General features: G+C 39.2%; 1 protein-coding gene and 2 pseudogenes across 2 annotated transcripts; 1 reads left to right on the top strand and 2 right to left on the bottom strand.

Annotated features, from left to right (window-relative positions):
• Positions 1–36,857: 36,857 nt before the first annotated feature.
• LOC149186401 (putative inactive receptor kinase At2g26730 pseudogene) lies at positions 36,858–37,487 on the top strand (annotated as a pseudogene).
• A 3,704-nt stretch (positions 37,488–41,191) lies between these two features.
• On the bottom strand, positions 41,192–50,281 carry LOC149186402 (uncharacterized). 2 transcript variants are annotated; one of them, XM_089410994.1, is made up of 2 exons: positions 42,139–50,281; positions 41,192–41,909 (listed from the first exon to the last, which is right to left on the bottom strand). In XM_089410994.1, the coding sequence occupies exon 1, from the start codon at positions 48,358–48,360 to the stop codon at positions 47,614–47,616; it is 747 nt and encodes a 248-aa protein (XP_089267120.1). In that variant the 5' UTR covers positions 48,361–50,281; the 3' UTR covers positions 41,192–41,909; positions 42,139–47,613. The 2 variants fall into 2 exon arrangements, with proteins under 2 accessions (XP_089267120.1, XP_089267119.1); XM_089410993.1 differs by having other exon boundaries at positions 41,192–42,003.
• An 18,389-nt stretch (positions 50,282–68,670) lies between these two features.
• On the bottom strand, positions 68,671–71,218 carry LOC149186403 (putative L-cysteine desulfhydrase 1 pseudogene; annotated as a pseudogene).
• Between the last annotated feature and the right edge of the window lie 871 nt (positions 71,219–72,089).

Raw genomic sequence — 72,089 nt, forward strand, 5'->3', positions numbered from 1 at the left:
TTTCTCCTCAAAACCCACACCAAAGTAATAATGTCATTCTCAACAATGATAAATCTGTTAATACAAAGGGATGTAGGGGAGAAGAGAGCAAATTGGGTAACAGCTCTGCAAGAATATGACATTGAAATCAAACCAACAAAAATTGTAAAAGGTCAAGGTTTTTGCAGGATGCTAGCAGGAGCATCTGATTTATCAACACTACAAGACTCGGGTGATGATGTACAAGTCTATGAGGTAATCCTTAATGGCACTGAGTCAAGTTATGTTGATATCATATTTTAATTAAGAAATGGATATGCCTCAATGCACTTAAACTATAAGAAGAGAAGGGCCTTGAGGCTAAAAGCTAGACAATATCAAATCATCGATAATGTGCTGTTTAGAATAAATTATGATTCTATTGTACTTAGATGTCTTGAAAAATCTGAGGCAGAAAAGGTGTTGCAGGAACTACACGATGGACCAGCTGGTGGACATTTCGGAGGAGATACCATTGCGCATAAAATCCTGCATGTTGGCTATTACTGGCCAACATTATTCAAAGATGAACACAGTTATGTAAGGAGATGTAAATTTTGTCAGAAAGCTGTTGGGAGACAAAGAAAACCCACATTACCATTACAGCCAGTCAATATTGAACAACTGTTTGAGCAATGGGGATTGGACATAATAGGTGAGATCGTTCCTCATTCTTCTAAGCAACATAGATATATTCTTACAACAATTGATTACTTCACAAAATGGGTGGAAACAATTCCACTCAAGGTATCCAATTCTAAAAACATCATTGAATTCATCGATCAATTTATCATTACCAGATTTGGTCTACCATCTGCCATAATGTTTGATAATGCATATTATTTTTCAGGAAATACTATGACAGAATTTGCTCTTAAAAGAGGTTTCAAGATCAAGTACTCTGCTAACTATTATCCACAGGGAAATGGGTTAGCTAAATCTACAAACAAAAATCTCATAAGGATTATTAAACGAACTATTGACCAAAATCAGAAGAACTGGCATAAGTCTTTAATATTTGCTCTATGGTCAGATCGAATAACTCAGAAGGCCTCCATTGGCACTTCTCCTTTTAATTTGGTCTATGGGAAAGAAGTCGTCTTACCTACAAATATTGTTATTCCCTCTTTATCCCTATTTCAGTTCATTGAAGAAACTCCCTCCTCTTCTATGCAAGTTAGACAGTTACAAATCCTTAAGCTTGAAGAGGAAAGGGAAAAAGACAGAATCTCACACGCACATCATCAACAGTTAGTCAAAGATTCCTTTGATTCACATTTTGTAAGTTAAAAATCATTTCAACTCAGAGACCTAGTATTGAAATCGGATAAATCCCATGAGGAAAAAGGTAAGCATACCAAGTTCCAACAAATGTGGCTTGGCCCGTTTCAGATTGTTGAACAAATAGGCCCATCAACCTTTTTATTGCAGGATTTATCAGGCAAGAGAGAATTAATGGGAAGATCTTAAAGAAATATTTTCCATAGAAGATGATCTCTTCTATTCACTGTATATTATTGCCTTTATTTTATTTTTCTAGAAAGAATAATACAAGTTGAAAAACATTTACTTTTGGTTTTACAAACGATAGTCTCTTTTTATTTTTTTTACTTTTCGCTTATATAAGTAAAGATTATTATGAAAATAACTTTCACACATAAAATATAGGATTAAGTCATGTTACTCTCAAATTACTTGTTCTCTGCCAAAATTATTTGATCTTTGATAAAACTTAACTTTAGAAAGGAAACTTTCCTCTACATCAGTCAAGAAAAATACCAATAACAAAATAGAGTCTCTCTACAGAAAAGCATCTTTAAAACTCTACAATTGTCATCCAGATGCTCTTAGCGAGTCAATGATTCTCCCCAACAATTCAATTTACATTTTTTAGATTGTAATTCTAAAATATACTTAAAACTTAAAGGATAAGAGGTCTTATCAATAGCCGGCTTACCATTATCATAAGGTTGTAACTAGCTGACATTACCAATACTGCATATCAAAACAGGGTAATGGCTTGAGATTGTATCAAAAGACAAGGGGTCTCATCAAGAGCCAACTTGTTCAGTTAAAGTTATAATCAAGTGAATGGCATTGTCAATTTTGGCCACCAAACCAAGACATTGTCCTTTAAGTGATAAAAAATGAAATTTTGAAGAAAAAAAAGAATTATTTCAAAAAATAAAAGAAAATAAGTATACACTTTGATCTTATCTTTAAAATTTGTATTCTGACCTTGGTGGGATACTGAATTATTGTTGGTTAAAAGGTAACCCTATCGAGGCTATGAACGCCTGCTGGCAGCAAAGGCTCTACCTATGACAACTGAGTATACCAAAAAACTGATCTGAGAAGAGCCTCCCTGTTTTTATCTTTAAAACCAAGTAATCATTGATGTAGACAAAGTAACTTTCTTATGAGGTGAGGCTAATCAAAAGGATGATAATTAAGTAGATGTTGTTTAAATATTCAAAGAGTGGTATGACTTATCTTATATTTCAAGTAAATTTTATTTTCTAAATCATCTTTATTTTGGCAGTTTTAGAAATTTCAAAAAACTCTCAGAGATAACTAGTTCTTCCAAGTGAAACGCCAGTTTTTGTGCTATTCAACAACCCCCCATTTGTTAATAGTAGTAGTCAATATTACATTAATAAATCGGGACCTTTTAAAAAATCTTTCCAAAAATAAGTTTAGCATTTAGGCATTTTCTTTATTAATTTTTGGAATAAAACAAGATATCAGTCAAACACCTTTTCAAAAACTGTTAAATGCCTCCCTTTCCCGCATATCGCATGATCAAGCATGGTTGAAAGCCTTGCTAATCCACCAAATCTAGTGAAAAGCGATCAAAAGAGGACTCCGCACTTTAATATTTTGAAACTAGTACGTTTCTTATATAAACTAAGTCCTAAGGCATTTTATTAAAACTAAGGCCCACATCGCATATCGCTATTCTCAGAAGGCGCACCTTAAAATAGTTACCTTAAAATGTGCGAGATGCGAAATTGCTATAATAGCAATTCCTTTACCGCATCACATTTCGGACATTTAAAGGAACATCGTAAAATTTACCGCCCGCCGAAATTGTGAAATACGATAGAAACCTGGACCCACTCCTGGATATGTCATAGACAAGTATTTAGGTTCGTTGCTTAATGAAAAACACTTTTACACAAGAAAACCTAACCAATCGGTATGCTCTGGAAACAGTAGTAAGTAACCCACATCTCTCATGTCGCAGAAACAATAAGGAAAACATACATACATAGCGTGGTAATGCGATCTACGAGATTGCTTCGCAAATCGCAAAATCACCATTTTCACGATTCAAAGGCTTGTCACCCTAGAAGCTTTCTTCCCAACTTACGATGTGAACATTAATGAGCATTAAAGCTAAGAGATAACGAACCATTAGTGGGAATTTAGTAAAAGTTAATGGCATTTATGTGTGAAAAGCCATCCAAGGTGATATGATATCTTCTCACTTACGTTCAAATAAAACTCCTTTCTTATCAACTTTTCAAGTTATCTGTATTATCACAGCTTACGTTCTTTCTTATCTCTTTATATCCGATAGCTGATGTTTTTCTCCATTTTTTAGGGAAAATCCACAGAAGGAGTCTTTGGGAGCGATGGAAAAAAAGGGCAAGGAAGTTGCGTCTGAGAAATCAGAAATGACTCCTTCATTCTCATATACTACATGCAACAGACAAGGAGGGACCTCTACTTGGGAAACCATGTATGATTTATTAGAAGAAGAGCAACCAAGACCTCTGGAAACAAAGGTCACAGCTGACGGTTGTACTTCCTCATATGCCACCATTTTTGAGACGGCATTCTCATTTCTGCATCGCATAGCCACGTGCCCAAAGATAATGCCTTACACTGATATGGTCAAGTGGATTATCGATCAGGCTGATATCTCAGACATAGAATTTAATAATAGAAGCCAAGAGGTTATGGGATCTTTTTCAGCAGACAACTTACGGCTTATGTACCACCTACCAAAGACACAAGCCATCTACAACAAACAGTTTCTGGAGAAGTTTTCCAAAGAGAACGAGGACCCAGCAGATGTCACCCGGACCTGGTTGAATAATGAGGGCAAGATCAGAAAGGACAAACTGGGTATAAACTCTACTGCATCTATTTCTTCTCCCCATAGTTTTGCAGCAGCCATGCTATGTAGGATGTTTGGCAAGCCCGATAGCACTAAATTTTCCCAAGAATGGCTGCCATTAATAGATGCAGTCGTAAACGCAACCATAATGAATTAGGCCCAAATTTTGTCTGATAATTTAGCAAAGGCAATAATCGATTATAGGAGGAAAAGGAGTGTCTCAACGAGGGTTTACCCTCCATTTTTTATGAGTGCCTATGTGATGGATGCAATTTGTTTTGGTTCAAAATTTCCTATCATGGGATGGAAGTGGACTGTGAAAGATCCACTTCCCATTCATATATATCATAAGGACATGTGGGAGTCTCAGTTTCACCCGCATTTTTACAAATTTGTCATGGGGTCATGCTCCCTATCCACAAACAGGTTTACAACCGAGACGCCCCTAGATTTTCAAAGGAAGTTGAGGTAGATATCCTCCCAGTGGCCAGATGGTTTGGGGAGGAAACATTCACATATATCAGGGTTTTTGGGAGCATCACCTCACCTCATGTCCTCCCATACTATGTTCCAAACAAATTGATGCTTAGAGAGATAGCCTATCAAACAACTAGTGAGGGTGGGCTAAGCAAAGGACTAAAAGAAGTGAAAAATGCCATTTGGCCTAAATTTCCGTCACAATGTGGAGCATTTGCACTGCACGATCTAGGTCATGCATTCAAAGAGGCAGAGATCATGCAATCTCTGAAATTACCTTAATTACTAGGTCGCCAGTACGACCCAAATGGCACTGCCATATACTTCACTACCATGGTAAAATTGAAGCTATTCAGTCACGAGGAAGATGCATTTGATGACATCTTCCTATAGAAAGAGACATTCACAGAAGTGAAGCACATGTCATCACTACTTTTTGACCAAGAAGAGATTGAGGCCTTTCGTCAATACAGAGAAAGGAGATCGTTAAAGGTCCTTTTGGACCAATTATTGATTGAACCAATAAGGGAGTCCACTCCCAGCGTAAGCCTAGAAGGAAGTTCCAGAGGAAATTCTAGAGATGATTCCCAAGTAGAGTCCCAAGAGAAATATACCAGGGAGTCAGAGAAATCAGAGAAACCGTCACAAAATGGGGGAAGCAAAAGCAAAGAGTCAGAAAATAATACAACCCAATCTTCAGAAAAGACAGTTGAGCAAACCTTAGCTAGAAAACAGGCTGAAATTGATTCCACCTCCACCCAGTCAACAAAACCCCCGGTGATTGATTTGGAGAAAGAATGGGAGAATTTTAATACAAAGCTCCATACAGAGAAACAAGCACTTGAGCCTCAGACTCCTCAACACAAAACAACTCAAGAAGTTACAGTAGATAAAATTGTAAGTACTCAAGAGGTAGAGCACATTCCTGTCACTCCTACCTTTGAAATTGTTTTGAGAATTGAGGAGATTCCTCCTCTATATGTGTTCTATAGCTCAACCCAAAAAGTTGTTGTCAAAAGGCAGAGGAAAAAGACGAAGTTGGATGCTACAGCTACTACTATTCCTGAGAATGAACCAATGGATATTGTCTGGAAAGACTCACCCATCGACCCATCTGACAAACTTACTAGATTGTCTCAGTTTGCAGGAGCCTACGCTACAGCGACCATTGACAAAGCAACAGAAGTACAAATGTTGCTCATAGAAAAGGAAAATAAACTTCTTTTGTTGGAACAACAGTTAGAGCAAGAAAAATCTAACCAACAAGCGGAATTGCAAATAGCCAAGCTCTAGCAAGAATTTGAGCAGATGCAAATAAAACATCAAGCCAATTTAGCAGAAAAGGAAGCACAGATACAAGCATTAACAGGTAAGTATAAGGACAGCTCAAATAATAATCGAATTATAATTGAAGCACTCAACCTAAACTCCCAGCTAATGCATCAAAAAGAAATTATATGCCAGAAGGTCATGCAGTTGACTCCTTATTGCGAGACTAGCGACAAATTAACGAGTCAAGTCGTTGACATGAGACTCGAATATGATGAAGTCTTGAAAAGAGTTTCCGACTTCATCACCTGGCAGAATTCAGAGGATGGGAGGAAGGCTGATTTGCCTATACTGGAGGAGTCACACAAAGAAATTTTATTTGCAGACTAGGATTCTCGAATTAGGCAAGCAGAAAAGGCAACAACAGTCACAGCAGCAGCAACAAACTGTGTTATTGAAAACATCAATGAAAATCTACACAACGCAAACCTGGTGGCAGAGTCTGTACCAGGTTTTCTTTCGAATACCAAATAGCTCGAACAACAGTGGAGGCAGGCAATAGGAGAAAAGGAGGAAGCGATTAGGCAAATGACCAGGTTAAACTGGGAAGTGTACTGGCAATATTTAGTTAAACCTTATAGCCAGTGGATGACCCTGCAATGCCTAACCTCTTCCACACAGAAAATGGTGCCAGCACTGACCGATGTCGTATTCACTGGGCAGTTGAAATCTGCGATCAGCCCACCGACACAGCTCAAACTCATGACGAACATCTGTGATCTTAAAGATCGAACACAAATGAGTTACTCACCATATTTTAATTTCAATTTTTGTTTTGTTTTGCACAATTTGAGGAAGGTCGTTTAAACCTCCTCAACTATTTTTGTAATAATCTATTATTAGGATTTATAGTTTAGTATTTAAACCCCTCTCATGCATTTAGAGAGGGGTCCAGAAATTTTATCAGAAACAATCTTCAAAACATGCACTTTTATCCCTTTGAAGAAGTTCTGATGAAATGAATGGAATGGGATTTATTTTTATCTTATCTGGCATCTTCTACTGAAATTGTACTTTTGTACTCTTAGATGGTGTTGGATTGATTGGAAGTAGGTCGATATTGTTGAAACACATGAGCAGAACTTATTACAAATGGTACTTTTATCTCGTGATTTTGTTTTGTTTATGTATTAAGCAGTAATTTTTCTTCAAATTGTTTATGTATGAAAGCTTAAAGCTTGGTTAGCATTATTGCACTTTTGTATGGTAATGACCTAAATTTTGTGCTGAATATATGAATAATTTCTTATGTGATATATCTTTCACAATCGTTTCAGCTAACTATTTATCCGAAACAATTATTGTTAAAATGATTTCACTTCCTATTGCAGTTGAATGATCTTTATTATCAATTGCTTTAGGACATTATTGTAGATCGCACATGTCAATTTTATTCCCGGGTATAGTCATAACTAGATAATGTTTTAATTAGGATATATGCATGTGATTATTAGTTTAGATTAGATTACTTTTAGCTTAAACATTTACCCGAACTATCATATATCACCCCATCGGCATGATCATAATTTATATTGGGAAACTGGTCCCATTACCCCCAGTCGGAGCGACTACACCAAACAGAAAAGGAGCTGCCAACCAAGGTCCGGACCGGGTGGTTTTCCCCCAATGTTGTAAGCAACGATTTTCGAGGCTTCAACGAGTGCCCACTAGGGCTGGATAAATCCAAAAACATAACTCTGAGACTGCAAGCGCAAAAGTATATCATATCAAATGGTCAACTCTACTGGAAGGACACAGTGGGAGTTTTGTTGTTATGTTTTGTAGAAGGCAAAACTCATAAAGTGATTGAGGAATTTCATGGAGGATTTTGTGGAGGTCATGACAACTGGAAGACCACAGCTCACAAAATCCTCAAGGCGTGATTCTATTGGCCTACACTGTTTGGAAATGTTCATTCCCAGGTTAGGTCATGTCAGAAGTTCCAAGTGTTTGTTGAGAGACAAAAACTTTCTTGATGTAAGAGCATCCGGACTTAGCCAACAATGTGATTGTATGTTCACATGTTGTGGCTAACAAGAGATGAATTTCATTGACTTGAGTGGTCAAAAATCAGTTTTAGTAGAGAGGGTTGGATCTCTCAAATTAATCTTTATCTCAATTATTGTAATAATTAGAATATTGTATTATTTTTAGAATAGGAGATAAGTTGTTAGTATAGGTGTGTATCAGAGCTTGAGAATAGGGATTTAATGGTTGAGTTGAAAAAAAATAGAGATTGAGTTGTCAATACAGTTAGGATAGGATTTGATTCATAAAAGAGGAAAGGATGTAATGACTGAGAGATTGGATGATTGAGATAGAGTGAGTAAGCGAGAATTTTGAGTGAGAGATAGGGTTTGAGATTGAAACAGAGGTCAGACAAACTGTTGCAATCGAGTCGAGAGGACCAAGACTCTGTAATTTCCATTTTGTTGAATGATTGATTGAAGTGTGGTGTGGACGCACTGTTCTGGTGCAGAAATTCATTTGTAATTGTGTATCAGCGTTCTGGACCCTAATCGAGTATTTTCCTCTGTTTATACATTTTATTTATAAATCTCAGTCGATTCGTATTAAGGGTTAATATTGTACTTAAGTGCTAAACCTTTCCTTAAAGCACCTTTCTTAAAGTATGAATTAAGCACGTGGGTTGTATTTCATAAGTGGGAAGCGGTATCTCGCGTGCCCTAAAGGTTGTAAATGGTATTGGGAAATTTCACGCGATTACCTTTAGCGGTTGACACGTAGCACGAGAAAACCACTTTTCTCGCATGCTCCCAACTTGATATCGTTCGTGCAAGAATCTGCGCGAGATTGCGCGACAGCCGTTTGATTGGACGGGTCACATCAATGGTAGAGATCGTCTGGGTAAGTTGATGAGCGGATGACGCGATATCTGTTGGATCTGGAGAAGTGAGATCAACGGTGCGGATTGAAGTGCTCAACAAAAGGAGAAGTAAATGAGGGAACGACGGTGATTGGTCAGGTAAGCAGGACCCTGAGGGGGAAATACACGTACAGAATCTGTTTATGCTGTTGATTGGTTACAAAGATAACCAGTAGTCTAATTCCATACTACCACCTCATTTTCATCAACCTCATGCGTCATTTCTCCTCTCCCCATGATTCCAGTGCATGTGGAAGAACCCTTTAGACAGTGGGGACTAGACTTCATAGGAGAAATAAACCCACCTTCAAGTGGCCAACACAAGTGGATATTAACGTCCACGGATTATTTCACTAAGTGGGTAGAGGCCATCCCAGCCAGAAACACCATAGACTCAGTGGTAATCAAGTTTATGGAGGAGAACATATTATCTCACTTTGGTTGTCCTATCAAAATTATAACTTACAATGCTCAAGTCTTTAAATTTTCAAAATTCACCAACTTCTGCCAGAAATTCAATATCATCATCGGGCACTCCACTACTTACTATCCTCAAGGTAATGGCTTGGCTGAGTCCTCAAACAAACTGTGGTGAGAGTGTTGAAGAAGACCATCACCAAGAATCAAAGGAACTGGGACTCCCAATTGAATTTTTCCCTCTGGACTAACCGAGTAACTCCTAAAAAATCCACTGGAAAATTGCCTTTCGAGCTAGTGTATGGAAAGGCTACAACCTTCCCAAACCAATTGGAAATTCCAGTGGAAAAGTTACTGCAGGAAGCTGAGGAAGCTAGCCTCCAAGCCATATGTTATCCATGATAACCCCTAGAAATAATTTTTAGTCTGATTAATCATTTGCATCTATCTGCTACTTTTCTTAAAGATATTGTTGTGCTTTGCAAATTGGATATTAAACAAGGAATAATAGGTCCAGTTTAAATTTTTTTGGACAAATTTCCATATTCTCTTAAAACTATTTCTTTCACAAACCCCATTTTTTCTTCTTTTTTTAAACTCTAGCTGCAGCAACCCATTTTTTAACTCTAGTTGAAATCCCTTTGTATATCCAACTCTAGTCGTGTTTCCTATTCCCCTTTGAAATGTTTTAAAAACATTCAGAAATCATGTCGAAACCCTTTTTAAGCGTTGGGACCCACAAACCATAATCGTTATCGGCCCCTTCCCTTTTTATGAGACATATCCACCCATCTCCCTTTTTAACTTTTACGATTGCGATATCACATATTGCAAAGTTTCCCCGTTGATTGCCATATCCAAGTCCCATCACCCCTCCTTATCGCCAATTGAGATAATTCCTTCCCCCACCGATTGCGATATCGCAATTGGGGATCGCATAAGTCAAAGTCCCTCCTCCACCGAAGTCCCTTCCAATTTGCGATTGCAATGTGTGAGAACCCTCCCGGATGCGATATTTTATGTATCATGCTTTATTGAAGTTTCGCGTCCGGACAATCGGCAAGCACTATGAAATATGGTAAAAAGGCCCTCTCCTGTATTGTGATTGTGATACCAACAAGCCCAGATCAACAACACAGATTGAATCAGCCCGGATCGATGGCCCAGATCAAAGAACATTAAAACGTCTATTTCGCTTCCACTCAGTGGGACGGCGAGGGTATTTTTCGGCGTATATCTAGCAACACGGTCATCAAATAGAGAAAACATAGGTAATACTATGAAATGTCCGATTGCGATATCTCGGGTGGGCCCAACCCCACATATCGATGATCGCAAGTGTCAAGGGGAGACACTGAAGGCGAGCATCAGAAATCACCGATATGCAAGATTATGTTTAACGAATGGTCGAGCCTCACAGACACGAGCCCAAAGGTACCAGCACCCAAAAACTAAAATCTTGATTGTAGCCCCTGGTCACATGAAGCAAAAGAGGATAAAGTAGATCGGAATGTCCCGTCCCGTAAGGATATTTAATGGAAAACCCTGATGTGATAACTCTGCGATAAAGTAACGCAAAACTTTAAAGGCGTGGTGGGTCGGCAACTGAGGCATTTAAGAAAGGAGATGCAGCATTCAAAATCAGCATGGGTTGACCCAGAAAGGCCCCTTGTGACACGAAACCAGGTTCGACGTTGACAAAGTAAATGAAGACATGGAAGCTCGGGAGGACTTGATGATCCAACATGGTGCTCCACATAGAGGGAGGACGAAGTACCGCCCAGGTGACCTCTGCTCCTGTATTGTGGCATTAAATTGATAATTGATCGCTCCCAGTTTTGAAGAACAAACGATCCGAGAAGTAAAGGCAAAAGCGACAGAATCGGTTGAGTGACACAGGTGGCCAGACCATGGGCAAGCAACAACCTGAGAAAAGGCAATCCCAGGGATGGGCATGGAGATATTTTGTTAGTGTTTCCATCTAATTGTTGACCTGTTTTGTAATCATGTAATGTGTCGACCATTTAATGAAGAAATTAATCTTTTGTAGTGATTTTTGGGCCACAAATCCATCCCAGGCTGAGACAGCTAGTCGATCTGACAGTTGAGGCTCGACTGAAGATATTTTATTGTAATTACTGTTCAATGCTCCCCTCTCTAGATAAATAGTGGGAAGCAACACTTCACACAGGTTCAGAATCCTAAAGAAAGAACTACATGTTATATTCAAGATTGTATGACTTTATGATATGCATCTTTCATAATATTAAGGAAATGGTGGTGATTCCTCCTTCGAGTACTACAGTATGTTATCCCTCTATTAAATTCCATTATGTTCATGTTTCCTCTCTAAATTCATGTAATCATAGCTGCTAGAAATGTTTCATATGTTCTTACAAATTCATTTGTATTGAATCGTTAATGCATGTGCCTGTATGGATCTTTGATATTATATATTTAAAATTGTGCTCCCTGAATCATCGCACCCATCCTCTTTCATCCATTATGTCTACCGTTAACTCAGATAAATGTAGAATTCTGGAGGCTTCAAGCTCTATGCGACAAGTGTACAATTCCTTGCGCTTCAAGCTCTATGTGATGAGTTACTCCTTCTCCTTATCCTCTCTCATTGCTCTGTCAAATCTTATTAGACTGTAGGTCCTTGAACTACTTGGCCTCCACTATTTTATGCATATGTTTCTGTGAGTTGTATATATGAAGAAGTACCATAAATACATGGCTTACGCCTTTAGATGAATGAACCAACCCATGTTGTTTATTATATATTTTGAATATATATATAGAAAAATATATGTGATGTCTCCAGTTTCCCGAGAATCATATGAGATACACAAAATCTAGATGTTCCAGGCACTGCTCTTGTAATCAATCTGAGGTTGTCTCTGGAAGCGATAACAACTGCATTCACCTCTTCTTTCCTCTCTTGGGCCTTTACCAACCTTTCATTATATGCCCTAAATCTTATTATCTCAGCCTTCAAGCTTCTCAAGGTATCCAACCAGTCAAGAGAGTTGGATCCCCCCCTATTTCCCACTAATATTTCTTCCTCATTCATGTCTTCCCCTTTATATATGTCCCATGACCTATCAGAGTTGTATTGGACCATTCATATCCTCATCCTTCAATTCTTTGTTTCTTGTGATGTGTTATCATTCACACACAAATGTCAGGTGCATAATAGCATAATCAAATAAACAAAATATTGACCCTCAACTTGCTCTCATGAAGTTACCATAGTAGTATAGCTATAACAAAACAGACCATGTTAGCATGTCAATATTAATCAAAATCAAGCTACAAGCATTATTCCATCCACATGCACAGTCACCAAATGTGTATATGTCAACCAACATAATTAATTAGCTCATCAATCAACATTAAAATCTTGTTAATCATTAGTGCTATGATGAGTATGCAATCACAACTAGTTAATTTTGAGGTCATCTTTTAACACCTAAATATTAGTTTGGTTAATATTCTCAAAGTCATCCTGAAATCTCGTGCAGGAACTCTGCTACTAGCTTGCTCATGATAGAGCCTGTCCAGTCCAAGCATTGAACATGGATGCTCTGATACCACGTTGTAAACACCCACCATGTTGTAACACCCACTCCTAACCCTAGAAGCCAACTAGAGTTATAAGGAGGTAGTTACTATGTGGATCTAGCTCCTAAAGTACAACTATGGGAACAAGATCTAAAAAAATTGAATTTTACCAACTTCCTTATAACTTCCAATAGACACTATCATTACGTCCATCTCCTCAAGAAAATTCCAACAATATAAACTTTGCCTCAATCCGACTTACGAATTGAGGGTTATGCCTTCTTAAAGATAAGCCTTTCTCACCTTTCCACATCACCTTACCCTCCACGTGGCAGGTGACTAGGAGGTGTCGCCACCATGGACAATCCACATGGTGAGCGAGCTAAACGACCAGTTGGAAGTCAGCCATACCCACCGAAACATTTTTTTCCATTTCCATTTACGGCACTGACACTTGACCTCTGACCTAATTCGGGGTCGGCCCTCGTCCTTGACACGATGGGCATTAGGTCAGGATCAACCCTGACCCTCGACCTATCTAACCTCCCAACTTCGTCTACACCCCAACTTCCACCAACCGCACAGTAGGCCCACCTTAAGTCAGGGCAGAGACCTGCTGAGGTATGGCCTGCTTGGCTAACCTCCCGACCTCTGACCTATGGGGTCCATAAACTCAAATTTAAGCCATTTTTTGTGCTTTAACAAAGTTCCAGAGGATGATTTATTTCACGATTATTCTTGGATTTATAAGGTGTTTTCAAGTGCCAATATCAACACTCGATGGCCAATTAACTCCAGATAAAAACTTAGGAACAACTTGATAAACATTCCCTCAAGGAATGCCACCAAAAAAAAACCACTACCATGTGAAACTCTTCCTAAGGACACATACAACAGAACCAAATCTTTAACAATTAGGAACTTACTTTCCTTGATTCTATCAGCCCTTCCATTTGAACCATAAATGAATAAGGATTCAACGTCACTTTCATACACTCATGTTCAAGTAAAAAGGGTGCAACCATAAAAGTTGACAACAACAAGTATACAAAAAACCATGATAATACTTGTGCATCCATTCAACATTCAATCATCACACGATGACAAGAATTCCATAGTGACCCTTGACTTCACTGTGCAATTGTTTCATTAGTGAAACCTCTTAACTACCATAAGTGGATAATTATCAACAACAAAATGGTAGTATAAGGCCACTAATCCCATGAGCATTCATGCTCATCAATACATTCTCATATGGATTATAACTAGCCATTCAACATATGTACACAAGTGAAACAAAACTTGTCATGCAGCCAATTAACGTATCATTCATTCACACTTGAACAAGAAATTCATACAATGTTATGCATAATAATAAGTTATCTTTGATTTGTATTGAATATGGGAAACTAAGTTCAGGACTACAACTTTCACCCGACCATAGATAAGCTACAACAAAAATACTTGCATTTGTCACCCCTAAGCCAGGTTCCAGGGACTAAGGTGGTCTTTCTCAAGGGAGTAATCACCAATTCCCATCTGAAACAAGGACTCTAGAGGTCCTCCTACCTCCACCCACTATCCACTCAACAATCCACCAATGCACAGGGAATCTAGAGGCATGCTGCCTCCACCCTCTAATCATCCAATAGCACACAAACACTCCAAGGAGTCGAGAGGATTCACCTCCGCCTTGGACGCATGAAACACAGTGGTTCCACCTAGTGAAGGGAATCGAGAACTCACTGCCAAAACCAGATAAACAAGCAAAGGAGGCTCTAGAATTCCCTCACCAAGATTCCATGGGCTAAATATCTACCCCAATCTATCAAGGGACTCTAGAGAACACCATCTCCACCCTCCAAACCGCTGAGGTATCCTAAGATTTACCCTCACCTGAAGGATAATTCATCACATACTTTTGTAGCTCAAATGAAGGTATGATATTCTTTGAGAGTGGTGAAAGAAGCCAATGTCTTCCACACTGCATGTAGATGCCACTCTCTACTTATTAAGCCAAAAAACACTCTTTTATTCTCCCTTGCAGAGTGATAGTCTCTTCTTTGTGTTGTTGTAACAGATATGACCCGGGTGCACAGTCGTAAGCATGTCAATCCTCACCAGCGAGTGTCCTTCTTTGTGCCCAAGTATCCAACTCACGAGCTGATAGGAACCAAACTTACTAGGTAACTTCTCTGATTGTAATGATACCCCCGCGATTCCTTGCCTACGCTCTATCCTTCTTTGTTTGTTTTCTATTCAAAAATTTCTCTCCTCTACTGGTGTGTGTGTGTTCTTCCCTTCTCGCACTTACTCATCTCTTCCCCCATCCTTACGTGACCTCTCTCCCAGGTTGACTTCTTTGTTGTTTCCCATTGCACACGTAGTTTTTGTGCATTAATTCTTTTGTCCTTTGTTGTCTTATGCAGCTCCCAAGCCAAAATGGATTGTGTCCCTTGCTTGCAACCCATAAATTTATAACAATAATCTCATTTAAAACACCATTTCAATCCATTTAAAGCTCAATGACCAGCCTTCAATGGTTGTCCACACTGTCCAATTTCTTCCTTCAACAAGTAAATTGAATTTCCCAAGCAATTGAGACCCCTCAATCCCTTGGAATGTGTGTCCCTTACTCAGCCCATTTTAATTTTCAAAATTCAAAATGCATAAAATAATTACATGGCAAGATCAAGCCAATTACAAGTTGGGTTGTTACAGTTGTGAACATAAGAGTTGGGTTGTGCAAGAGATTAATAACAAATTTGAAGTCATTGTGTATGTTGTGACCGATGGAGAACCAATGTGTGTGAGTTGTGTGAGTGTAGTTATGTGGAGAAAAACTACATGAGTGTAGTAATGTGGCCTTGTGCGTATGAGAGAAGAATTATGTAAATAACAACAAGAGGTTGAGCAAAATAATTGCAAAGACGAGAGAAGATCTGAGTTTCTAGTTTAAGCATAATTTTCTGAATTTCATTTGAACATATAGTTGAGTGAGACCTGAAGAAATGAGAGTAGTGGAAGTTTGAATTTTAAAATGAAAACAACATGCATTTGGGGTCTGAGTTTTAAAATGGATGAAAGAGGGATCTGCTAGGTAAAGCAAGTTGGTGCCTGCACATCAGGGGGTTGGTGCTTGTAAAATTCAGGGGGTGGGTTCTTGTAAATTCAAGGGGTGGGTTCTTGTAAATTCAGGGGATGGGTGTCTCCTTCTGGTTGGAGCCAAAAAATCTTATGTAACAGTAGGTTGCAACCTACAACAACACTCAGACATAAGTTTTGTGGTTTTATTCCTTCATGGGTTTCCACATACATCTGGTATTTCTATATGTTGTTTACATTATTGATCGTTGAACAATTTGAAATATTGGATATTGTTAATAATTGTTAAAATTGGCCATTGCATTGATTCACTCCCCTCCCCCTTTCAATATAATCATATTTCCAACATGGTTTTCTTCCAAAAGGGTTTCCCGGGTTATATCTTGTGTCATATCATGGTTTGTGAGTTTTTATTTCGTTGTTCTCTATTTTCTGCATCATTATAATTTGCATGCATATGCAATAAACAATAATTTACTTATCTAAAAATCTAAAGAGAAATAAACCTCATAGTATAGAATTTGTATTTTTAAGTATAATTTATCAAATCTATTATGACAAACTGTCCAGTGGAATATCCACAGTAGCTTACAAATAACCTATAATTTCTCCAAGCAATATCATGGGTTTTTCATGTTTGATGCTCAAGTTATTTCCATTCTTCCTTAAATGAAGCAGAGTATATCATACTATAGATGTCTGCACTGCCACTTTTTGGCCTATAACTTTATTACAAACCCTTGATTCTTCCTCCTTATTGACATGCCTAGTGAACATAATTGTTGCTAATGATATCTTCATTGATTTTTTATCCTCATCAAAGTCTATCATGCCTTCTTTAGTGGACAACTCTACTTTATTTCCATTAGTAATTTCACAGTTATATAAGTGACTGGATGCACATCTATGACCTAGAACTCAATTCTTGCCACATCTACAATAATGATTTTCCTTCTTTTTTCTTTCTTCATCAGAATCTCTCAAGGGAGGCATTTGATTCTTTTTTTATCTTCATATTTATATGATTTTTAATTGTTGCTTTGTTCCCTAGTGATCACCTATATCCACAAAATCAGTATTTTCCCTCCCTTCATTGTTGGTTTTCCATACTGCAAGATTTTTTTTTTAATCAGGAGAATTAGTAGACCTCTTGATTGTCACTGAGGAGGCTCGGAGCCAAGTTGGAGGGACTACCCCCATACTTCTAAGCCTAATGAAACTGCCCACAAGCACACTAGGTGGGTTAACTGTAGGTTTTAACCCTATACAGAAATTATCTACATGTGAATTCTTAAACAAACTAAAAAACAATGATGAGAGCATTAAACATAAAACGAATATACACAGAGATTTCCCCTGGATCCCAAAATCGGGCCTACCAGATTGATTTTTTCATTATATTTCTTTCAGTGTTACAATACATATATATACATGTCAAAGCATCCATAAATCCCAATCCATTAACCTTGGATTAGAACATAACCATAGCTCCCTTGACCGGATCTACAAGATACCATGGGCAGAAAACCATCATGCCCAAAACCATGTGCAAAACCCATGCACAAAACCATAGGTAGGTCTTCCCACCTAATATAGGGTCCAAAAAAATTTCCCAGGGCGCTGCCCCAGATCCTATAGAGGGGGGCTTCTGCCCCCCCGGCATCACGCATGGGGCTAGTCAAGGAAAGAATATAACACATACCCAACGTTAATTAAGTTTCAAACCTCGGAAAGGCCCTAATATTAGTTAACAAACACTTTTTAGTGCGGTATATCCATCAGTTGGCCTAGCCCGATGGGTTAGCTTCTGTAATGTAGTTATTTTATTATCTTAGATGTGTTGAAGGACATTTTGAATCTTCAAAATCCATGATTTGGAGTAGCTTTTTCCTTGAATATACCTTGTCATATTTTTGGGTGGACATTATTAAACTTATTTTCAATGACATTTGTGTTAACTCGAGCCTTTTCCATGGTTGTAAGATTATACATTTCTATTTTTTCCTTTATATGTGGCTTTAATCTATGCAATAAGTCTAAAGTGTTTCATCCTATGATAAGTCAGATACTCATGTTGCCAACACCTCCCCTTCATGTGTGTATTCATATACATTGCTTTTTTGTTGTATTTTGGTAGGTTTTGCAAAAGAGTCCTTGTATGTAATACCTTTAAACCTCTTAAAGTAACCATCTTTTAATCCATTAAGTCCTAGATATTGAGTTATTACATTTCTATTGATCTATTAGTGTTATCCTTAATCGTTGGCTAAACCCCTTAACTATAATTGTACCTTTTGTATCCTATATATATATATATATATATATATATATCAAGCATACCTAGTTTTAGAGATCATCTCATTTGTGCATTTATTATATTGTAAAAGGAAGTTGACCCCTCGAAAATACTTATCAGTCATTCTTCTATCTCATGCTCAAGGCATTAGGTTACTTATCCTTCTATGTTTATGCTATTTGGGTGTTTGGAGCATAACATACATATTTAGTTACGTAGATTCATCTAGTTACCATATACAAGTGAGTTGTTCTGCTATAAGTGGGTTGCCATCAAGTACAACACATGTATCATAATGCCAACAATCTCCCCCTTTGGACTTGATGACAACCATGTTGGTGTTGATTACTGCACGTTGTAGAAACTGTTAGAGATAACAAGCAACACCAAATACTCTCCCCCTTTGACATCAAGGGCAAAGGGCGGACCAATATACTAGAAAAAGTTATTGATCTGACTAATATTGATTCACCCCCCCTCTCAGTATTATTTCCAACAATTGGTATCAAAGCAGGTCCTTTGGCAGAAGCTTGATCGCTTGAAGGAGATCCGTAGTAACAATGGGAAAGAAGCTAAAGAAGAAAGCACCTCAAAAGAAGAAGGCATCTCAAAGGAACTGTGACAGTGGGAGAGACGATTGGCCTTTATGTGGAAGCAACTCTTCAAATTCATAATCACCTCAGAATGAAGATGAACAAGCAAAATAACTATCAGGTATGAATTTGTTGTCCTCTGGTGATACATTTCTCTGTTCATTTGAAGATAATGAAAGTGACAATGAAACAACTGAATTTTCTCTTATGGGTGAAAGAGAAAGAAATCAAATAGAGGCAGAATTTAAAAAGCTCACAGACACAATTAGAGATCAACAAGATCTATTGGACAAAAGGGAGTGTACCTACAAAGAAGAGATTACAAGGTTAAAAGCTCAGTTAGAGGAAGGAAACAAAGTAAGGAAACAGAATGAGGAAAAGGAAGATCAAAGTCAAAGGCTGCAGGATGAAGTGACATCATTGAGAAATGAAGTGAATGGAAAGGACACAACAACCAAGGAACTTATAGAAAGAACCAACTACTGTGAAGGTCTTGAAGCTGTGGTCATTTCTTTAAAAGAAGATCTCAAAAATTCAAATAAGCAAAATGAAGAACTACTCCAAGCATTTGAAGAACAAGAAAATGAAGTTCTCGAATTAAGGCAACAAGTGGAAGAAGGAAGAAAAGCTGAAGAAATCATGAAGAAGCAGTATCTTGAAAAGGAAGAGCAATATCAGGTTGAGGTAAATATCCTAAAAGGTAAATTAGAAGAAAAGGATAAACTTTTACGATTTCAAGATAGTACTAATATTTTGGATGATATTCTTAGTAGTCAAAGGTCTCTTGCCATCAAATCTGGTCTTGGTTTTCATGAAACTGTTAAAGGTGAATCTAGCTCACAAACTGAAGCAAGGAACTCTAGTGCAAAATCTGAAATTCTCAACAAGGAGATAAGAGGTCAACCCCATCAAAAACCAAGGAAAGAAAGTCTTCAAAGAAAATCATTTACTCCTAACTATGGAAGTGTTAATCGATTCTTTCCTCTGATGAATAATGTTGAATGTTTTATATGTCATAATTTTGGATATATTGCAGCCAGATGTAGAAGTAGAATGGTTCAAGCTAATAACCGTCACACAGAAAGATCATCAGCTTTCAGGTACTTCAAGGGATATTGTTTTTCTTGCAATATGTTTAGTCATAAGACCATTAACTGCTATAGATGGAATATGAAACCAAGGAAAGAAAGTCTTCAAAGAAAATCATTTACTCCTAACTATGGAAGTGTTAATCGATTCTTTCCTCTGATGAATAATGTTGAATGTTTTATATGTCATAATTTTGGATATATTGCAGCCAGATGCAGAAGTAGAATGGTTCAAGCTAATAACCGTCACACAGAAAGATCATCAGCTTTCAGGTACTTCAAGGGATATTGTTTTTCTTGCAATATGTTTGGTCATAAGACCATTAACTGCTATAGATGGAATATGAAACATATAATATGTTATGCTTGTAACAATTTTGGGCATATAGCAAAAGAATGCAAAAAAAAAAAATGGGCAACATACCAAAAGGAGCAAACATCATCATGCTCCAAGGTATGGAAGAAGAAGGAAGTACAGCCAAAAATATGTGGCATAGCTCAGTATGCAGACAGAACAGACTCAGAAGGAACTGAAAATATGAAATTTCAGTATTCTAATTCTCATACGCAGGTATCATGAAGACAAGTCATGTATATACGCGAGTTAGAAGCTGCACAGTCGCGTATATGTTGGTTTGATGAAGAAGCAGTGGGACAAACTTAGAAAATTGATCTGATATATCAATTATCTTTTCTGTCTTGATGATTGATGACTACAGTCTGTGGATGTTATTTAGAAGTGCTTTTGATCCTCATAAGTTGTTGATGACTTGATGTATATCTAATTGATGATGATGACTTCATATTTCTTACTGATATATGCAATGATCAGATCTGACAGTGAACAGGTGGCACAGGTTCAGGGGAGAATATGCTATGCTTCTAATATTGCATTGTTGGCATTATGTTTAGAAGTCTTTGGTACCTAATGTGATGATGATTATGTGGCTAAAGTGTGTAAATAATACATCATGCTATGTTGTGGTTATGACCTGCTTATGATGATGATACTTGCATTGCTTGGGGTTACAAAGTTGTTATTCAGATCAGATTTATGGGTGATTGTGGATGACTTTTGATAATGCATACAGTACATATATGTTGCTTACATGGTGATCTTCATAAGGACAAGGAGAAGTACAAAGCTTGAGTACACAACTTCATTAATTGATGATGAGCCACTCATTTATTTTATGTTGTTGTCATCATGCCTTCAAAGATGCATAAAGTTCATATGGTGCAGTTATGATGCAGGATTCCTATAATTCTTGGCTCTCACATGGTTGAGGATTGTTGTTGCTAATGGTATCAAGAAAGCTTGACAAATGACTATGAGCTCATGGTTTTCTAGATACATATTGCTGGATACACATTATGTTGGATACATGGATGATTACTTAAGTTGCATATTGATAAATATTGTTGGTTGGCCAAGAGAATGGTGTTGTTACAGGTTCCATGAAGATATATCTATTTGGAGACATGGCTTACTTAGTCACATAATGATGATGACTTCTTACTTTATGATGATAGGTTTGATACTCACATATGTTGATTATCATGGTTAATGCTTATCAGATGTGGGATGTTCCCTAGTGATGATACATGGTTGATATATTGAGGGTTCTTGTGGAAAGATCATGCAGTTCTTGATGATGATGTTATGATCATAGATGATGACTATGGTGTTTTCACATACATATGATATGATATGAATGATTATGTGTTACTTCTTGGAGATATGACATATTGATCCATGGAAAGTTATGATAAGGCTCTTTCTGCTAAGGAAACGGAGCAAGTTGATCTTGATGAGATCAAGAGGATGAGTTGATATGCGGCATACTTTGTCACAGGTTGATGATATTTACCTTATCATATCTTGGGAATTGATGATGGACATATACATGTTGTTGGTCTGGATGTTGCTGACAGATGCTTATGGTGCAGATCACATATGGTGTATGATAGTTGATGATGACTATCATGATCTTGTTTAGATCTTTGGTCTTTGTTATAAATGTCATGAATATCATTCAATGTAAAGGTCATATAAAGGCCCATGATGTAATAATATGTCTCTGTCTGTCACAGTCTTTTAATGAGTCCTTTTTTTTGGTCATATGATGTAATTTATACCCCCACTATACATGGGAAGGATGATGTAATAATTGCTATATTTCAGTCATGTATAAACATTTGATATATCCCCACTTGGTGGGTAGATGAGTCAAATTTGGTATATCCCCATTTGGTTGGGAGATTGATGTATGTATGAGTCATTGGTGATAGGAAGGTCATACTCACATAGTTGAGTTATAGAGTCATGTCATTCTTTTAGAAAATATATTTGCATAATCTGCATGTGTTCAGGGGGAGCATGGATGGTATAGTGCATCTCAGCATGTACAAAGGGGGAGTTTAATCAAAGAGTTCAACATGTGCCTAGGGGGAGCATGATCAATGTTCATATTCAATTGTTCATATATGAAAGTCTTCATTTTGGTCAGCCCTTTACCCTTGATGTCAAAGGGGGAGAGTATATTGGTCCGCCCTTTGCCCTTGATGTCAAAGGGGGAGAGTATTTTGGTGTTGATGGTTATCTCTAATAGTTTCTACATCGTGCAGTAATCAACACCAACATGGTTGTCATCAAGTCCAAAGGGGGAGATTGTTGGCATTATGATACATGTGTTGTACTTGATGGAAATCCACTTATAGCAGAACAACTCACTTGTATATGGTAACTAGATGAATCTACGTAACTAGATGAATCTACAGGAGAGATATCAAATGTGACAGAATGCATGGCAGTTGTGTTTACATATGTGACAAAATGCAGGGTAGTTCAAAGGAATCATTTCAGAAGTAATATGGCAAATCACAGTGTAACAGGTCTATTCATAGGTAACAGGGCATTGGTATAGAAGAACAGGAAGATGGAACTAAGGTCTACTAATCATAATAAAGAAGGTAAAGGAAAAGGTTGATGAAAAGCAGTTTAAGAAGTACACGCAGGTCCACTTAGTCAAAACAACGTATACACGTGGGTTAACAGAACAAACAGAGCGTATACGTATACACGCACTCTCTCAGGAGGAAAAACGCGTACATGTTGGAAAACCAAGGTTTTGGTCCGAGGTATGGAAAACCAAGCTTTTGGTCCAAGGTATTTGGTCCAAGGTATTGACCCTAAGTATTTGGTCCAAGGTATTGGTCCTAAGTGGTTTTGGTCCAAGTTATTGAGAAAGGCCTAAAACTATATAAGGAGGAGAAGATCATTAGGCCAAGGTGTGCAAGTATTGAATATCTTATGAAGTGTTAGATCAAATATGCAGGTTATGGGTTTCAGATGCTTTGCTTGATCTGAACTAAGGATGAACCTATGTGGTTGATGATGGATGATGGATCAGGATCATAAGGCCTGAACTTAATTATCATTATGCGGTTTGATCATGGATAGTCTAGATCTGAATACTGACGCATGTTTTATTCTGTAAATGTTATGATCTGGGTATCACTGAAGTCTAGAATAGTTGTGAAGTTTTAACTTAGTATTTGCAGATCTGTACGTTGGTTACCTTGGTAAAAGCGCATATACACGCTGGTTCGACACATCGAAGTAGCGTATACATTATGAAATATGATGTTTGAAGTTGCAGTTGGTTCTGGTTGTTGATGCAGAGTTCTGGGTTATGCTTTGTGTTCTGGTGACTGTATTCTGGTGACATTGTTCTGAATGTTCAGATTGATTGATTGTGATTTGCTTCAGTGATGATGGGTTGTCAGTGATTGATTGATTCAGTTGTGGTTGATTCAGTTGTGGTTGATTCAGAGAGTGATGATTGAGTTTCAGTGATTAGTTGATGTATTTGATGGTTGTATTGCAGTTATGATTTTGAGCTTCAATGTTGTTGATGGGTCCAGTATGAAAATTGGATGAAATGTGGCCTTCAGATTGTGGTGTTGTGTTCCAGGAGTATCCAGTCTGAAAATTTATGAAACGTGGTCCCTGGAGGAAGAGAGAAGGTCGTAGCCTTCTGTAGGTCAGCGCCTACATACTGGTAAACATATCGGCCAGTACAAGAGCCAGGGGGTTGGAGCTCCCTTCCAATAGCAGCTGGAAAACGAGTGAAGGTTGGAGCCTTCTGTAGGCTGGCGCCTACGTACTAGTAAATGGATCGGCTAGTACAAGAGCCAAGGGGTTAGAGCTCCCTTCCAATAGTATCTAGAAAACGAGTGAAGGTTGGAGACTTCTGTAGGTCGATGCCTACGTACTAGTAAACGAATCGGCTAGTACAAGAGCTAGGGGGTTGTAGCTCCCTTCCAGTAGAAGCTGGAGAACGAGAGAAGGTTGTAGCCTTCTGCAGGTGGGTGCCTACGTACTGGTATGAGTCTGCACTAGTACAAGATTGTAAACAGGTTTTTCTTATATTAAAAGAAGACAGCAGCAGGTGGTTTTTGTCCCGCATTGGGTTTCCACCTTAAATCTTGGTGTTCATGTGTGTTTCTTATGTGTGATGGTTTGTTCTGTTATTACTGCACATGGTTACTATTTATATGGTTGATGAAGCACTGATGCACTGATTAAAAATCAACATGTGATGAATTAACTGAATCATAAGTTTGTTGGATATATGCTGGTTTCCTTAAATACAGTTGTGTGTACACGCGAGTTACCTTCATTGAAGTAGTGTATATAAATCAGAGTATGAAAAGAAAAAGTTATTGATCTGACTAATACTGATTCACCCCCCCTCTCAGTGTTATTTCCAACAGACCCCTCGAAAATACTTATTGTTCATTCTTCTATCTCATGCTCAAGGCATTAGGTTACTTATCCTTCTATGTTTATGCTATTTGGGTGTTTGGAGCATAACATTTGGTTTCAAAACATACGATCATTGGGTTTGGCACCTTTAAATGTGTCATCTTCATATTTTTTATACAATTTTTTCTTTAGGAAGTATTATTTCATGAAATTTTTGGAAACCTTTGAAGACATCGCTCAAAACTTGTGGTAAAATTCCTAAGTTCTAGTTCACTACACTCTCAAAAATATAGGTTGTGGAAATTAATGTTTTTTTTTTTTATTGGTCCTTAAATTAGTCTCAAACAAGTCATCTTGGAATTTTTTCTATAATTTTTTTCTAGATAGTTTCAAAGAATGCAATTTTTGAGAGCATGTGAAGCCATAGCATATTACTAGTAAAAATTTAAGATTCTAGTTTACTATACTTTTCAAGTTAAATGTTGTGGAAGTTAGAGTTTTTAACTAATCTTAAAACTAGTCTCAAACAAGTGTTCTAGGTAAAACAATAATATATGAGCAAAGGCATCCCTCTTGCATGCTCTAACATAGTTTACATGTCATTACTCATGGAATCTTAATATAGCCAAGGCATGTCACAGGGTTGCAATGTCATTACAGTAGTCTTGTTCCTAGGCCTCCTGCTTTGCAACCTTTATAAATCCTTCTTCTTAGATAGATTCATCATCTCACATATATCACAACATACAGTTCCCATGAGAGATATTCTAAAATTTTCAATTAAAAATTTTGTTTTTCCAAACTTGTTTCATACAAAAGCCAAGTCTCGAAACATGAGGCTCTTCTCATAAAGTTAGGTTCCTTGCAAATGGTAATATTCCTAGTGTTCATCATGGGCTTAAATTCCATGCCATACCCAAGTAACTCTACTTGCAATCTGCATTTTCACTCGGCCACATAATGTTATTTTCTTGTGCATAAAATCCTTTCAATATACCATTTACAATAGCGACTACATTGGTTTCAAAAACCATCACATAGTCAATCATTCAATCATTTCAACTGCATGTCATACAATTGAAAGGAATCCATCTTTGTGTTACATATTCATACAATATCATCACACTAATTCCAAAGAATTCATATGGTAATCAAACTTTTCATCTCAGCGAATCAAATTCACTGAAGGATGAGAATTTCATATTCATTCTCTCCACTAAGATATCCATCTTATAGTTTATTAGCAATATTTTTTTCCACTTTACTTTGTGGAAGTTAGATATTCACACCGCTCACTTCAGCACTTAATAGCTTCTCATAAGCATTAACAATCATTGCATTTCATCGCCCTTCACTATAACACTTGTCCCACACAAGCATGCATGCATTCACATATCATCTATTCTATGGCTATTCATATCCACTAAGGATGAGCACAATTTATATTCATGTGCCTTACTAGCACACTCTTAGCACAATTCATCTCCTTGTATTTTCATATCAACCAAGAACAATCAATACATTTAGGTTCATGGTATCATTGATAACACTTATTGTTAGATGATAAAATCATATGCTTCAAATTAGAAGCTCTTGGGCCAATACTCATGGCCTCATGTATGTAATGCAATCACTACATTCACTTCATGTAGCTCACATACCATACATCCATCAATTCATTATGATACATAATTTCTTCTTTTTTTGACTTGTGAGTGTACTACATACTTATTCAGTTGTTGTCCATCATAGCAATTCAACATATTCATATATTACTAAGATCTTTACCAAATCATATATGTTGTTAGCATCCTACCTTTATCACCCCTAAATTGGGGTATCTATGTAATTCATGCACTCAAGTGAAAACATATGAGAAAGTTACAAACTTATCCTGAAGGAATTTTTACCCAAATTCTTTACCTTATACTTTAGCTTGGTCGATTTCCATACTTACATGGCTGCCATCACTATGCATACTCTGCTAGTGAATTTTCAAGGAGTCCACCTGGCTCCTCCTTTTGTTTCTTGACACACTGCGCGTTGTCATTGTCCGTAGGACTCTCTTCAATGGTTTAAGGCACTTATGTTGCTTCAAATACCATTTCCAATAAGGGATCTTTGAGTACTAAATTCCTTAGAACAAGTTGCATATTTTCTTATCTGATTGAAAATTTCATGCACACATGAATTGTTAGCCAAATCAATTAAAACATGTCCCTCAACACCTCTAAATCAACAACCACTTTTACTTTATTTACAAGCATTCATTTTCATTATTCAACATTTCATTTGTGCATTCATGTATCAACCATCAGTCAAGCATTCTCAAACTTAAGCTATTACACATTTAAGCTTTTTTTCATTTTAAAGAGAAGACATAGTAGCCAATTACACAAAATGATTCGAGGGGAACTCCCATTTATCAATCTTTTACACAGTTGGGAGACTTTAGGGTGTATTTGTTCACACTAGCCTAGTAAAACCTTCTTTGGTTGATTTCTAATTATTCAAATGTGCCATCTTGATGCAACTTTGCATTCAACTCAACAAAGGAAAATTTCCATGTTCATCCAGAACTCCAACATATTAAACATACGCAACAAATTTTATTAATTTTTTCTCATGATTTTTAATAGGCTCAATAGCCCAAATTATTTCTTATAACAAACTAGGGTCCCTCCACCTTGCACTCATACAGATACAAGTTGTCTCAATCATAGGCTATATCAATACCATTATTTTTTTATTTGGATAAACATTTAAGACACAATTGCCTTCATTTGAGCATCCACTACTTTTATCATCGCATAACTTTGTACATCCTGACACAGTCTTTCCACAATCCACCCAAGGTACCATCTTTCCTTGCAACCTTGCATATCAACTTGATCTTATCATGATCAAACCACTTAATTTTCTTTGATCTGACCAGCACTTACCCAACAAGTCTTCTCATCATCTTTGTGCAAAAATTTCACTTCATAAGATATTTAATCAACTTTATATAGCAAGCCATCTTTTTTCCTTAAGGATAACAACAACATGTCCATTTCATTAATTTTAATGATTGGACATCATTCCTTACAATATCACCATGGGCTTCCATAATTTTAGTTCACCTTTGAGAGCCTTAACCTTCTTGTCAACAATATCAGGGCACTTCAGTTGGTTTCTTTATCATCATCTATGTAAAATTATTGCACTTATGAGAGAACCCATTCACAATAATAGCTCATGTTCTTGTTCAGATATCAAGAACAACACTAGCCTATTCTTACTATCATAGTGATGTCATAGGCTTTCTCCTTTTAAAAATCAGAGCATCCTCAAAAGCTTTTCCATTGTTCTAATGGAAAATCCACATTGGCACTCTTACCAAGAGGCCTTTCTCGTCAATGATGAGAGATCACTGACATATCAGCCATACTCACTTTATATGTGAGTACTTGTACCAATTCTATCCAAGGAGATCATAATATTCATTAGGCGTATATCCTCATATATGGTTAACATACCATAGCTTGACCTTGCTAGCAATAGGTTTACCCCCATACTCACATCAGAATGCAAGCCATTACAATGCATCCATATCATGCATCATACAAGGTACTAAAGTGTGCCTTCATGTATGTTTTGCATTCGTTCATACACAAGCATACTCGTGTATTACCTCACACATGATTTTTTTCACTCAAATTTTAAACAAATCTTGTTTGCAGGGGCTACTTTCCTACTTTCTCATTCCATAACTAGCATTATGACTCTCTTTTCCAAGAGATTCCTTCTATTGCACACTTGAATCCATAAGCACCATGTGCCACATACTCTCTCACTGAGTCAACCTAGGGAATGTCCATTCTACCCAAAACATATCAAATAGTTACTTGCTTACTTAACAGCGCAAGTAATCCATGCATCTATCCTTATGCATTTTAGCCATCAATTCTATGCCACAAGCCCTTCTAGGAATGTCCTAACCACATCCGTTCACATCAAGCAACAAGACCTTCTATCCAAAGTCAAGTCTCGGAAGTACTACTTCTGCTAAAACATAATAGCAAGCTCTCTTTTTTTCATTCATCTCTATTGTATATCTTTGGCCCTCCAAGCCTAGTGTTTGAACCATATCTTTGATACCACTCCATAACATACCCAATCCCTTAATGCTCGATTAATAATATAGAGTATCCAAACCCGACCTCCAAGGTTAATTTATGGAGATGGGTATATCAAAACCCTGCTTCCTTTAACTAGATTTACATCAAGCAACAAGAACTTGTATCCAAATTCAAGTCCAGATAGTAAGATTGCTTCCAAAACATAACAGAAATCTATCATTATTGCATTCATCTCTATTGTGTGTCTCTGGGCCTCCAGGCCTAATGTTTGAACCATAACTTTGATACCACTCTATAACATACCCAATCCCTTAATGCTCGATTAAGAATACAGGGTATCCAACCCCGACCTCTAAGGTTAATTTATGGAGATGGGTTTTATCAAATTTATGCTTCCTTTAACCATCTTAAGCCTCCTTTCAAAACCACCATTTTCTTATGCTCATCGAGAGCTTTCCAATGATATAACTTTCCTCCAAGTCCAAGCTTTGGATCCATAATCATGCTTATTTAAAAATGTGTCCTCCAAGTGCCTCGCCAACATCCATATTGTTGCCACGTGGCAATCCTTTTGGCCCTATGTCCCCATTGTACAATACCATGCCACATCAACTCACCATGTTAGCATGCCATGTCAACCTACTACGTCAAAACATTATAGTGTCCCATTAGTATCGAGAGGAAAACCCGATAGTTAACATCCCGACCTCCCTATACTCGATCATCTGATAACTTGATAAATGAGTCTTAGCCGACATGTCGTCAATCGATCACCTGACATCTAATACCCGATGTCCCAACACTCGATAGCCCAATAAGTTGGGGTCGAGAGAAATTGTTGTGACTTACTCAATGTTTCAATCTCTTGATACCTGAAAGCCCGAAATCTTGATCATCTGATAACAAACCTCAACTAACATGAATGATCTTCATTAGTTAACAAACATTTTGAGATTTGTTAGTATTAGGGGCTAGAATTGGAGGTTGTTCGATGTATTACCTGAAACTTGATACCCCAACAACTCGACATCATATCCTTTTAGACTTAAGCTCCTTTTAACTAAGCTCTTGGTCACAACCCCCATCATACCATATACATGACCATGGGGCTAAGGCCAAAGTCTCCAATCCCCAAATTTCCAAAGCTTCCACTAACAATCCCGAAAATTCAAGGGTTATCCTCAAAATTCTAAAAATTTTGTTAAGCTCCCATCCCAGTTTTATAGCATTAGTATCGACTTCGATAAGGCAGAAACCTTTCCCAAAGACTTCTAAAGACTTAAAAATCTTCTCCAACTTATGAAGGAAACCCATAACATTGTTATCAACTTGGCATCTCCACAACAAAAAGACATAAAATGGCCAATGGCAAGATCTTCTCAACTTCACCCAACTAAGATGAGATTACCCTCACTCCTTTGGGGTGTAAAATACCAACATCACATTGTCAAGTCCAAACTCTTAGACACAAAGAGGCCAACATTCTAGCTTACCTCTAGAGGAAACAAGGTCTCACATCACTGTAGAATTATCAAATTTTCTCATTCAAAACAAAGATATAGTCGCAGTTATTTCAGCGTACAACTAGCCTAGTAAGGCCATTCCCATTATATAATACATGAAGAGCCTCAGAGCTCAAGTCAACTCCTACATTCACCTTACTAAACCACATATCCCCTATTCATCACACGTAACTTTGTTTTAAATATTATTTCTACATATAGTATTTTGTAATAAAGGAATTTATAACTAATGACCAAAAACCAGTTACTAAAAATTTCAATTGATCATTACAAACATATGGAGTAACCAACATAGCAAGAATCAAGAAACGTTGAACAACAATTTCATTTCATAGAAATATATATACTTATCTAATTCACTTAAACTTGTTGGAAACTAAAGAAGGGAGAGCCACTCTCCACCCAACCATAGGCATAATTATACTAAAGATTTCTTGCAACTAACCACCATTGAGCCAAATTTGATGCCTTAAGAGGAAGCTTTTCTAAGGGTTCTACATATATCAAACCTAGGTAGAGGACATGAAGGCCACTCTCCTTCACATACAGGTATCATTATTCTACCTTTCAACCATTGAGTCAAGGCATGTTAACACTAAAAGTATGGCCACCATTGGCTTGCACAGCACGAAGGGGATCCCTTCACTAATCTAGCAGTTCCTCGATGGTTATCCTTTTCTTAGTGCTTTACAAGCTTAGTTAAGACAAATTATTCAAACAATTCCCCTATCCATCTAACTCAAGTTGAAGGCTTCCATATTGAATGACTTATCTAAATCAATTAAAATCACAACTCCACAAAAGTTTTTTGTGCCTTAATGGGTTCTTTGTCGCACCTTTTCAGAGTCACACTCACAGCCTCGTGTGGTTCAATTTCAACTCATGAATTCAGCTGGTTCACTAGCACACATTCTTTGGCCTTTTCACACTACTCTCGCTTTCCTCGACTATTGTCTCCTTGCTTATCCCTATGTCTTCATATGTCTATTCTCTATCTATCATTTTTTCACCCACAGACACGCATTGCCCAACATGAGAATTTAGGGTCCCCCCCTCAGGCTACATGGTCAACCAAAAGTCTCCAAAATGTTTACGTAGCCCATACTCCTGGAGTAGTTTGGTACCACTTCCCCATTCTTCTCATAACTAGTGGTGGTTGGGTAGTTCAACTACCAAGTTAGAAATCAAAACAAATAGTTATAAGAAACTTCCCAAATCCCCCTTACAGTGTTCCCCTCGGGCATCATAATCTGTGTTGGTTGCACTCTTCTTCAAATTTAGCAATGTATTAAATAACAGTTAATAATTACATCAAATGAAGTTTGTTAAGGTACTCATCTTGGTCATTCCAACATTATCAATATTAGTTACATATTACAAAATTTAGGATTTAAAAGGGGGTGTTACATACACGGACACACATGTTTAATTAAGTGTTGGATGATGCTTTGTTTAAGCTATAAGGCTACCATCAATGTGTAGTGGATCCTACATCCACCTTTTGACTCGTTCAAGGCCATGAGTATTGATATGTACCTATAGGATATTTTCCCTCAACCCATGCATTGATCAATTATCTTCAACTGTAAGGGTGGGTGTATAACCACATATATGTTTAATTTGTCATGTGTAAGGAAATGATGGTAACAAGAATGAGTGTGGACTTCTTGTTGTTGCTTGGGTATTGTGAATAGGTAAATACATGATTAGTTAATTGTTGAGTATGAATTTGATATAATGAGAGTTTAATTAAATACGATATAACAACATTTGGTTAGACTTGCACCATTGTTGAGCATTGGTCTTACCACCAAAAGAAAATAAACCAAGCCTTCAAACCCAAATCTAAACAACATATTCATATCAGCTAATGAATAACAAGAAGCATGATCTCATATCAAGAGCAATTTCAAAGGCATTATTATTCAATTTCATAAAGAAGATGTGTTGGCAAGATAGATAGGCATTTATGAGTCATCTTTGCATAGGCATATCAATTTGTGAGAAATTGATGGTGCTTCATATAGGAAGAAGCATCACGCCTTTGTTTTGGGGTGAGAATACTTCACCAGGAATCCAAACAAGATTGTTAATTAATGAAAGTTACCATAACAGTGAAAACACATCTAAGCAACTTCAAGGTGCCAAAGGCGTGACAGAGAGATGTGGATTGGATATTTATAAAGAAAAGCACTAAACATAGCTTGAGAGTGTTGCGCACCAGTCTATGAATGAGCAATACTTATACATATTGATTCAAGTAATCTCAAGCAATCTTGGACTTGAAAAGGTGGAGAACACTTGGAATGCTTTCCTATAGTTGAACAATGAAGAGAGGGATCACCCAAGGCAAACAAGGAGAAAAAATAAATGTAATGGTTGTTTATTGCTTTTAAGATACCAACACTTGACATAAAAAAGTAGCATTTGAACTTACAAATGGAAAAAGTAGTTGTCAATATTAGGCATTACTAATAGTTAGGCTGTAAGGCTAGAGAAGGTAATTGTTTGGTTGGGATCACAAAGAGCACCACGAGGTTAACAATTTTACCGAGAGAGGGAAAATCATTGAGCTTGGGGACAATGTTGGCCTCTAGGGTTGGCAATTTAGCCTCCCTTAGGCAAATCATTGGCCTAAAGATCCAATAAGCCCCCCAAATCAACAATTTGGTTTTTCTTGGCCTTTTCAGTGAGACTAGCAAGTTTTGTGTGGCTTCCTATTTGCTCATAATAGTAAATTGCACCTTCCTGAGTCAATAAAAAAGAACTCATGCATTAAATAGCCAACAATATTCCTAGATCAGTGATTTTAGCGTTATTTGGACAAAACCTCAATGAAAATGTTCCTCAATGCTCGTACTCTTCTCACTTTGTGAGTTAACTATAGATTAGAGTTCCCTTTTGTAGATTGTTGAGTCTAGAGGGTTGTTGAGCTATTGCATGGCTCCTCCAAATCATTGGCTTTCAAGGCAAGCGGGTGCAAACTTCTACTAATCCCCATAATCACTCATGCCAACCTTAAAAAGGAATCTCAACAAGCGGGGTGCTAGATTCATCATGAATAATTAAGCTTGTGCATAATTGGAAAAACAAACAAACAAATTGCCAAATGTTAGCCTTAAAATTAATTAAAGTTAAGGATGAAAGGTCCCTTTGGTTTTCTAGCATCGTAAACATGCAACTCACTTACCTAATCTCAGAAAGATGATTTGTAATAAGCAAGTCATAGGGGAGATAATAAACCTTCCAACCACTAGTCAAATGCCCAATTCTGCATTCCACTTGATGCCTTTCATAAAATACAAAAATAACTTATTTGACAGAAATTTAAGAAAATATAAATATAATTACAAAAACATTATATTTTTGTATAAGCATGGCTCATATCAATCATAAACACCAAAAACATCAATCTAACCCCTTTAGACATTCCCTTATTTAATTTTGTTGGGCCACAAACATATGCGCAAATAGGCCTCCAAGGATAAAGTCCATATTTCATGTGAAACATTATTATACCAACTTTGATAACTTTGTCATCATCATCATCTATGATATATGCTTTCTCTTTGCTTTACTAATGCATTCCAAACCATTGGACAAGAAGCCTTTATATCACGGAAAAGGTGGGCCCAAACATAAAATACACTTAGAGAGAAACCCCACTGTCATTGTTATCCTTTGAAGCTTGGTCGAGAGATATTTAACGATGTGGAAGGATATTAACAACCACCATGTAATGAAATTGTATCTCAATGTTTACGATCAAAATTTCCCCCACATCATCCTTTCACATATCAATCTAGTCATTCTTATCATTCAACCTCTGACACTATGAAATCAATATATCTTCAAACACTAGTAAAACACCTCATTTAGAACAAGTGCACATCTTGATTGACAATCATCATCTTGCTTATGTCACCACCACATAACGTCACTCTTCAACTTGTCAATTCAACATCCTACCTCTTACGCTTATATTGAATTGTCATTAGTTGGAAGGTGATAACCTTGATTCCACATGCTAAACTTATGACAACCAAGCTTGCACAACTTACACACTACATAGCATTGCACAATATATATATATATATATATATATATATATATATAACCAATAATTTTAAAAAGTTCATTATATAGGCATCCTCATGTAAAAAATAAGATCAACGCCTAGCTCTTCTTTCATTTTTACATTTTTACTTTCCAACAAGTAGTATGACTAGTACACTAAAGAGAAAGAGGTGGATTATCCCTAGCTCGTTTCTCTCACTCTATTAATTTGATAGTGATTTTATTTGTTGCTCTTAATTAATCATAATCAACTCCTCACACATAAATCCTAACGGCGATATGTCATTAACATAATAGGTCTCTTAATTAAATTAGTGTCCTGCAACTTTCACTAATCTAAATTTCTCAATATCTCCGAAAAAAACACATAGAAATCCCACTTCCCTTCTATGCAGTCAAGCTTGGATATTACCTCTTTTGGTGGTAGCAAAGTATCTCACTTTAATTCTCGTCCAACAAAAGGTGCCTTATATTACACAAAAAAGCCATAAACTAGAGATTAAATCCCCACTAGAAATGATTCAATAGAAGTAAATCTTTGAAGGGATCTTTTTAGATTTGACAACGTTGTCAACTAATAGCTCTTCTAAAAGATGTTGAATTGCAACAAAAGTTGAGGTAATTCCTATGTGCATCTCCATCTTATTATTTTTTTAACTAGCAATTGCCCCTTAAGGTGCAAAGATACACTAAAGGAATATAAGATTTAGAGGAAAGATTTGAGAAGACCATCTCTCCACCAATAAAGCCCATTGTTCAATGGATGCCCATAAGGTCTGCCAAAATTTCCAATGCAAGCCCCATGAGGCACTCTTCACGCCTGGCTATCTATCTTTTTTCCGCCACAAGGTGCCGCTAGGGGCAGATTTCTGCCAAGGCACGAGAGTGATCTCCTTCAAAGTCCTAGAGCCTAGCTACCCATTCCTAGGCCACACAATGAGTCCTCCTGTGAGATTCCACTAATCATAGGTCTCGCCTCTCCAATTTTTAAGGAATTATGAACAACTTCTTCCTGTGTTGCCATTTTCTTCTCCTTTTGAATGATGACAGTGTAACAACCCTCGACGTTGGGGATGAACGCTTCCTTGTAGCTTACTTCCCACCCAACAATAGTTAAGTCCCAGACCAGACTAGTACCAATGTAGTTATACAACAATATATATTGAGAAAACAACTTTAGAAAAAAATCAACTACCTTTGTGGTTGAAAAAATTGGGATTACAAAATTTTGAAGATTCAATTAACTCTACAGATGGAATGTCTATAATTTACTTGGTTCCTGATCATAATGCCAAAGGACATGAAATGCTAGATATAGCAATTATCGATATTGGTTCTCAAGGAATTTGTGAGTAGAATCTACTTTCAAATACTCCAGGGATTTAAGCTCTACACGTCGAACCTTAGTAGAGATAGATGGCATCTGCAATTGCTAAGGTAACGTTACTCTATAAAAAGGCTAAATATAAACTAGCGGGCTAACAATCCATCTCATAGTGTCATCAGTGTCAAGGTGTTCTTGGCAAGGGAGTCTAAGTGGACCTTGCTTTGCACTTTATTATATTCTTTCTCGTATTTGTGGATCCATATTTGCGGCCCCACGAAGCAATTAGCATAAAACGTGGCAATTCGATGTTCCATGAAGTCAAACTCCCAACTATAGTTGATGTCTGTCATGGAGCGTATCAGAGCTTTGCTGAGACGCAAATAGGTTACTCGTCTGCGACAATTTTTTCTCTGCAATGTGGGTTTGTTGGGCATTTTACAAAAGCATGATTGGCAGAGAAGAATAGCAGCAAGTGTGTGTCTCTGTGTTTGGCTTGCTATGATGTATTGGTCGCAGATGGGGAATCCAAGGCAACTTTTGAATGGTTTCTTGATGTTGGTGCTAGTAGTGGTCGTGGTTAAGGGGAGCCAACGGGCGATAAATAGGCCCTTCTTGATTTTATCAGCAAGGTTCCCCATGGGCGAAGGCTAAACTGGAATGCCAATAGCTCAACTTGTACTTGGGTTGGAGTGACCTGCAATAGTATATGGGAAGTTAGATTGTTGGGCGTGGGACTCTTTGGACAGATTCCCCTTGGCACTCTAGGGCGTCTCACGGAGCTCAAAGTTCTTTCCCTGAGATCAAATTTGCTCACCAATCCTCTGCCTTCAGACCTTGCAAATGCCAAGGCTCTGAGAAGCATCTATCTTCAGAATAACTTGTTTTCTAGGCCATTGCCTCCATTTCTATCTCAATGGGGGCACTTCAATCGACTGGATCTTTCCTTCAATCATTTGAATGGGTATATGCCATTTTCCTTTAATAACCTCACGCATATCAGTGGTCTCTTATCGCAGAACAATTCACTAAGTGGAAGCATACCCAATCTCAACATCCCGAACTTGACTATCTTCAGTGTGGCCAACAATCAGCGCAACGGTTCGATTCCCATCTTTAGTGTGGCCAAAACCTCTGGATGCGGATTGCTTTGGGTGCTGCAAGGGGCATCTCCCACATCCATGAAGAAGGCGGAGGAAAATTCACCCATGTTAACATAAAGTCATCCAATGTTATGTTAACGTCTGATTTGGATGGTTGCGTCTTAGACTTTGGCCTAGTTCCATTATTCAGCGCTGCAGCAGCAGCAAACCGCATCGCTGGTTACAGAGCCCCGGAGGTCATAGAAACTCGTAAGGTCACACAGAAATTCGATGTCTACAGCTTCGGTGTGCTACTCCTAGAACTTCTCACAGGCAAGGCTCCCAACCAAGCCTCTCTCAATGACGAGGGCATCGATCTGCCAAGATGGGTACAATCTGTGGTTCGCGAGGAATGGACAACAGAGGTTTTCGACGTGGAATTAATGAGGTACCAAAACATAGAAGAAGAGATGGTCCAGTTGCTCCAGATTGCCATGGCCTGCGTTGCTACAGTGCTTGATCAAAGGCCCAAAATGCAAGACATGGTGAAGATGATCGAGGACATGAGGCAGTTCGAAACAGACGATAGACAATCCTCTGATGATAAATCGAAAGAATCCAATGGACAAAATCCTCCCCAGCAAGCCACACCAAAAGCACGCACCCCCACAGCAAGAACACCTTGACAGCACCCCCTCAGCAAGCACACCTTGACAGTCGAAATTCTTTTGTTTATGTCCATATTATAACACAGTTTCCAGTATCATGGGTTTTTCGTGATTTATTTCATTTATATCCAGTATTTAAGTAAAGTAATTTCACTGGGAAATTGCTTGCTTTATATTCCAGTTTTCGTTCCCCTTTTCTTGGCTCGCGGGTGATCTTCAAGCATTCTTGAAATAGGCACCACACTACACTGCATTCGTGCGCATTTGGGGACGGGAGATGCAAAGACGGTGCAGAGGATTTTGGCCCCTCACTTGGACGGTGCAGAGGTTCACTGATGAGGTAATTTCCTCCTTCGAGATGAATCTCGATGCCTCCGAGGTCGCGTGGTTGAAGGCCTTGTTGATCACAGCCAAGAGGGCCTTCGTGTTGTCCATGGTTCCGATGGGATTGATGCCATAGACTATAGTCTGTAACATAGAATAAGCGACCATTGCGCACCACCAACAACCAAAACAGTCAAGAAAAAATCATCTCTTCGATCGAATTAAAAAACACGTGTTATCTTCAGTAATTAACTTGGCATTGTCAGTCTTGGGCGCTGCAGCTAGCGATCGAGGCTGCTCCCAGTGAACAACCGAAACCCTCTCTGCTTCAGCCCGATTGAAATACCTCTACCGTTTTCACCATGCTTGCTTCAAGCACACTAACAGGCGCAGAAGTCTCGTCCTTGCCGATGGCTGGTGGCCATTAATGAAAAGAATGCGAGAAAATTCATTGCAACGACACCCACTCCATCGCTATCGCCACGTGTTCAAAATTGTTTGGATGAAAGAGGATGAAAATGAAGGGTTCTTATTGGCTACGAGGACGAAAATGAAGGGCTCTTATTGGCTAGAGTGAATAGTATTTTCCCAGCCAACTCTATAGAGGGAATACCTTCGGTGTAATTATATAAACATGAACAAAATTGCCAATTTTGCCAATTTTTTTAATGATTCCTTAACATAATTAATGATTGGCTACAAGGTTGATACACTTTCCCATCCTTATCCTCCCTCTTCCCTCCGCTATGTTGCATGTGTGTGTGAATAATAACATACATATACCTATGTCTCGTATCTCGGAGTTGCTTCTACACCTATAAAATCACATCCCTTAAAAAGCTAAAAGAGTCATTTTGCTTATCAATATTTGAAGTCATAAAATAGTGAAATTCCTTTTACGTGGAAGATATTGGAATCCAAGTATGGATCAAGTCCTAGTTGCCTTCATGTGCCTTGACATGACCAACTAGTTCGCGAACAAAATTGCCATTTTTTTAATGATTCCTTCCTTAACATAATTAATGATTGGCTACAAGGTTGATACACTTGCCCATCCTTATCCTCCCTCCGCCCTCCGCCATGTTGCATGTGTGTGTGAATAATAACATACATATACCTATGTCTGGTATCTCGAAGTTGCTTCTACACCTATAAAATCACATCCCTTGAAAAGCTAAAAGAGTCATTTTGCTTATCAATATTCGCAGTCATAGAATAGTGAAATTCCTTTTAGGTGGAAGATATTTGAATCCAAGTATGGATCAAGTCCTAGTTGCCTCCATGTACCTTGACATGACCAACTAGTTCTAGTTTGAATTTTAAGAGCTTAGTTATTATGTGTATTCAAGTTGTTACATTTGAAGACAAAAAGCCTTCTCTTCAAGGACCACATTAACTTAATTTGACCATACAAGCCAAAGAAACCGTGCTTGCCATGAATATATTCTTATGGTACATCCCTTGAATTTTAGAAATATGGCATTTGATTTGAAACTAACGTGTGACTATATACAATGGGGTGAAGCAAGCATGAGAAAATATAACTCATTTAAACAAACAAACAAAAAAAATCCACAATTAAGGATTATTTGATCACATCGACCCATTGCAAACTATCACATATACAAAATAATTTAAATTAATAAAATATATTCAACATGGTGCTAATGGACGTAACCATCAATGTCTCCATCCCTGGGTTAAGTCAAGCCTTTCATACAATTGTTCCTTCCACGTAATTACTATTCAGATGAGCCTATCGAGACAAGATGAAATCTAGAAGCCGAAAACTCTAGCTAAATACTCCAAGATGCTAATGTAAACGATATTATACAATGTATTTTCTTCAATGTTACCAGACTCGGAATCGACAATAAATCGGCGAGGCAAAAGAGCGAAGAGTTTTAATCGGATTGGGGAAAAATCGAGAAAAAATCGGTGAATTCAAAAATAGATATACACATATTGAACTAAAAAAAAAATATTTTTCATTGATATTCAATAAAGCCATGATCAAACAATGCATAATATCAATAGATGTCCAAAATATCATGAATGAATAAGTATCTCGTATATGTTACGAGTCCAAACATGATCCAAAGTACTAAGTCCTAAATCCTAACCAATGACTACATAGAACCAGAAGCATTTGCTTCTAAAAGTTTATAAAATACTGCATAATAATCAGTAAAAAAGCAGTAACTGAAATCTCTTGATTGCTGTTGAAATGATACGATAATGGTTTGCTACTGAAATCTCTGACAAAGCACACGCTTAAGCTACACTAGAGCACACTGCACACTACGCCTCTATTACACTGCAACTCTATTACGCGAAGTAAACTAAAACTGAAACCATGCCTCTATTACCTCTCGGTGTATGAGTTGCGGGCTTGAGCTGTGAGAAGTTGATTATAGACCAACGTAACCTAACTAAACCACACAACAAAAAATGTGAGAACCCTAAAATTTAAAACCCATGCTCGCCAAGTTGAGGGCTGAAAATCACCTCAGTTGCCTAAATCACAATTAATCAGTGAGTCACAAGTCAAACTCGCGTTGACCAAGAGTCAAACTTGGTCAACGCGAGTTTGACTCGCCCAGAGTTGAATCGGATCGTTTGAGGGAAGAGCAGAGTTTGACTCGTGATTAATCGCGAGTAATCGGAGATTCATGTTTCACTGATTTTCTTCCAGACATATATTTTAAATGGGAGAATTACAGAGAGATGCATAGAAGAGTCTTAATATCATTCAACAAGGCTGGGATTTCAGCTCAACCCTCAATAGCGGAAGTAAATCTCAAAGGGATCTCTTTTGAGATTGACACCATTATGACAAACCGGCTACAATGTTTTTTCTCCACAATAATCAGGACAGAATATACGTTGTATGCAACCTCAATGGAAGCTTGTGGAAAGGAAAGAATAGCTCCTGCGAAAGAAGATTTTGAATTGTAACGAACTTAGGTGCTTCCCCTGTGCTTTTTTAGTTTATCAGTTTCCCAATAAGAGTAATTGCAGCTAATTGGTATGATCTCTTTTAATATTTTCTTTCGACTAATGACATGGCACGAGCATAATAATTATACACTGGGAGTTTTACAATCTAGAAAATGGAGTTGGTTTCCTAGAATCACAAGATCAAGGAAACTACACAAATATAAAGTGTAACAAAGGACACCTATAAGCAAAAACCAAATCTGTCATGAAGATTAAAGGGTAACAATAAGCTAATTTTGTAATTTAAAGTTGCATGTTTGTAGTAGAGATCTTCAAAATAGGATCTTGAAGCATTCCGAGCATTTTGGTCACATGGCAATGATCCCTAAAGTTCTCCAGTTTGAACGAAACTGCTTCAAATGAGTTGCCTTTAAGTGGCAATGTCTTTAAGGGCCATTGACAACGGAGATCACAAGGCGACATTTTAGGTCAGAAGGTAACATAATACCTTAGAAAGCGTTTGATTCTACACATCAGAAGTTTGCCAGAACAGAGGAAAACGTAGCAGAAACTTAGGAGAGAATTCCACTTAAGACCAAATGACAGAACCGGAGTATGAAAGACAAAAAAAAACAGACAACACTAACGTCTTTTACAAATCAGCTTTACAATGCTAATGCAGTTGGGGAACAATGAACTTCACTAAAAGCCATAACGGCATGCCTCTCATCTGACCCATCCCTGGCCCAGCTAGAAAAGGCGTATCCTTAAAATTAGTCTGCCAAACCAGCTCAATATTAAACGTGCAGTGGAGAATACATTAATTATAGAGGAAGATAAAAGCAGTAAGGAATACCTGGTTTCACATTAATAAATATTATCTCGGAGCTTCCACAATAAAAGGCCTACCAGCCTACCACTCAAAAACTGACTCTCCAGAAAGGAGCAATGGGTGATCCTTTATTGCCTGTGTGAAGAAAGCAGTGATCAATTCAAAAAATATGTTGAAACTCAAGTATCATTTTGTGTAGTAGCAGCCTTCAAATAGACTTTACAGTGAAAAGCGACGCTGGTGATGAGAAAAGACTTGTTGAATCCCACATTCTGCACCCCCTCAAAAGTGTTTATTTCCAGCATAGCTTTACCACCACTGGAAAAACTTATCTCAGGTATCCACTAAAAGGTCATAGAACCAATGTTATCGGGTTTCACATTCTGCACCCCACCAAAAGTGCTTATTTCCATCATAGCTTTACCACCATTGAAAAAACTGATCTCAGGTATCCATTAAAAGGTCACAGAACCAATGTTATCCGAACTCGGCCATTTGATCCCAAAAAGGGGAAAGAAAACAGATCGACCAAAAAATACATAAAATATTCAAATTTTGATTTAAAAAACATACCTTCATGTACATCAATGTATATCCAAGATTTCAAACCATTAGATAACAAATATGCAGAGTTTTCTCATATTGTACGGTTGAATGTAGCAAAATGGCACCTAGTGCAAAACATATCTGAACCAAAATAAATTAACATTAGGCTCTATATGGTCTGCAGAGTCCAAAATAATCATACTATTGTCTACAATCAAAAATCCAACTCAATAATCATCCAAATCCAAATCCTCTACAATCTGTGCATGGGTATGCTTGGCAGCTTGACTTGAATCCCTTAAAGATCCAATACCAATATCTGCATCCTGTGGTGGTGGAAGTAGCTGCAAGTTATCCAGGGTAAGTCAATTCAGGAATCAGAATAGGAGGGCATCATTAAATAGATAAAAATTAGGTTTTTCGGGTAGTTGTAGGGTTTTACATTTTTGTATTTTTAATTTTATTTGTGGCCTTTTTGGGGAAAAGAGGTGCACTGCTGCAAAACCCATCAAACCTGCCAGTCTTGATCAGCCTTGAAAGTTGAAACGGTCAGTTCTGACTGGTTAGACCTGGTCAGGACCAATTCAGAGCAAAACTGGTCCATTCCAGTTTGGACGGCAGGTTCTGACCTGAAACTTCCCATAACCAGTTCAACAAGCCAATTTTACCAGTTCCAGTCTGATTATGATGAACTTGGACGAACATTGGCACTCCTGAACATTTTTGTGGCACTTCAAAGTTCATACTAATTTATGCTAACGTATTGCGACAAAATCGAATAAAAGAGTTGTGTGGAGACCACTCAAATATCTAAATTAGCAAATGATATGGATCTTGAATGCTCCAGTAGCATTTTATCATGAAAAATCTAAAAGATCGGATAACCTTTCATTCTATTGCATGCATAAAATTGCACGGTCATCAGTACAACCATGATGACATAATAGTTGTCATGGCATGTTCCTATATTTAAGTGTGTTGATCGGTGAATGAGAAAGATCATAGTCTTATGCAACATTCATGCTTTTTTATAGAAAATAAAGCAGAATGCTCTGAAGGATATTATTGTGACAAGGAAATGAAACAACAATTAGGTACAGCACTCATGGATTCTGTGATGGCCAGGTCAATTCTGTGAATTCTGTGAAAGTCTATGGTCAAGTATGTATTAAAATCAGGCTGTATGAACTTTTTTATGAGCAGTAGTTGACAAAGATTCTGCAATTTTGTAATTGATTATCGAAGTCAGAAGCCTGTAACTATGTTATGTTAGACTGATAATTAGAGCAAGCTTCCAAACTTGTTCCGCTTTTGTCAGTTCTGGGTCTTTTTTATCAGTCCCACAAGGACAGAACCATGTATATTCTTTCTATGGAATATAAAGATGTTTTTCTTCTCAGAGAAAAAAATATTACGTACAATGAATTGCTGAACGTTTAAAAATCTATAGATGTTACTTGTCAACAAATCAAATGGATAATGCAAAGAAGAAAAAACCGAAATGAAAGAACATTTAAGTCCAATGAAGACCCAGAGATTAAAAAGAAATCTACAGACATGACATGTCATATGCCTTCTCCACAATCAAATGTATAAAGCGAAGGAAAGAAACCCATGCCACTCAATTGCCTGTCTAGGATAGCTATGCCCACAAATGACTAAGGAATTTCTCTCTCTCTCTCTCTCTCTCACACACACACACACCCACCCACCCATCATGAAATGAAAAAAATTGTTTGCAGCTGTTATGGTCTTATGTAACTTTCATGCTTTTTATGAAAAATAAAGCAGAATGCGCTAAAAGATATTATTGTTACAAGGAATTGAAACAGCATTTAAGTACAATGAAATCCTAAAGGTTTAAAAATGTAATGATGTGCCTTCTCAAGAATAAAATGCATAAAAGAACATTAAAGTACAAGACCCAGAGATTCAGAAGAATTACTAAAGATGTGACATGCCTTCTCAACAACCAAATGTATAAAGCAAATTTAAGTAATCCCCGCCATACAACTGCATGCATAATATGGCTATGCTTGCAAATGGCTAAGGAAATTCTCTCTCTCTCTCTCTCTCTCTCTCTCACATTATGAAAAGCAAAATATTGCTTGCATCTGTTTATAGTATTGTGCAAATTTCATGCTTTTTATGGAAAATAAAGCAGAATGCTCTAAAGGATATTATTGTTACAAGGAAGTGAAATAACATTTAAGTACAATGAAATCTGAAAAGGTTTAAACTGTGAAAATGTTCCTTCTCAATAATCGGATGTATAATGCAAAGCAGAAAAAATAGAAATGAAAGAACATTAAAGTACAATAAAGACACAGAGATGATATGCCTTCTCAACAATCAAATGTATACAATAATGTTAATTTTGACAATGGTATGTTCTATGCTTACAACAATTACTTCAATGTACTTTTCTTAGCCCAATGACAATTACCACTTAGATTTCAATAGCAATCACATTAACCATTAGATCAACATTGACAATAATTGTAGACAGAATATAAACAATACAATGCATAAGACAAGCCAAGACAAGAGAACACAGATATTTAGGCTAATGCCAGGGCAAAACCCACAAGGGGAAAACCCAACTGATCTTTTCTTCTTAATAAATACTAAATGGTCAGAGAGAGAGAAAATCCAATAATGTACAATGATGATGAAGTCAAAGTCGAGCCTTTGACTGTCAAACTGTCCACAAAAACCCAACCAACAGCTGTCAAAAGGATAAACAACAGACCCATCAAATGCTGCCAAGTGTCATCTCTGAAATGCCTCAGGAAGTCTGAATTTCGGACTGTTACAGGTCTCTGAAATTTGGTCAACTGTTGCAGAATTGGCCTGCAGTCAACGCAGGTCAACAGGGAGGTCCGACCCTGTGGAAAGATGCTCAGAATCTCGGTGCTTGTACCCAGGAGCTCGGTCAAAGAAGTCTCCCATAAACAGCCTTCCTGAACAAACAGTGAGAGAGAGTTCGGTCAATGAGAGTCAACGGAGAGAGAGAATGCTGGTCAACACTGACCTGAGGGAGAAACCATTCACATGTGCCTAAGAAAATTGTCTTCTTCTTCTGCCTCAGATCCGAGCTGCTTTAGGAGAGATGCCGAGTTGTGTGAATGTGCCAAATGAGGTGAACATGAGGCTATATTTATAGTGGTTGGCATGGGTGAAGAGACATGTTTTTAGTGTTCCACAAGGACGCATCCCCCAGTGTCACGCCCCTACACCTGCGGTAGTCTTCCAACCGCTTGTAGCGAGGTGCGGCACCACCGAACGCTTTCTTTTTAACAATACTAACATTCGTGGACTACGCCTACTCCAACATTAACATACTTAGTTTGTGTTTCGCAACCAAGTAAACTTATTTATCCTTTATACTTAATGAAGCCCATACTCATTCATTATCCATATGCAATTAACCGAGAACATCAACAATTGCAAACAAGTATAAAGGGGAGGGGCAACTCCCCGTAATGTGAGTATGCCCGACAATTTTATTAAGAATCTCAGATTACACTACAACAGTGTGTCTTCGCCGAACCAAGTCTCACACTTAACCAATTTTTACAATAAACAGGCCACCTGCCTTTTACAACGTGTCGTGCACCTTTGCATAAGAAGAGGTGCTCACCCGAGCCACCCAACCTTCCTACCAAATCCTGCACGAAACCGTACCCAAGAATCCACTCACGCATGGCACTCTTTGCCAACCATCCACCAAGACAACCTGCACAAACCTTCAAGTCTAATGCGCATGAGGTGTGCGCATTTCCTCACTAAATCTGCGCACTCCTTTTGTCTTATGCGAAGGCTATGAGCGAAAGTCTTGAATGAATGAATGAGCTCTCGCACTCATATGTATATACCTTTCCTACGTGGTTCACATGGGGGTGTCAGCCCTTTGGCCGACCCCACAATACACCCACAAGGCCTTTATTAACAAGTCGGCTTGCTTCCAAACGCAAGCTCCTCCTATCGCATGTATAAACTTGCCCCAACACTTAGTCGTTTTTAGGTGTTGTCCATAACGTCGCATGTTTCGTCGCAATAGTGTCGCAACTAACCGCAGCTCCGTCGCACTCTGCTCGCCCACGCGCCCGTCCGCGCGCCCGACTCGCCTTCGTGCACGATGCGCCCGGCGCTCCGCAGCTCGGAGGCCTTACATCCTCCTCCACCTGAAATCGTTGTCGTCCTCGACAACATACCATCCCGGTAGCTCTCCACCAAGATCATCATCCATCCACGATGTCGACCTTTCTACACAAGGCAAACATCCTTGCAACATATGTAGAGACTCTTTCTCCACTATGTCCCGGCCTAGTGACCACTGCCACCAAGCTCACCATACCAAGGTATGTATCTCCATAATCCATGCTCAGGTCCATGGAAACTCCATCCATCTCATCTGCAACATGTTGTCCATATGTGTCTCTCCTCCATGTGAAGAGACCATCTCCTCAAACCAACTCTCGATGTGCCCGATTCAGGTCCATGAAGCCTCTTCATCATCTGCAATGTGCCATCCTCAAGTCTCCATAGAAACAAGTATGCACTTGTCTCATCTATCCGTGTGCTGCCCATGATCCTCGATCAAATCAGCTCCCATGTGTAGAAAGTAGTTGAGTCTCGGCTCAACCCATGCTCAAGTGTATCACCAAAGCATCATCATCATCATTGTAACTCCATCACCCCAAAGTGTCTCATATCGATCATCCACATCAAGTCACTCTTCCAAGCCATGCCCATACATGTACTTGAAAGTATGCACCCCATCCTGCATCAAAGTCTCTGACCTCAGCTCCTCAATGCATCAAATCCTCTAAGTCCACCATATATGAAGTCCCTAAAAGTCACAACAATATCATGTCATCATGAGCTCCATAAGTCATCCCCAACCAACACTCTAGCAAGCATACAAGTCTCGGCCCAAAGGTCCTTGCAAGATGCCTCAGCTCTCCATGTAGTAGGAATGCTCCATAGTCTTCTCACAACTCCATCCAAGCCCATGGCTTCATTTGTACAAGAGTGCACAACCTCTCCATCGGCTCATAAGTAGCAAATCCATCTGCACAACATCCTTGTCTTGGCACTCCTCATTGGATGTCCATGACACCTCTACAAGTGCTCCCACATAATGTCCCTGCATAAGACTGCCATGCTCCATGCCTCCAACCTGATGTCCATGACTATGTTGTCCATGTAGTCCAACCAAGTAGACTCATCACAACCATCAGCCATCCTCATCCAAGCTGCTACAATCTTTGGTTTAGTGAACTCGGTCACCCAACCATATCATCATCATCACGAGTCCCTTCCATCATAGCTCCTCCACCAAAGTGTCCACCAAGACTATCTCTTGGTCTCGGCCATGAGAAGTCCACCCAAGCATCATCACAAGTGTGTGCCCTCCTCAATATGTCCATGAGTCATGCCGGGCACTTAGCCATTCTCCATGTGGCTAAAGCATGACCCAATCCTCCACAACAATCATCATGTTCCTCCCTTGTCAAGGGCCGTACCTTCTACCATAAGGTCACAAGCAACCCCAACAAGTCCTGCAACAATCGACAATCCTTGCTTCTCCATACAAGGTTCCATCCTAGTCATCCATGGCGAGATCCTCCCTAGCATAGGCAAACTGGCTTTGCCTCTCCCTGCATACGGTCCATCTACCAAATGCCCAAATGAAACACAAGTATCAATGGTACTTACATCATCATCATCATGAGGCTTCTCCTCATCTATCCATGTCCGCAAACTGCACGATCCTGGTCCAACTTGATCATCCTCAAGTTCATCCTCCATCATGTTCATGTTTGCAACATCTTCAACTATCACGGCTTCCTCTTCCTTGTTAGCACAATCTGCAACTTCATCTTGCTCTATTGTCCAACCAAGTTGAAGAAGTTCTTCCTCAGCTTCAGCCTTCCTCTTCAAGGCTAGGAGATGCCTCACTTCAAGAGCTAGGCAATCCCACTTCTTTTGGTTCAATTTCTGTCTTATCTTGAGCTCCTTGAGTTCTGCTTCAATCAAGTCTGCTTCCTCTGCAAGTCGAAGAGCTTCCTCTCTATTCTCATCAGAAATCCCTTCCTTAACCAAGGCACGAAGAGCATCCCTTGTTTCAAACAACCTTTTGCCACATTCTACAAATCCTTGTTTTACTCTTTCTGACTCTTCAAGTAGACTCCCTTCGAATTCTTCGAAGGATGCATAACCCAATTTCTGCAAGATAGACATCTTTACCAAGTCACCTGCAACCTGAACCAGCCCTTGTTCCACTTCGTGTGAAACGGTTTCCTTCACCTGCAAGTACCCTTGTCACTGTCACGAGCAACCTTTGCTCACCAGCTCCGACCGAGCTCTGATACCAACTGTCACGCCCCTACACCTGCGGTAGTCTTCCAACCGCTTGTAGCGAGGTGCGGCACCACCGAACGCTTTCTTTTTAACAATACTAACATTCGTGGACTACGCCTACTCCAACATTAACATACTTAGTTTGTGTTTCGCAACCAAGTAAACTTATTTATCATTTATACTTAATGAAGCCCATACTCATTCATTATCCATATGCAATTAACCGAGAACATCAACAATTGCAAACAAGTATAAAGGGGAGGGGCAACTCCCCGTAATGTGAGTCTGCCCGACAATTTTATTAAGAATATCAGATTACAATACAACAGTGTGTCTTGCCCGAACCAAGTCTCACACTTAACCAATTTTTACAATAAACAGGCCACCTGCCTTTTACAACGTGTCGTGCACCTTTGCATAAGAAGAGGTGCTCACCCGAGCCACCCAACCTTCCTACCAAATCCTGCACGAAACCGTACCCAAGAATCCACTCACGCATGGCACTCTTTGCCAACCATCCACCAAGACAACCTACACATATCTTCAAGTCTAATGCGCATGAGGTGTGCGCATTTCCTCACTAAATCTGCGCACTCCTTTTGTCTTATGCGAAGGCTATGAGCGAAAGTCTTGAATGAATGAATGAGCTCTCGCACTCATATGTATATACCTTTCCGTGGTTCACATGGGGGTGTCAGCCCTTTGGCCGACCCCACAATACACCCACAAGGCCTTTATTAACAAGTCGGCTTGCTTCCAAACGCAAGCTCCTCCTATCGCATGTATAAACTTGCCCCAACACTTAGTTGTTTTTAGGTGTTGTCCATAACGTCGCATGTTTCGTCGCAATAGTGTCACAACTAACCGCAGCTCCATCGCACTCTGCCCGCCCGCGCGCCCACGCGCCCGTCCGCGCGCCTGACTCGCCTTCGTGCACGATGCGCCCGGCGCTCCGCAGCTCGGAGGCCTTACACCCAGTGTCACGCCCCTACACCTGCGGTGATCTTCCAACCGCTTGTAGCGAGGTGCGGCACCACCGAACGCTTTCTTTTTAACAATACTAACGTTTATGGGCTACGCCTATTCCAACATGAACATACTTAACTTGTGTTCTTATAACCGAATAAAGTGTTATCCTTTATACTTTAACAAAGAACATTCTCAATCATTAACCATGAACAATAAACCGAGAACAATACACAAGTATAAAGGGAGGGGCAACTCCCGGTAAAGTCTGCCCAACAATATATTATAACAGCTTCTTCAATTTTACAATACAAGTGTGCTTGACAAACTTCAAGCCAACACTTAGCCAAATAATACAACCGAGGGGCAATCCTGCCTTTACAACATCTTGTGCATCTCTTGCACAAAGGACGGTGCTCACCCGAGCCACCAAGAATCCTTGCCAAGTCTTACACCAAGAACTGCACCTTAGAATTCACCCCGACACGCTTGCCTTACTTCAAACCGCACTTAAGTCAAAACTGCATCTTCTGTAGCACTACGCATGAGGTATGCGTAGTCTACTTTACCCCTATGTGTTTTACCCCTATGCGTTTAAGATATGAGCGAAGATTGCTTGCCTTAATGAGCTCTCATGCTCATGTATATATATACGCTCTTACACTTTGGATATAATCTTGGGCCGACATGTATAATAACATGAAGCCCCCCACATTATATCTTTATGGTGTTTGACTTTATTATATTTTATTCTCCACGTTCACCATGTATAAACCTTCGTATACTTCTTTCACATGGCTTGATTATATTATATTTTATTTCCACATATATATAAACTCCATATTATATATAATATGTGCGTCCACATAATACTTAGTCGTATTATGATTTTTCATTATTGTCGTTTTCCCGTGTGCGCTCACCCGCCCATCGTGCAGACCCGCCCGCCGTGCACCCGCGCCCGCCCGTGCGCCCGCGCCCGCCCGTGCACCCGTGCACGGTGACTTCGCCCGGCACCCGAACGCGCCCGCAACCGGAGGTCCTTACACCCAGGGTCGGGTGCGCGCACCCCTCGCACCCCAGGAACGCGGGACGGGGGGACGTCTGGGGAAACGTTTCCCCACGTCCCCCTTTTGGGGAGACGCAGGGGGACGTTTCCCCAGTGTGGGGGATGCGACTCCCCAAAAGGGGGACGCCTGGGCGTCCCCCCTCAAAATGGGCTATGCGTCCCCCCTTAAATTTGCTTGTAAACAATGATTTATGACAGGGAAAACGTAGTATTTGACCATATTTCCCTACTAATGCTATGCTATTCATGGTAATGTTAAATTCTTAAAGTAAAAGTGACATTCTCCTTTATCTTTCATTTTCATCCTTTTACTTAAATTTTTAACATTACCATGAAATGACTCAGGATGTTTGAGAGTGGTTCTGACCTCATTGGATTTCATATGGAGAAAGTAGAATTTTAGATCTCACTCAAAATCCAGCAGATTTAACAGTTTTTCAGAAATTCAGGATTTGATGGAGTGCAATATTTCCATTGCATTTTGTCATGTACAAGGGTATGCAATTGGTATTTAATCAAGAGCACCAAGCCCTCTGTGTACTTTAGAGTGACTTTTAGACTCATCACTCCATTGTTTTTGAGTTTTAATTATATCAATTTACTATTCCAGTGTTTAGATCAATTTTTCAAGAATTCAGGATTCGATGGAGTGCAATGTTTCCATTGCATTTTGCCATGTACAAGGGTATGGAATTAGTATTTAATCAAGAGCACCAAGCCCTCTGTGTAGTTTAGAGTGACTTTTAGACTCATCACTCCATTGTTTTTGAGTTTTAGTTATATCAATTTACTATTCCAGTCTTTAGATTTCAGTATCTATTATAGTCTATTTTGCTTAATACTAATTAGATTCTAGAATGATAAATGATGAATTTTAATTTTAAATCAATTTAGAATCTAGAATGATGAATGATGAATTTAATTTTTAAATCAATGTAGATTCGAGAATGGTGAATAATGAATACTGAATATGGATCAGAGTATTTCATTATTGAATCTCATGGTTTATGGATGATTCATGTATGTATTAGTAAGGATGATGAGTATGGATCAATGTATTTCATTATTTAATTCAATTATGTATGTATCATTGTATTTATGCTTTCATTATTGAATATGAATTTGAAATATATATATATATTAAAAAGGAAAAAAAATTATATACCCCGACGTCCCCCCGTCCCCCCTAAATTTCCCTAAAATTTGAGGATACTCCCACACGTCCCCCTTGTGCGTCTCCCCGCACCCACGTCTCCCCGTCCCGGAGACTTGGTGGAACATTGCATGTTTTTTCATCAAGAGGGCCGACATGAGTAGGGGCAGACCTGAGCCGACATAAAAAAGAGGCATTTGTGGGTGGAGAAAAATTCCAAATTTTCAAATGAAAAATGATGCCATCAAGTGTGCTTCAAGGGTGAAGAGTGCCATCAAAAGAGGAGCTGCCAAATGAGGGAATGGATCCCTAGTTGCCAATTTTAACACTCCCTCTCAATTAGGGAGTAATTCCACTTGCCAACATCCATCCATAGTTATACCATCAAGCTCATCATGTGTCGTCTCTACTTAAGATTGATATAGATCAAGAAGAAAAGATCATGGAGGGTGAGTCACAAGACCCTACCACCCTCATCCATATGACAAAGGCAAGTCCTCATGTCCAGGGGTAGAACCCCTACCAAACTTGATCCTTAGTGATCAAGCTGTTGAACATCATGCATCCTAGACATAGAGAGTATGGCAGTACCTGACGTGTCTGTCGATAATGCTAATGGCCCCTATCCATATTTCCCAACTCATTGGTCGAATGAGCGGTACTTCCCAAGAGTCCCAGACTGCAAGGGTAGGATGTATGCTGAGGCATCCACAGGAGAAGTTGAACCACTCATCCTATGCATATGTCATCAACCATAGGGGAAGGTGACCCACTCACCCTATGATCACATATATCATCATGGGGTATCACAGGGGAAGGTGAGCCACTCACCCTATGCTCACATATATCACCATGGAGTATCACAGGGGAAGGTGAACCACTCACCCTATGCACAGCGTACCTGTAGGGGAAGGTGAACCACTCACCCTATGGTCGCACATAGATCCAAGAAGTACCCCTGCCCCCAGGAGCTCCCAGCGACTCCAAGTATCTCTCTGAAGATTCAGAACTTGGCCTTTCCCAAAGGCTTTATGAGGATGTCAGCAACCTGTTCATCTATCCTGATGTGTTGGAGCCTTATTGCTCCCCGTTGTACCATATCCCGGATAAAGTGGTACCTGATATCAATATGCTTGGATCGGTCGTGGAACACAGGATTCTCTGAAAGGCGAATCCCACTTTGGTTATCGCAATAAATGATGGTGGTATCCAGCACATGCTCAAATAGCTCACTGAAGAGCTTCCTCAACCAAATAGCTTCACAACAGGCCATACTAGCTGCAATATATTCAGCCTCCGTGGTGCTTAGTGCAACAAATTTTTGTTTTCGGCTCATCCATGAAATTGCAACAAATCCCAAAGAAAAAATTGCATCCATATGTGCTTTTTCTATACTACCATCCCAATCAGCATCAAAATATCCATGAAGCCTCAAGTTCCCGGTAGTATATCTTAGTCCATGGTTGATAGTGCCACGAAGATATCTTAGAAAATTCTTTGCAGCAACCCAATGTACATGATGAGGCTCAACCATAAATTGAGTCAAAGTATTTACAGTGAAGCATATGTCCAGACGGGAGTTTACCAAGAACATCAGGGCCCCTACATGTTGTCTATATTCAGAAGGATTTGCCAATTCTGGACCAGTAGCACTTCCACATAGCTTCTTGAAATTTAGTTCCATCGAAGTAGACACAGACTTGCATTCCACCATACCACATCTTTCTAACAACTTCACAATGTATTTCCCTTGAGAAAGGAAAATCTCGCCTGGCTTTTGCCAAACCTCCAAGCCTAGGAAGTAATGCATCAGTCCTAGGTCCTTCATCTCGAATTTGGAAGTCAACTCCCTCTTGCATTGATAAATGATAGGGTCTGCACCAATCAAAAATAGATCATCGACATAAAAGACCGAAATAAGTGGCATGTCCTTTTCAACCTTAAAGTATAAGTTTGGATCAGCATAACTCCTTGTAAATCCCAGCTTCATAAGATAGTTATCAATCCTCTCATACCAAGCCCTAAGGGCTTGCTTTAACCCATAGAGGGCTTTCTTCAACCTGCATACATGTGTCCTTCTATCTTGTACTTCAAACCCTTGAGGTTGTTCCAAGTAGACTTCCTCCTTAAGTGAGCCATGCAAAAATGCAGTCTTGACGTCCATTTGATGTAGGCTCCATCCTTGGTTGGCAGCAAGAGCAATTATGGATCGAATAGTGGTGTATCGAGCAACTGGTGCAATGATCCGGACTTATGCGGGAACGCAACAAAATACAAATATAAACACAAACACAAAGATGCAGTAGAAACAAAACTTCATTTCATTAATATCCAAGAACTGAAATATGCTTACATACAAAATGGAAATAAACTAGCTCAAGTGATGGTAGCTTATCTCTAAGAAGAGATGTGGTGGCTACATGCCTCTAAATTGTGTTCCAATGAGGCTCAAGGACCTTTTTATTATTGAACAGCAAAGGAAAACCCTAAACAACCAAAACCCTAACCCCAGGAGATGAAACACCAAAAGTTTGTAGGCCCCGTTGGGGTTAGTTGGGCTGCGAACTTCTCAGGGTCGTAACTTGGCCATATGATCTCTATTTGGCGCGTACGATACCTCGTTGGAAAGATCTCTCTGAGTACTACAGGATTTGCAGCAAGGCCTTGCCTATGGCTATGGGCCTACTGCGGACCTCAAAAAAACGTCGTTTAGGGGGTCAAAACAGCTCTGGAAGTTCAGGACCCGAAAAATTGCTAAAAATAACAAATGCTACTATAATCAAGGAAACAGACGAAATCCACTGGAGGACTAGGTGGAATAGGTGGGTGGCCACCAATATCCACCTAGATCAGTCCTCCCCCCTTAGGAAGCAATGGTTCCCATTACATGCAGAGCCTCCATGAGGTGAGGAAAATTCTGTTGAACTTGGTCCTTGGTGAACCACTTGCCCTGGTGAAGGAATTGGCCTACTTTGACAACTCGATATAGTTGGATCCTCTACTGGCGAGTGTTCTTGATCTGTGTGTCCATGATCATGTCAATTGTGGCATGCTCGATGCAGCTTGTGTTGGGCTCTGTTGGTGTCAGTTGCTCAGCAACATCAGATGTGTCCAACAATGGAGAAAAGTATGGTCGCAACCAGTCCACATTGAATGGGTGCAGACAAAGCAACAATGTAATGTTGGGCTCGAAGGCATTGTCCCCTACAGCCTTGGTGATGGTGTACGGCCCATATCGGAGAGAGTGAAGATTGCGGGGGGGCCCAGCAAGGCACTCCTTCTGCAAATGTAACCAAACTTTGTCGCCCACCTAGAACTTGTGTGGCACTCGATGTTGATCATGACACTGCTTTTACTTAGCATTGGCTTTGTCCAATATGTCATCGACTTGTTGCCGGATGTGCTGAATGCGCTCAATGAAGCTGTTAGCCCAGTCAACTTTGGACTAGACATGAGTCGAATTTGCTTGAGTAGCTACAAATGGTATGGCCACATCAATGGAACATAGTGGTTGGAATCCCAACCCCACCTGAAAGGGGTTGTGACCAGTTGAGCTATGGAGAGCTCTATTGTAGTTGTGCTGGACATAGGGGAGGCTTTCATCCCATGTGCGTGGATGCTTTGAGTTGTACATGCGCAAAATGTGCACAATCATCCTGTTGACAACCTCTATTTAGCCATTAGTTTGGGGGTGGAAGGTTGTGGACTTAGTGAGCTTGGTATCCAACATCAACCAGAGGCTTGACCAAAATACACTCAGGAACCTGCTATCCCGATATGAGATAATGGACTGTGGGATCCCAAAATGTACCCACACTCATTCAAAGAAGAACTTAGCAGTGGCTTCTGCTATGATACTCTTCTTGCAGGCCGCCAGAATGGCCATCTTGGAGTATTTGTCGATGACCACAAATATGTCGCCGTTGTCATGTTTAGTAGAAGGAAGGCCTGACATGTAATCCATGGAGATGAACTTCCAAGGCCGACTAGGAGTAGGCAGAGGAGTATATAGACCTTGCTTCTTGATTGTTGGTTTGGCAAATGGCATAGGCAATGCAGGATCTGATGTACTTCCCAACATCCTGTCGAAGGTTCGGCCAATAAAAATACTTCTGCAACACTGCCACTGTTTTCTCTACTCTAAAATGTCCAGCGACCCGACTGTAGTGCGCCTCCCAAATCATCTTGGCACGCTCGCTTGTAGGAACACAAAGGTGTCCCAGGTGGCATAACAATGCGCCCTGGAGGTGAAAATATGGAACTTGCTTGCCTTCCAGGAGCATCTAGTATGTGTTGCCAAATTCTGGATCGCTCTTGTAAAGATGCGGCCACCCCGAAGTCTCATGTCCACAAGAGTTGAGCACAGTGGTCAGCGCCATAACCGGTGGTCGGCTAAGACAGTTTGCAACATTATTGGTGTTGCCCTTCTTGTACTTGATGTTCAAATGGAATTGTTGCAGATATGTGGACCATTTCTGATGGCGATCATTCTGCAACTTCCCTTGTGTCTGTATGAACTGTAGGGGTCGGTGGTCTATGTGGATGATCGTTTCCTTCCCTAGAATGTAATGCTTCCATTGTCGACATGCCTACACAATAAAATACATCTCTTTGTCATAAGTGGGATAATTTTAGACTGTATCTGAAAGTGTCTCACTGTGATATGCCACCGGATGCCCCTGTTAGGTAAGAACTGCACCAATAGCATAGTCAAAGGCGTCTGTCTCAATTTCAAATGGTTGTTGTAGGTCTAGTAATGTGAGCACTGGTGCAGAGCAGAGGCGATGCTTCAACTCGACAAACACCTTTTGTTGGGATTCAGACCAAAAGAACTTTGCTTTCGCTCCGCCCTTGGTGACTTGACTCAAAGGCCAAGTGATATGAGAGAATCCCAACACGAACCTGCGATAGAAATTGGTAAGACCCAGAAAGTTGCGGAGCTCTGTTAGAGTGGTTGGGGCTGGCCAATCTCGAATAACTTGTATCTTGGTTGGGTCCACATGCACACCTCACTCATTAATGATGTACCCCAGATATTGAACTTGGGTCATACCAAAAGTGCATTTATCCATATTGGCACATAACTTGTGTTGTAGCAGGGTTTGGGACCTGTCGGAAATGGTGCATGTTCTCTTCCCAACTCCGGCTAAAGATCAAGATGTCGTCTAGGTAAACTACCACAAATGAGTCGGTAAAGGGCCATAAGATGTCATCCATCAGTCGCGTGAAGGTTGTGGGGGCATTCGTCAACCCGAAAGGCATGACTAGCCATTCGAAAAGGCCCTCCTTGGATTTGAAAGCAATCTTCCACACATCGGAGGGTTCAATTGGTATCTGGTGATAACCGAACTTCAAGTCAATCTTGTTAAATATTTGGCTCCCTTGAGCTAGTCCAGAAGGTCATCAATCCATGGGATTGGATACCTATTCCGAACAGTGATCTTATTCAACGCCCGATAGTCAATACAAAGTCTCCAAGTGTCGTCTTTCTTTTGTACCTACACGATCAGGCTCCCATATGGTGATGAACTTGGCCTAATGTGCCCTTTCTGCAACAACTCCTAACTTTGCCTCTTAATTTCATTATTCTCCAGAACATAGCATCAGTAGATCGGTCCATTGGGTAGCGGTGCGCCCGGAATCAAATCACTGGAGTGCTTGACCTGACAATGTAGGGGTACCCTTGTGGGTGAGGTAAAGATGTCCCTATACTCTTCCACGACTTTGTCCATCTGTTCCTGTCGTGCGAAGGAGCCCTATCTAGAGGTTGTTGATGTGGCCACAGTCTTCTTCTCGCCCAGAGGGCAAATCATAAGGAAGACAAATTTCCCGGTCTGGGAAATTATCTTACTATATTGCTTCACTAGTAGGCATTGCTACCTCCGGTATCCTATATAACTTATTGCCCAAAGAAATAATGATAGTGCGAGGCCTAGACACAGCATGACGCTTCCACAAGTATGGTTGGCCTAATAATACATCACAAACTTCAAAAAGAGCAACATCACACATTACCTCATATGTGAAGGGCTTGATGTTGTAGGGAAGACGACACTGTTGGCTGACGTAGAGATCTCGCCCTTGGTGAAGCCACACTCGATGGTGTACGGCTACGCGTATGGTGTGGTCGGTAGGCCCAACTGCTTCACGACCTCTGCTGAAATGAAGTTCTTTTGGCTTCTATTGTCGACAATGAACTACATGGAGAACCCTTCACCCACATCTGTGAGTGGAAGAGTCGCTCCCCCCTCCTCTGGATCTTCAGGCTCAATCTTCTAGATCTTGGTGGTGGCAACGATGGCACTAGGCTCTCGCATCAATAATCTATTTCCCTTTGTCATTCCCCTTGTCGACTTCTAACTCAAAGTCGGAACATGCATCTGATTCGAAAGCCTTCAACTCGACCACTAGTCACTACTTGGCTCAACACTCACTTGTGTTGTGAGAGGGGCTCTTATGGAACTCACACCATTTCCCTTTGTCCTTTTTCTTTGCTTGCGGCTTCGGTGGGTTGTCCTGGATCGCCCCACCTTGGCTTTGTTCTTTATTCTGCAATTTGGGGGCGCCTTTCCCTTGCTTCAAATTCCCAGATCCAAAGTCTCACTTCTTCTGTTTGAATTTATGCTCGATCTTAACAGCGTATCAATAGGCGGCACCAAGCAACGAGATGCTCAGGAACTCCATCTCATCCTAGACGTACTTGTGTAGATAGTTGTGGTACTTGAGTACCAAATGCCACTCAAAATCCTTGATACCCAGCTTTGTGCGAAGGGTATGAAAAATATTTGTGAACTTCGGCACATCTTGATCCCTTCCCTGTCGCAACATGGTCCATTTTATGTATTTATCTTCATAGCTCCCGATAAGGTTATATTGTTTCTTGATGGCGTCTCGGAAAGAATTCCAAGTGGGTGCGGCTGAAAACAGTGAGGATTCCCTCTCGTCCTTTTGTTCACAGTAGGTTTTCCACCAGCCCTTGACATGGGGGCGGCTTTGAGGAGTGCAAAAGTAATATTTTCCCGATTGGAATAGTCATGAACTAAAAAATATCCTTCCAACAAATTCAACCATTTATCTACGGCATCTGCATATATCTGGCCTTCAAATATGGGAATGTCAAAGTTAACGTGTACCTTAAGTGGCACCTCCAGAGTGGTTGCCGGATGAAGATGCCTCGCCTGTGGGTAACCGCCGAAGGATCTAGGCAAAGTTATCCATCATAGCGTTCCTTTGTCGCTCGAGGGGTTCCTCGAACAATACTTTGAAAAGACCTCCTGCTCCCTCGTCTTTCTTTTCTTCCACCATGGGAGGTCGTCGGGGTTTGTGAGGCTGGTCTTGCAAAGGTTCAACCGATTCAAACCCTAACTCCTTATATCCTGACCTTGTTGGTACGTGCAAAGAAAAACAGAGAAAGAGCAGACCGCTCTAATACCACTAATCCGGACTTTATGTAGGAATGCAACAAAATACAGATATAAACATAAACACAGAGATACAACGGAAACAAAACTTCATTTCATTAATACCCACGAACTGAAATATGCTTACATACATAATGGAAATAAACTTGCTCAGGCGACGGTAGCTTATTTCTGAGAAAATATGTGCTGGCTACATGCCTTTGAAATGTGTTCCAATGAGGCTCAAGGGCCTTTTTATTATTGAACAACAAAGGAAAACCCTAAACAACCAAAACCCCAACCCCAAGAGATGAAACACCAAGAGTTGTGGGCCCCGTTGGGGTTAGTTGGGCAACCGACTTACCAGGGTCATAGCTTGGTCATATGATCTTCGTTTGGCGCGTACAATACCTCATTGGAAAGATCTCTCCAAGTATTACAAGATTTGCCACAGTCCCCTGCCTACAACTATGGGCCTGCTGCGAACCTCAAAAAAACGTCGTTCAGGGTGTCAAAACCAGTGTTGCGAAAATCATGATAACAATAAAAAATCGCAAGTTTTTGAAAATGCCGATATTATCGCGCGATTACTACGAAATTTTGTTTTTCTCAAAAAATAGCGAAATTATCGCGATAAGTTCGTAATAATCGTGATTCGATTTGATATTATCGTGGGGGTGGCAAACAGCGGGTTTTATAAGGCAAAAAATGAAATTTTTTTTTCATTTTGAACAGACAGGGACTTAATGACATGGTCTACGTCTACTACAATCTTCGATTGTGGGTGAGGCAACTTGAGAGGATACCTGATATTGAGGCCATCTCATTGGATGAGATTGACACCACTGCTGCATGGAGGGTTGAGGCCAAGAGGCCTCTCATGGAGTCTGTCGATGATTGGTTAGAGCAGGAGATAGTGGAAGGCGTAGAGGGGGAGGAGGGGGGGAGGAGGAGGAGCAACAGGAGGAGGAGGTGACACCACCTACCCATAGTTTTAAAAAATGGTGGTTTCGAAACGGAAACGGCCGAGTTGGTTCGTTCCATTGCCCTCCAGAGTGACTCGGTACAAAAAACGGCTCGGTTGGCCGAGTCATGGCTGACTCGGCCAACTCGGCCGTTTCCCGTACTGACTCGGCCGAGTCACAAACAGCGGCCCGTAACCCACTAAAACAACGATTTAACATTATTTTAATGAAATTTTAAGGGGTTTGCTGATTGGTTTGGACTTCAAGGTGTTTTATGAATTAGCTAAATGTTATTTGGGGTCCATGTCCCCCTCCCAAACCCTATTTAACACACTCAAATGCTCTCTACTATTGATATGCTATTCAAATTTCATGGTAATGTTAAATTCTTAAAGTAAAAGTGACATTCTCCTTAATTTTCATTTTCATCATTTTACTTAAATTGTTAACATTACCATAAAATGACTCAGGATGTTTGAGAGTGGTTTCGGCCTCATTGGATTTCATATGGAGAAAGTAAAATTTTAGATTTCATTCAAAATCCAGCAAACTTATCAGTTTTTCAGAATTTCAGGATTGGAGGATTGTAATGTTTCCATTGAATTTTGTCATGTATTAGGGTATGGAACTCGTATTTAATCAAGAGCACCAATCCCTCTATGTACCTTGATGTTAGTGACATTGATTGTCGAACTCCTCTGGGATTCGCTCCCAAACCAGGAGCTTCTAAAAATGTCGCTCCCGCTCCCGTTTTCGCTCCTGCTCCCAAGTAACACAAAGAAGAGAAACTGTTTGGATCAAAAACGGTTAAATGATCTAGTTTATGTCCAATACAACCTCTGGCTCAGACGAAACCATTTGCTGAACAAAAGACCTGATTCAGATCCCATTGTGTTGGAAGACATTGATCCAACATCAGTTTGGGTAGTGGAGAGTCGTCCAGCAGAGTTTGATCCTGATGAGAATATTGATTTAGACTTAGATATCGAGACATCAGTTGAACTTGAACATGTTGTTCAGTTGAATGCAGATCCTAATCCACCAACCTCAGTCTCACAGCCAGCAAGGACTCCAGTTGTAGCTGCTTCCTCTGCTCAGCCACGACAAAAGCGCAGCCGCATATCTACTTTATCTCAGCTTGCATCTGATGCAGTTGCACAACCTGCTAGTGGTACCACTTCTACAGCTGCAGTTGGAGATGATGATAATGAGGAGGAGCCATGGGGCCCCCTGTCTGACTCTGATGATGATCCAGAGATTGATCGACATGATCTTAGCTCCTCTGGCAGTAGCTACTAGCCAGTAGCTGTAGTACTAGTACTGGAGTCTAGTCACAGTTTACTTTTGTTGTAGAGGCCATTTCTAGCCTCCTTGGTTATGTGTTTTTTGTTTTGAGTCTTTGATCGTGTATGACAGTTGACTATGTATTGCCATTGGGTACCATTTTGATATAATGGATTGGTTCATGAGCCTACTTTGATCATATGTTGTCTTCCATCTATATTATAATGTTGTGTGTTTGGAAACATGAATGAAAATCTTTAAAATTATGTTTTTTTATAATAAAAAAATAAATATTTAATGTATTTTTGACAACGACCGAGTCATTGAAATCGAGCCAGCCGAGTCATTACCGTTTCGGAGTCGGAGTCGGAGTCGGAGTCGGAGTTTTAAAACTATGCACCTACCTAGGCTACCCCTGCCACCAGTAGAAGACATGGTCTACCTCCTCTAGCTCCTACTTCTTCAGGTTCTAGAGCACAGCAGAGTCCACTACCAACTCCACCGGCATCTACATCTAGAGGGAAAGGGAAAGCTATTGCATTTTCTCGCAAGAGGGGCAGAGGAAATCAGTAGTATTAGACTTTAGTTATTTGGTTCATTTCATTGTATATGACATTATGACTCATGATATGAGATACATTATTATATTTTTTGTTGATATTTTGAGGCTGAGTTGGGACTCAGGAGTTAGGACTTACTATTCAGGACATGATTCACTGTTATGTGTGATGTAGCACTAGAAATGATATTACACATCTTATATATTAGTTCTTTTATCATATTTATGTGTCAATGCATTTATTTTATGTTGTAGATGCTTTAGATATTAAAAATTTTGAAAAAAAAAATGAATATTTTTGTATTTGCCGATTTTTTCCCGATTTTTACGATTTTTTCCGATTTTTCCCCTCGCCAATATTATCCCGATAACGATTTTCGCAACATTGGTCAAAACAGCTCTAGAAGTTCAGGACCCCAAAAATTGCTAAAAATAGTAAATGTTACTATAATCAAGGAAACGGACAAAACCCACTGAAGGTCTAGGTGGAATAGGCGGGTGGCCACCAATATCCACCTGGATCATGCAAATATTTCATCATAGTCAACTCCTTCCTTTTGAGAGAAACCATGAGCCATGAACCTTGCCTTATATTTTTCAGCACTTCCATTAGCTCCATGTTTAATTTTGTAGATCCATTTTGAAGTGACCACAGACTTGTCCTTGGGTCTAGGCACCACTTCCCAAACATCATTCTTCATGATTGACTCATACTCCTCAACCATCGCATCTTTCCATACCTGGTGCTTTACAGCTTCTTCGAAAGTGCAAGGTTCGATTTGAATGATAGTACTCATGGCAGCCAAGTATCCTTGATATTTGTTAGGCTTCTTACTTTCTCGAAATGTTCCTCTAGGGGCAGAATGTTTTTCTGCATCTTGAAGAGTATCCCGGAGCCATAGTGGTCTTTTCTTTGAGGTAGAGGGATCACAAGGAGGTGGATCAAGAGGATCCATTGGGCCATCAACATCGAGCATAGGCTCATCCATTGGAGGTTCTTCTTGTTTTTCAACAGCATCATCATCCTTCCTTGAGATGGGGAGATCTTTGGCTTTTCCGAGGGTAGTGTCTTCATCAAAAGTAACATCTCTACTTACTTCTACCTCTCTTTGACCAGGTACATAAATTCTATATGCCTTTGAATTTTCACTATATCCAACAAATACACCTTTCTTCCCAGAAGCTTCCAACTTGTTCCTTTTCTCTCTAGGCACATGAAAATACACAAGACAGCCAAAGCTTCTAAAATAAGAAGCATCAGGTTCCTTACCAATGAAAACTTCTTCGAGTGCCTTGAAATCCAAAGCTTGATGAGGGCTCTTATTTTGAACATATACAACAGTGTTAGCAGCTTCTCCGCACAAGAATTTCGTTAGACCTTGATCATAGATCATGGCACGGGTGGATTCCATAATAGTTCAATTCTTTCTTTCAGCAACTCCATTTTTCTCTGGAGTAAATGGAACAGCTATCTCCCTCTTAATGCCTTCCTCTTTGCAAAAGCCATTGAATTCATTAAATTCATATTAGGTTCCATTATCAATCCTCAATGTATTGATCTTCTTTCCTGTTTGATTCTCCACCAATGCTTTAAAAGAACAGAACCATTTGAACACTTCATCTTTTTACTTCAAGAAATAAAGTCCACGTTTTGCGGGAGAAGTCATCCACAAATATTGCATAGTAAGAGTATCCTCCTAATGAAGTTACGGGCAAGGCACCAGACAGGTCAGAATGGATCAATTGAAGAATATTAGTTGTCTTGCTCTCACTAAAAGGGAATGGTCCCTTTGTATGTTTCCCAGTTGCACAACCTTGAAAGACTCCTTCATGGTTCATATGAAACTCAGGTATTCTGTGACCATCTTCCTTACCCCAAGTAAGGCTTTGTAATGTAAGTGGGCAAATAGCTCACATTGAATAAAGGTGTCACTTGCCAATGCTCCCAAAACACTTCCACCAACTTGATAAAGACCATCAACCCTAAACTTGAGAGTAAAAGCATCTTTGAAGTTCCTATGCCATACACATACATTTCCATCAATGATAGCTACCTTAAAACCTTTGTCTTCCATCGTAGAAATAGACACCAAATTCTTCTTCAAATCAGGCACACATACAATACTTCCTGAAGATGTATGGTTTGACCATAGTTCAAGTGAAGAGTAACAATTCATATTCCTTTCATGGGGTAAGTGGCATTATCTCCAAGAATAATATTTAGATTAGTCTTCCTCTCAACTAAATTTGAGAGAACCTTCTTATATCCAGTGAAATGCCTTGAGGCTCCATTATCAATTAGCCAATGATCCAAAGTGTCTAGAGGAGAGGCAGTAGATAAAGCAAAAATAAGATAGAACTCATCTTGTTTTTCTACAACATTATTTTCATCATACCTGGCATTTCTTGTCCTCTTGGGAGGTCGATTATTTCCTTCTCGGGCAGCAGGAGCATTCATTTTTCCTTTATTGTTATACTTGTTGTTTCTTTGATTGTTGTTGTTGTTCCTTGGAGGATTCTTCTTGTGAGGACACTCTCTAGCATAGTGGCCGAACTTGTTGCAATTGTAGCATCTTCCTTTGCCTTTTTCGTTGAATCCCTTCTTAGATCCTTGACCTTGTCTCCTTGAATTAGATGGACCAACATCATTCCTCCTCTTAGCATGTGCAGAGAATGCAATAGGTTCATTTCCATTGTAGGACTCATCTCTCTCCATCATTCTTGTTTTCCTCTTGAGTGCATCTAGCCAATAGCTCATCAAAACCAGGTATCCTGTCATTATTGAGAATGGTGATGACAAATGTTTCCCATGGTCTTGTAAGACCTCCAAGTGCAATAAGAGTGAGTTCCAGCGGTAACTTCTCCAATAGACAGCAAATCATTCTTGACTTGAGTTATTGGATAGACTCCCCTTTATCCATCTTGATATCCTTTAACTTGTTCTTGAGAAAGAGAATTTGATTTGCATTGTTGACTTTGAACATCCCAATCGACTTATCATACATTTCCTTAGAAGTTCCCAAATAAGAAATATAGGCAATTAAATGCTTTTGAATGGAGTCAATTAAGATTTTCTTAGCTTTGACCTCACCTTTTCTATACTTCGTTCTAGTAGCAGCAGGTGCACTTGAAGGAGGCTCCACCATTTTTCCTTGTATATATTCCAGAACTTCATGTTCTTCCAAAGTCAAATCCAGTGTCATCTTCCAAGCATGATAGTCAGAGTTGTCATTGAGCTTGTCCTCAGTCTTGAAGTAGGCAGTGGCCATGGAGACTAGTCTTTGTCAACAAATATTTGCTTGGGCTTGTCCTCAACTTGTCTCTGATACCATGTTAATTTTGAAAATGATATGTTCTATGCTTACAACAATTACTTCAATGTGTTTTTCTTAGCCCAATGACAATTACCACTTAGATTTCAATAGCAATCACATTAACCATTAGATCAACATTGACAGTAACTGTAGATAGAACACAAACAATACAATGCAGAAGACAAGCCAAGACAAGAGAACACAGATATTTAGGCTAATGCCGGGGCAAAACCCACAAGGGGAAAACCCAACAGATCTATTCTTCTTAATAAATATCAAATGTTCAAAGAGAAAAAATCCAATAATGTACAACGATGATGAAGTCAAAGTCAAGCCTTTGACTGTCAAACTGTCCACAAAAACCCAACCAACAGCTGTCAAAAGGATAAACAACAGACCCATCAAACGCTGCCAAGTGTTATCTCTGAAATGCCTCAGGAAGTCCGAATTTCGGACTGTCACAGGTCTCTGAAATTCGGTCAGCTGTTGCAGAGTTGACAGAGTTGACCTGCAGTCAATGCAGGTCAACAAGGAGGTCCAAACATATGGAAAGATGCTCAGAACTCGCTATTTTTGCTAGGAGCTCGGTCAAAGAAGTCTCCCAAAACAGCCTTATTGAACTCGGTCAAACAGTGAGAGAGAGAGATCGGTCAATGAGAGTCAACAGAGAAAGAGAATGCTGGTCAACACTGAACAGCGGGGGAAACCCTTCACATGTGCCTCAAAAAATCGTCTTCTTCTTCTGCCTCAGGTCCGAGCTGCTTTAGGAGAAATGCCGAGTTGTGTGAATGTCCCAAATGAGGTGAACATGAGGCTATATTTATAGTGGTTGGCATGGGTGAAGAGATGTGTCTTTTCACCAAGAGGGCCGACATGAATAGGGGCAGACCCGAGCCGACATGAAAAGAGGCATTTGTGTGTGGAGAAAAATTCCAAAATTTCAAATGAAGAATGATGCCATCAAGTGTGCTTCAAGGGTGAAGAGTGCCATCAAAAGAGGAGCTGCCAAATGAGGGAATTGATCCCTAGTTGCCAGCTTTAACAAATAAAGACCCAGAGATTAAAAAGAAATACTACAGACATAATGTGTCTTCTCAACAATCAAATGTATAAAACAAAGGAAAGCAATCCCTGCCATTCAATTGCATGTGTAAGTTGGCTATGCCTACAAATGACTAAGGAATTCCTCTCTCTCTCTCTGTCTCTCACACACACACACACATTGTAAAAACGAAAAAAAAATTGAATAATGCATGAATGTGTGCCTAGATAGAATACAGAAGGTTGCTTGGATCAGCCTATCACTGAAATAAAACTAGAAGGCATCAAAATAAAGTAATGCCTCAAATCCATGTTGTAGTAAGCTGAAGATGAGAATTACTCCTTATAAATATAAGAAACTAAGGGTTTCATACATCCATACATTGTGTAGGCATGTACATCAGTGAATTAAGAATATGAACATATTCATGTTATGTAAGAGTGAGAATTGAGAGGCAAATGTCAGGATACAAGACAGACAACTCTTGAATAACTCTAATAAAGTAGAAATTGTACAGTAGTCTTGTGGAAGACCTGGGATCTAATCTTGGTAAGACTGTCCGATGGTCTGAAGATGAACTTAGTGTTATGAACTGTATTTCTTGTAAGTAATTGTTAGGCCCTGGCCTGAATATAATAACTATTTATATGGGAGTTTTAAGTTCTGAAACTGGGTACGTAGATTCTGATATTGGAACTGTGTATTCAAACTTGATATGATGCATACATTGTGTAGGCATGTACACCAGTCAATTAAGAATATGAACATATTCATGTTATGTGAGAGTGAGACTTGAGAGGCAAATGTCAGGATACACAACAGACAACAATTTGATAACTCTAATAAAGGAGAAATCGTATGATAATCTTGTGGAAGATGTGGGATCTAATCTTGGTCACTGTCAGATAGTCTGAAGATGAACTTAGTGTTATGAACTGTATTTCTTGTAAGTAATTGTTAGGCCCTGCCCTGAGTATAATAACTGTTTAAACTTTATATGGGAGTTTAAGTTCTGAAACTGGATATGTTTATTCTGAAATTGCGTATTGAAACTTGATATGATGCATGTAATGACTGTTTCCCAGTCTGCTGGTTTGTTAATATAAATAACCTTTTCCTGAGCAAAAAGATTTACAGAAGCTGAGGGACTGCCTAAGTCTGTTGCAAGGAACAACCTTTTTGTGTCCCTTCCTCTTCCATCCAACAGAAGGCATTCTAGAATCATGCTAACAAACAACTGAACTGTACTAGTCATATTAACGTGGAAGAAGATCATCAACAAGGGATATGTCACTTTGTTTTATATAAGCTTACAACTAAGAGCATATCACAAAGACAAGAAGCATTACGTGGGGACTCACAAAGCATACAATCATTTCTACAAGATGTTGGTAAATTAGTACCAAAGTAAGGGAGGATGCTATCACATCAACCCTGGGACTTGCACCTCAAAGCCAGGTTCAAGATTGGTAAAGATTTTGGTGCATAATACATCATAAACCACCCTTGTCTACAATTACTGCCAAAATGGGATTAATTGACTCACATTCACTCTTTTTTCATCTTTTTACCTTTTTTTTAACACAGGGAGATACGTATATTGATGTGGAATGAAATCCTTAACAAGAGATATGCCACACTGATTTTTCGTAAGCCTGGAACGAAAATAGATGGTCAGTGCCTGGATATAGATGGCAAATAACACAAAAAACTGAGGTATCTTGATCAGAGTTCTCAAATGCAGCATACCCACGATGCACCTAACACCCATCAAATGATGGCACTAGATACATAAATCCTATTTAGGTCAAAAGAGATTTACCATATAGAACGCCATAATAATAATGACATTTATACAATGTTGCAGCGATCATTCAACCAGACTACAAGTTTTGTAACTGATTTTTCCATTTGTTTTCTTATTTTTAATAGGTTTTTTGGTCAAGACTCAATATGCTGCGAAGCCTATACTGATGAACCCAACTGGAAAAAGAATACCGTACTTGTGCCTAAGCGTCCACCTGTATCCACTCCTACCCCTGCAATCGCACCAAGAAACCTTGGCAACTATGGGCAAACCTTGATATCCATTTATTCAGATGTTCTGGCCTACGAAAATCAGTATGTCTTATGAGTTGACTTTGCCTATGTTCCTTGTCCAAAATTGGATTCATTTCTAGATGGTTGTCATTGTGCAGACTAGCTGACCTCCATTTGGTTTGCATCCCTGGTGTCTAGTTAAAAAAATTATATTTTCTGTACTTAACATCTGCTTTCCAGTATTTCTACTTTGGAAGCCCACAACTATTTTTGTTTGGAAAACTGTCTTTTTACCAGTATTGCCCCTTTTATAATATATGCAAGAGAGGAAAATTAAAGGAAGTAACCGGTTGCAACATTGTCTCAATAAAAACACTTGTAAAGCATGAAATTTATCATAAAGATCTAAAAACACCCAATCATTGATCTGTAAAATTAGATATACAAATAACACCAGCAACCTTATCTAGAATTTTTCCACATCTAAATGAGATCTGCGCATAATTGACTGTCTTCTATTGACAGGGACATAGTGAAAAAATTATAGTTGATAACTAATTCACAGAAAATTTTATTTCTGCTCTCTCTAGCAATATCTGGATTCCACTTCACATGTTGAACTAATGTGGAGACTACTAAGAGGTTCCCTCTAATATGAAAACATGTACCAGATCAACTTCTACAAGATCCTTGCCCATCTAAAAGAAGGCATCCATAAACATAAGCCCTTCCTCATTAATTTGGCCTCTCCTTTTACTATGTTCTTTCCTATCCATTGAATGTAACCGACAAAACAATGGAAGAGAAGGCAGATATATTTGAATCTCTGAAACAAAAAGTGATAAAATTTGAATGGATTGTGATATAGAGACTTCAAGAGGAACCTTCTTGTTGCTCTGATAGTTGTTATTATGATCTATAAACTGTCATTTTTTTATTGAGGTGGAGAAGCCTCCAACACAAGCTGATTTATAGCATCGCGAAACTTTAGATAATCATCCACAGTATTGTATACTTGACGAGATATTCTTGCATAAGCTGAAAATGCTGATTTTGGACAATCAGTTACGTCAAAGTCAGTTTTTGCTATTTGAGGCCTGTGATATATAGGAACCTCCACTCCAAAATCCTTCCTCAAGCGGTTCCTCAAGTCGATAGCATCTTTTTCGGAGCTAATTTTTAAAGAATCTGGTAAACCGACCATCGCCATTGCCGAGCACAATTCTGGAGGAGCACCCAAATGGGTACCCCAGGCCTTCGCAAGCATCTCTCCCATGCGAACAACAGAATCGTGATTCTTTTTCCTGATGCCTTCAACACCACCCTCAAATTGTTTAACAAACTCTACCGCAGCAGGCACAGAAAGCTGGGAACTGTAGTCCCTGTTTCCAATCCATGCAGACTCCATAGCCAATCCATTTCCATATTCACTCGAAACAACTGGGTGATGCAGATTAGGAAGAAGGGAACGACGGCAGTAAAGAAACGCAACCGACGGAGGACAAAAAAACCATTTGTGAAGGTTACTAGTGTAAAAGTCGGCATTGATGTCTTGCATATCAATGTCCAAATTCCCAATAGAATGAGCTCCATCTACAAAAACCTGGTCCACACCCTCCTCCCTGCAAATCCTAATAAGCTCTTTTATGGGCAAGACAATCGATGGCATAGACGTCACATGATCAAGGACTGCTAATCTGATTTTCCCGGACTGGGCCTTACCCTGCTGCAGAGCCTTCCTAAATTTCACAATGATCTCTTCTTTCGACGACAGCGGAAAAGGCAAATGAACTTCGATTACCCGGGCACCTGCACGAACTGCATAAGCTTGTATGGCCTTCTTCACGGCTCCATAGGCAAAGTGAAGCATCAAAACAGCATCTCCCTTCTCAAATTTCCCTTCCGTGAACCCCCAGGCAACCTGTTGCAGCACTATCGCCACTGCTGTGGTTACATTATCTACTAGAGAGATTTCTTCACCATGAGCAGCATTAACCAGCGTACATATCATCTGTCTGGACTGCGAGAGCCCCTTCTGAAGAGAGCCATGGAAGAAACTGTCAGGCTGTTGTAAGAACAGGCGTGCCCACTTCGCCTGTGCAGATAACACGGAAGAAGGGCAGCAACCAAAGCTTCCATTGTTGATGCGTGCCACGCCCTTCTCGTGATGCCCAAACTCCCTTCTGATCAACCCCTCAGATTCATCTTCTTCTCTGATTTTTGCCTTTTTCACCCTCGGCCCTCCTGGAATGTTATTCCCCGGGTGGCAATACCCGTCTAAATCATCAACAGCCCTTATACATAAACACTCAGCCTCCCCTTCCTTCGTTTCCATTCCCTTATCCCAAACTGCCCTATTGCTCATCTAACAAGGGCGGGCAAAAAGACAAAAAGAGGCAGAAAACAACAAAATTACAGAGACTAATACTACTGCAATGATGGAAGACTCACCGGATTGTCCCTGGATGCCTTGCTCTGCTCATTAAGTTCCGGTTGTGCTTCTATGGCGGCACGCAGTGAACCCTAGCGGAAATTATACCCACAGTGAAATCTCCTCATTTAAGCAAACAAACGGTATTATCCTAAAGATAGGACAAGATAAACATATATTTGTAACTAATCTCTAAAAGCCTGTTGACCACTTCTTGCTTCCGCCTGGCTTTCTAATGGCAGAGAGCTATGTTCTTCTATTTTACTGCGTCAAGAGCACTGGGCACATTCTCACATTCCCTGCGGGTGGATATCTCTATGTGTGGCTCCAGGGGATTTCACATGTCCGTCCCGAGACGTTGTCAATCATCCGCTTTCTACCAGAGAGCCTATACCCTCTACATAGTACCATGGCATGTATTAAAATCCGCAGAACAGCCCAGGGTGTATTGCTATAGTTTATCCGTGCTTCCCCACTTCTCTTCTTACTCTATGGCCTTCAACTTTTGCTCGGTGGGGTTACTACCACTATCATGGATTGACACTTGAAAGTAACTTATTCTTTTGTATTTTCTTGGGTGTAGAATAATTTTGCATTTTTTTGCCCTCTTGCTTTATATTTAATTTAAATTAAGTGAGAGAGCACAATTATGATTAGTTCAAATTTATTTTAATTTTGATTTATTAAGAGTAAGAGCGGAGAAGTATTATAATTTTTTTATTCTAAAAGATTCTATTAAGAGTGACAAATATTAAAATATATAATATATTTTAAAAGAGTTGAGAAAGATTAAATCTTTTTTTACTTTAAAAGAGTTTTACAAGTTAAAAACTTTGATCCCTCTTTGTATTTCAGAATTAAAATGAATTTAGATTGGTTTAATTATTAAAAAAAAATTGACAAATCAAAATGTTTTATTAATAATTATAATTATTAATTATTTTATTTTATTTTAACTCTAAATTATTTTATTGTATTTTAATTGTGGATCTATCAAGAGTTGAGAAGCATTAAATCTCTTTTAAAAGAGATTTGCACATCAAGAAATTTGATCTCTCTTTGTACTTGGTAGATCTTGCACATTAAGAGATTTGATCCCTCTTTGTACTTGGTAGATCGAGAGTTAAAATAGATTTAGGTTGTTTTAATTATTAATTACAATTATAAAGTTTTTTTTAATATAATTTGACGAGTCAAAATGTTTTATTAATAATTATAATTATTTTATTTTATTTTATTTTTATGTAATTTGAATGAGTCAAATTATTAACAGAATATTACAACATCTCTACTACTTTTGGCGCAATTTAGTTTTAAATTTGTTTTTGAAAAGTATTGAGTAGTATGGTAGAGATGTTGTAATGTAAAGTTTAACATTTTTACTAA

The sequence above is a fragment of the Pinus tabuliformis genome, chromosome 3_1, assembly GCF_031772625.1.
Source record: "Pinus tabuliformis cultivar Carrire ecotype Pingquan chromosome 3_1, CPIR1, whole genome shotgun sequence".
NCBI lineage: Eukaryota > Viridiplantae > Streptophyta > Pinopsida > Pinales > Pinaceae > Pinus > Pinus tabuliformis.

Bases quoted from the DNA above. Each gene is read 5' to 3' on its own strand.
- LOC149186402 (XM_089410994.1), bottom strand. From the start codon at position 48,360: ATGTCTATCTTGCAGAAATTGGGTTATGCATCCTTCGAAGAATTCGAA.